Below are 72,089 nucleotides of genomic sequence, written 5' to 3'. Positions count from 1 at the left end.
CCGACCACCAGCCTCCGGGCTGGTGTCAGGGGAAGTAGCCAATCCGTTTCCGTACTAGTCCGATATGCTGGCGTACTGACTTGTACTCGCACGAGGGTGTAGCAGAACTCCTATTATGGTATTAGTATAATTCTCAGTTCTTGGTCCAAACAATGGTGTGAGCAATTTTTGGATGATTTTATTTGAATTAGGAATATTTCAAACGTACAATATCTCAGGGCCTTCGTATTAATCATCACACTTTTCCAGAGTACCAAATCTTTCTTGTTCTCCTGTGATCTGGTCTTTCTTTTTTCTCCTTCTTTCTCAATAAATGTCATCGTTGTAAAATGCTGTCCATTCCCTGAGGCATCTTTTATAAGTGGAAATTACATGCAATATCAGGGATTCGTCCTCAAAATGCCTACCACTCTAGTCTACGGGACTATTCACTTAATTCCCCATGAACGCTCAAAATGGGTATTGATTCAAATCTCATACACATCTCCGAATATTGAACAATATGTGTTGCTATTAAATTGGACACGTGGTCACACATATAATGGAACAACCTGATTTTCGTTAAACAAGTAAATTAGGTGTTGGGTTTGCCAGAGTTGTGTTCAACTCGAATCAAATTGGACGCTTGTGACCATTTGTACCGAATTAGCCAAATTAGAATTAAATCTGTAAAAATTGTCCTGACTAATCAATTATGTGATCTGGTGATTTATGAAGGGGAGGGTTGGTCCTTCTAAATGAGTCTTTTTTAACTTAAAGACAGACTTTTCTTTCAAAGGTGATAGCTTAGATGATGTTTCTTTATATATATAAAAAAAAGATAAACAAATAATAAATAAATTTTGATCATCAATTACATTAATCAGAATATTAATGCAGAATAATCAGTAAAAAGAACAGTAAATACGTAGCAAAGATTACCAATGATGATTTTTGTTGGCAAACGGCCATAGTCTTGACGATACTTCAAACCTAGATGGTGGTGGAAAACACCAAACGATTGTGGTGCAAGGTTATATATATATATATATAAAATAATAATAATAATAATAATAAGGTTAGTAAGACATGACTAGAGAATTACTAAGTAAGAACTCAATAATTTAGAGATCCAATGATGGAGTCATATATATTTATACTAACCTATTAACATACCATAATGGTGCACTGGATAATAACGAGAACTAAACTAAGAAATTATCATAGCGTCTCAAAGCCTGTTGCAGATTGGCACTGGACAGAGGTGGAGAAAACTAAAATTAAACTAATAGATGTCCAAGAGGGATAAAAGAAATAAACAATATATAATTGAAAGGTTTGTGTGTGATTGTCTTGGCGTGAGGCCCTGAGTTCATCTTTGAATACTGCTTGGATAGTTTTGGAGAGGTGGTGGCCATCCAAAAGATCATGTTACTTGCTCGATAGTCTTCCAATTAGGTAGTGGTCGTATCCTACTTGGTTTTGAAGTTCTTGTTCTAGGATGGCTTCTTGCTATTTTCTTTGATTTTTCCATGGCTTCTAAAAAGATTTAGAATGTTCTCTAAAGGTATCTCCCTTTAAATTATAGTCCTTGAATGGCCATGCTATGTGATTATTGGCAATGGAGAGTCCGACAACTGTAGATTGGTGAAACTTCCTCTATACGTTAGGGGTCGAGCATACCTTTTGTTGGTTGGTCACGTGTCATGTGAAAGATGACTGCCTTTTAAGTTTTGGTCGTATATATGCCTCTTAAGTGCCTACCCTTTTGGCAGGATACGTGTCCTTAGTAGATAAGCATACGTGGTCTTTTCCTGTTGCGAATATGTTTTTCTTTCGTTTTCATATGAGTGTGCTGACGCATGGCTGCTTGTCGATTGTTAATATGGGTTATGTTAGGCCAGATGTAAAAAACATATATCATGGGTGCCCTTGCTATGTGCATGGTGCACTGCATGTACACTAAATAGTCAATCTATGTGCTTAGGGCTGTGAATGGTACCTATGACCCATGAGCCCAATGGACCTAACCTGTTTTTAACAGGCCCAAGACTTGTTAATAACTTGGTTCCAGTTTGGGTCTTCGGTTCTCTAGACCCAGTTGAAAATTGAGTCTATAGGTCTTAGTCAAGTCCATTGATCTTAGCTACCCCAAGTACTGTAGGGTTGCGAAGTAGTATATATATACTCAATAAGACCGAGGTTGATCCACAAGTACTGATTTGGACCAAAATGAAATTAACATATGAAACCCATACATCGATCCATGCCAATCATCCTAGCAAACCAAAATGCATCTCAGAATGGTACCTAGTAAAAAAACAAACCCATAACCCAATCCATCTCTTACCTTGGCCGCCATATTCTTTAGGGGGACTTGTTACCCAAGAGTGAAAAAATAACTTCAAAGAGTGGAAAAAGTACACCATAGAGTGCAAAAGTATGTCAAAAAGTGTTGTGGTCCCACAAGAGAGATAACACTTGGCCGGAGAGTTGTCAGAGAGTGTGGTGGTCCCATAGAGGTAGCTTCATCATCCAAGAGTGTGGTAGTCTCCTCTTTAAAAAGAAAGTAAAAAATAGAAATGGGGTCCTTTGATATGGCCTGGCTCCACAAAAGGGAATTCAGATAGGTTTTATGTGGCCAATTGTGAATTATTTGTGAAATCTACTCCGTACATTCGATTAGGGTTTTCATTTTAGGGCATGAGCTCAAGAATGAGGGAAAACGACATCAAGAGTTGACCACATCAGAGGAAATAGTTGGGAATGAATGACCACTGTTATTAACATTTGTGAGCCATAGAGTGCTTGGACCAGAATGAAATTAATGTTTTCTATGGGTTTATGACTGGCCGAATCAAATGAAAGGATTGAATTTCCCGTTAATTAAGTGGGTCCAATCATGGTTTCATGGGACCCACTCCACACATATGGAAGGGGCTCTCTTAAGTACTTCTCTACCATTCAACCCTCGTACAAGTTCCATGCTTAATGTATGACATTTTGATCCTCAAACTTTTTCATAACTTGTCAAAAAACTAAAAAATATAAAATATAAAAGTGATACCAAACACTAACATAACCAAACCTTGAAGTTATTTTGGTATAAATATTTTCTTTCAACCCGCCACATAATTAAGTTACCATGATAAGAGGCTATGGGGGCCTCACAAAATGGATGTGAGAAATTTGCTCCATCCATTAGTTTCTCAATCTCATAGTAGGATAATATTCTAAAATTTAGGCAGATTGGAAACCATGGACCACATGAAAACAAATACTGAGAATGAAAATTTCAAGCGTTGAAAACTTCCTGGAACCCACCATGATGGTCATATGCCGTCCAAGCCATTCATAATGTTTCTAACATTGAGATAAGTTGTAAGCTCAAATGTCATCCTGATTCAAAACTGTTGACCCCACAAGGTTTCCAACAGTAGGAGTTCAATCCATGTTGTTTTCTGTCCTAATTAAGGCTTACTTGAGTTTTGGAGTCATGTTGTTAGGCTTAAAAATTAATGGATGGAAGGGATTCTTCACGGTCATCTCTTTGAGCACCACTGAGCATTTGTTGGGGATTGGGCCAAGGAATTACATAGAGATGGATCTAGGATAGCAATCCAAGAGCACCGAGCAAACACAAGAGAACACATAGATTTAACGTGGAAAAACCCTTTCCGGAAAAAACTACATCACAAAGCGACAAAAATCCACTATGAAAACATAAATTACGAAGATAAAGGACTTACCCGATTCGAACAACCTCGAATCTCACCCTTACTACACCTTTTGCAAACCCCAGAACCCTTTTAGAAACCATTGGAATACCTTTAGAAAGCCTTAACATGTTTTAGAAAGGCCTTAGGAACTTCTATTTATAGTTTAGGAAACCCCCACTTTCGCACCGACTTGGAATAGTCCGGAAACCGCCTTAAATTTACGTAGTCCATGTGCTGTCTGCGTAGCCTTCGACAAGTCGAAGCAGATCTTTGAAGAGTCGAGGATCACGAAAATTCCAATATACTTTATTACTGGACTTCAAGTTGAACTTTCTTGGGCTAGTCGAACTTTTTCAGATTTAAGACATCTTTTAACAACAAGAAAGGTGGGAGCTGCTAAGTCGGTTAGCACTCCATTAGCCAACCACTTCAAGCTATTTAAGGAGAAAGGTGCAAAAACGTAGGAGGAACGAGACTACATGGCTAAAGTCCCATATGCGTCAGCTATTGGGAGTCTCATGTATGCTATGGTGAGCACGAGACCAGACATTGCTCAAGCAGTGAGAGTTGTTAGCAGGTTCATGAACAACCCTAGGAAGGAACATTAGGAAACTGTGAAGTGGATCCTTAGATACTTGATAGGTACTAAGGATGTAGGGCAGTGCTATGGTGGATCGAAAATCAAGCTACAAGGCTACGTGGATTCAGATTTGGTAGGAGATATCGACAACAGAAGAAGCACTATAGGTTATGTCTTTACTCTAGGTAGTGCTGCAGTCAGTTGGGTCTCTCAGTTACAGAAGATAGTATCTATTAGTACGACAGAAGAAGTATATGTTGGGGCTACAGAAGCATGTAAGGAGATGGTGTGGATGCAAGGTTTCATAGAAAGGTTGCATAAGAAGCAAGCAGATTACAAGCTATACAATGACAGTCATAGTGCAATACACTTGGCTAAGAATTCAGCCTTTCATTCAAGGACCAAGCATAATTCCATCAGATATCACTTCATACGTTCGTTACTAGAAGATGGATCGATTGCTCTGGAGAAGATTCATACAAGTGAGAATCCTATGGATATGCTGACCAAGGCGGTCACACGGGAGAAGCTGAAACTCTGTTCAGCTTTGATTGGTCTTCAGGCTTGAAGACAGGGAGGTGGTGCACTCCGGATGTAAAAGATGAAGATTTATGGCGATGTATCTCCAAGTGGGAGATTGTTGAGATGTGGAGCCAAATCTGGGGGCCACACGATCTGTCGTGGCCCCTGCTCGACCGATCATGGACCCTGCTCGACCAGTCGTGGACTGGCTCGACTCAAAGTCCAGCGAGCATCAGATTTTTGGGTCCAAGGTGCTCGACCGGTCGTGGGGCATGCTCGACCGGCCGTGGGATCCGCTTGACTGGTCGTGTAGTCCGCTTGACCAGTCGAGGTTATGGAGATTTGTTTCCAGATTTGATGCGAACTGCGGAAATTTGAGTCGCCTTTCGTAAGGGTGCGAAAGGGAAGTTGCCAAAACTATAAATTAGGGTTCCTAGGGCTATTCTAGGGTTAATGTGAATATTGAGAAATATTTCTAAGGTGTGGGCAAGGGATTTTCTTTGTACTTCCAAGGGAGAGGTTAGTATATTGCCTTGTAATCTTCATTTTTCTTCATAGTAGAAGTTTGCATCCGTGGTTTTTTACCCTAGTTTGGGATTTTTCCATGTATATCTTATCTTGTGGTTTGTTTGGATTGCTTTGATCTATTTCTAGTTTATATTTCTTCTTGTTTATCGTTTGTGGGTGAGACTAAAGATTGGATCTTGGTTCACTGCGTTGTTGGCGTGCTGCGCAATAGGCCCAACAGAGTTTACTGAGTACCATAAGAGCGTACTCAGTACACATCCATGTGGGAAGCCTTTTGCAGGAATTTCCTGCACTGGGATGCTTAGGTGGGGCCCATCATGATATTTCCAAAAAATCCACCCCATCCATCCGTTTTTCCATATCATTTTAGGACTTGATACCAAGCATCAGGTGAATTCAAAACTAAAGTGGGCCATAGAAGAAGGAAAACTATAAAAAGAGTTTGCTACCCTTCAAACCTTCTCGAGCTCCACCTTGATGTTTATATGCCATCCAAACCGTTTATAAGTTCATTCCCATTGAGATGAAGTGAAAACACAAAAATTTTAGCCTGATACAAAACTTTTGTTGTTACATGAATGTTTAAACGATGGTCACCAATCTTCACTGTTTCCTCTCCTGTGACCCACTTAAGTTTTGGATACACTTGGTTTTTGGGCTCATGTCTTAAAATGATTTGAAAAAATGGATGGACAGGGTGGATTTTTCAAAAAATATTATGGTGGACCCCACCTAAGCATCCAAGTATGCTAAGGGTGTGCATACGCAACCCACTTATTTGAAATGGATGCGGATTAGCCACTGACGCGTAGCGACTAAGTTATGTCACTGAGTTATGTGGGTCCCACCATGATGTATGTTGTGTATCCAGACTGTCCATAGATATGGAGATACCATTTCAGGGCATTAGCCAAAGAATGAGTCAAATCCAGATCTCGAGTGGACCCCACCACAGAAAATAGTGGACAGAGTGATGCCTGCCATAAAAAACTTATAAGGGCTACAGAAGTTTTCGATCAAGATGATATTTGTTAATAGCCTTATTTAATGTCACTGTTAACTTATGAACAGGTTGGATCTCAAATAAACAGTCCACTGGACCTTCGGAAGGTTTCAACGGTACAGTCAATCTCTCCATAGTTTTCTATGGTGGGGTTCACTAAAGCTTTTGATCTACCTCATTCCTTAGATCATGCCATAAAATGATCTCTCCAAATGGATGGACCATGTGGATACAACACATATATCACAGTGGGACCCACAAAACTTGGAAACATTTCAAAGTTATTAGTCGCATGATTAACTTGCACGTACCTAATCCGTGTCCCCATAAAATATGTTAAAAATCGAAAATCCTTCCCCAAATTCCTTCGAAACCGAAAATCCCTCCTTGTTTCCAAAATTTCAAAAATTTCTATGGGTCTTCGGATTTTCGTAGCCCTGTCAGCGGGTTTTGGGGTTGGCAAACCGGAGAAGTCGCCATTCAAGGATCTTGACGGAAAATGCAAATTTTTTTTTTGGTATTTTCTTCTTCTTCTTTTTTCTTGGATTTTGATGATTTTATTGCCGAAAACGTAGTAAAATGGGGTAGTTGGCCGTCGATATCTAGAAAATATCAGAAAACCAACATTATCAACGATATTTCAACCATATCTGGAAGAGAAACGAAAAATTGGGTTTATGGTTTCGCTGAGCCAACGATACCGATATTATCGGCGACAATTCGATATTGTCGCCGATAATTTTAAAACTGGTCTCAAGTGCACTGAGAGAAATTAGACTCTTCTTCATGTTAGGAACATGCCTCACCTTAGTCAGGGTACACTTTGTCTCATCAAATATCTTGATGCATACCGTACCAATAACCACAACATTACAGGCATTGTCATTTCCCATTAGAACTTGTCCACCATCGCGCTCTTTGTAGCTGGCGAACCAACTCCAATGAGAAGTCATGTGAAAAGATGCCCCTGTATCTAGAATCCACTCATCTCTACAATCGTCGTATAAGTGTCTGATTGTAGACATAGAGAAGACATCACCTTCACATCTACTTGTTCTTTCATCAGATGTGGCAGCGTTGGCCTCCCTGTACGAAGCTTCAAATTCTTCTCTCTTAGAATTATGATTTGTACAATCCTTCTTCATGTGTCATTCTATTCCACAAATTTAGTATTTTAACTTGCCTTTGCCCTTGCTCATGGACTTAGATCTTGACCCTGAAGATCCTGTACCTCGATCAGTATTCCTGCCTCTCGTAATCAGTGCATCGGAAGATGTCCCCATGTCACTGTTTAACTTTCTCATGGCTTTCCCTTGAAGGGCTAAGATAGTGGTGTCGACACTCAGGATTTTATTTACAGTGCACATTATATCCTTTGAATGACTCATATGATGTCTGAAGAGAATTCAACAACATACGTACTTATTCCTTATCTTTGATCACTTCCTCCATATCCAACAATTTACAAACCAATTTATTAAAGTTGCTGATGTGGGCCTTCAAATCTCCACCCTCTGCCATCTTAAAGTTATACCACTGTAGCTTCAAATGTAGACGATTTTTAGAGGATTTTTTTCGTATAGATATCTTCTAACTTTTTCCATAAACTAGCCGCAGTTTTCTCACTCAAAACATTATAGAGAACTTCATCCGTGAGACATAAACGGATGAAGGTTAATGCATTACAAGCAAGAGTATCCCATTCTTCATCTGTCATAATCGATTTCCGCTCCTCAAGAGCCTCCTTGCTTAGTTAATAGACTAATCATCTTAATCTTTCATAACTCAAAATTATTTTTTCTTGAGTACTTCTCGATATCAAACTTGGCATTTCCCATTGATGCTATTCCTGCATATCCAGATCTGTGGCCTAACGATAGCTCTGATACCACTTGTTGGGGATTGGGCCGCGGAATCACATAGAGATGGATCTAGGATAGCAATCCAAGAGCACTGAGCAAACATAAGAGAACACATAGATTTAACGTGGAAAAACCCTTTCAATAAAAACCTACGACATAAAGCAACAGAAATCCACTATGAAAACATAAATTACAAAGATAAAAGAACTTACCCAATTCGAACAACCTCGAATCTCACCCTTGCTACACCCTTTACAAACCGTAGAACTCTTTTAGAAACACGTGGAATACCTTTAGAAAGCCTTCGCATGTTTTAGAAAGGCCATACGAACTCATATTTATAGTTTAGGAAATCCTACTTTTGCATTGACTTGGAGTAGTCTGGAAACCGCCTCAAATTTACGTAGTCCGTGTGCTATTTGTGTAACCTTCGATGAGTCGAAACAGATTTTCGATGAGTCGAGGATCACAAAAAATTCCAATATACTTTTTTGCTGGACTTCAAGTTAAACTTTCTTGGGCTAGTTGAACGTTTCCAGATTTAAGACATCTTTTAACAACAACTTCCAATCACACGAACTTCACCTAGCCAGGGGAGATGCAATCCACGTCCTTTTGTTTTTTTAAAATTTTTACAATTCCACAGTAGAGTTCATTTCAGAAAATTTTCCTGCAACTACCTCTTAAATCAATATTATTTCCATTCCACTGCCTTTGAATAATTTTATTATTATTTTTTTTTTTAATGGATGGTTGGACTTGCGTGTGAGCTAATGGGTTGATTATAAGGTGGTGAATCGCGTGGTGTCAAGCCAAGGGCCCAAAAATCATCTCCATCCATGATTTATGTGGAACACGGGATGAGAGACAGTGTACTATACAGCTCAACAATCATTCTCCATACTGTTTCCTTCAGTATAGCCTACCTGAAGTACGAATGGGCCTAATTTTTTGTGTGGCATCTAATGGTGAGAGTGGATTTCATATAATCACCATGTTGGGCTGGCTGAAAATCAAGGGACATCTATCTCCCACTGTCTTATTTGGTGTGTCCCACTTGAATCATTAAGTCATCTTTAATTTTCGGCTTACGGCTAAACTGGATTACTGCATCTTGTGGGCAGAGTAAATCAAATCCTGGTGGTACCCACTAAAATTCAAATCCGGTCATCCCTGTGGAAACTGTACTGAAAGTATTAAAGATGCAAAAAGGAGCCGCATGGGATGCTGCTCTTAATTTTGACAGGCCCACTGATATTTATATAATATCTGCTCTAACTATTAGATATTTAGTACAGTATACAGTTAAAAGATAAAAAGAAAAAAAAGAAGATAAAAAGTAGCTGACCTGTGATTTTAGTGAGCCAGTCCAACGGAAATAATTGAGGAGACACGCACCCTTGATTTTTACAAGGACCACTGAGATAAGTATATGAAATCCACTCCAATGATTAGATTCAACGCAAATATTTAAGCTTGTATATCGAAATCATACTCATGATTGATTCACGTGGGCTTCACTAATGGAAACGGTTTGGATGGTGAGCGTGATCTTGTACATTGTTTTTCAATCACGTGGTCCACTTGAATCACAAATGGAGTTGATTTTTAAGCTTTTGACCTAACATGGGATGATACACTTGGTGGTTGAGATAGATTTTATACAAACATCACGGTGGGGCCAACCAAGTCGCCCAACCAATTGCTATCACGTGGCTGTGAAGGATGACAGTATAATGATAATCACATATGAGGCAACTTTTAAAAAAAGAAGGTAGTGGAGTTAGGTTGATTTTAAAAAATAATTAAATAATAATAAAAAATAATCTCCCACATGGGGTTCCTAAGTTGTGTGAGGCCACAAAAATGCTCGTGACAAATTCACTCTGTCCATCAGTTGACAGAAGTCTAAAAATCTGTCAGATCCAAAACTCATGTGGACCACACACACCAAAAAGTGAGAACAAAAGCATCCACCGTTGAAACCTTCCTCGAACCAACCATGATGTTTATATGCTACCCAAACCGTTCATAGGGTTATTCCCCATTCAAACAAAGATCATTCGGATACAAGCGAGAGTTCAATCCCTAATACTTCATGTGGTGTGGCCCACATGAGTTTTGGATCTTTCTGATTTTTAAGATCATGTCCTATTGCTGTCCTGTAAAACTGATGGACGGAGTGGATTTGTGACCTACATCTCTACGGGCCCTACACAACTTCCGACCACATGAATTTTCAGCATCCAATTTGGTGAGAACATGATACTTAGAACGTGGAGGAGGAATCAAACCCACATCAGACCCAAATCATTTTTAGGTGTATATAAAGTCGAAAATCGAAAGTTATGGCCCCATGTACGTGTCTCACATCAAACCCGTCCAACAGACTTACACCAACATTATTACTAGGCAAATAAAAATACGACGGATCCAATTATAACGTGCGCCCATCCATAAGAAATGATGGGTACTACTCAAAATACCCCAATTCAAGTTTAGCAAATCTAATGGTATGATTGACCTCAATTTTTTTCATGTGTGGTGCATATGTTTTAAAAGGTTGGATGTTATACACATATCACATGGATGTTGGAATATTTGGTTGAATTAAATAGACTATTAAAATCAAGAACCAAAAAAAGAAAATAAAATTTTAAGAAAGAAGAACTTATTGAATTGAGTTGAGGCGTGACTGAGTCAGTCGGCTTGAAATTGAATTTACTCCCCTTAGACAGCGTCCCAAGTGTAACAGGTTTCGAGAACAATCGACCTCCAGGATACAACGACTATGACCCAGTCCCAGTGGTGCACTCACTGTACACGGGCTTGAACCACTTGCAGTTTAATCCGAAAGTGCTGAGTTGACTCAGCGATGAACTCAGTAGAAAAATGCTTAAAACCGAATATTAGAGAACGTTTTATAAGAGAAGAATTTTTCGTATTTTTGAAACTGGAATCGGTAGTCTTTATATAGACTCCGAAGTGGTGCATAAACACCCTTTACAAAAGGTTAGGTCCATTGGGTTTAAACCCAACAGGGGCGACCAACCGGAAGGGATGCATCTCTCTGGTTTAAAATAAAAAAGCGCAAGTGCGAGTACACTCTCGCACATACAGTCCTACGAGTACCCATACACACACCCACGTGAGTACACTCACACCACACCCACACCCGCGCCCAGCCCAGCCCGTCCCGTCCCGTCCCGTCCCCTCGCGTCGCGCACGCGCACGGCACACGCACACGCACACGCACATGCACACGGACTCGGACTCGGCTCGGCACGGCTCGGCTCGGCTCGCCCGCGTGCGTGTGTGGTCAATGACATAGATTAGAGCTATTGGCATAGCCCCCCACAGGACCAAATTCACATGCCCCCTGAAAGGGGCTCAAGCCCTAGGCAAAAAGACTATCTTATATACAAGATAGTTTACTTTGTCAAATCCGATGTGGGACAAAACCCATAACTCAAAAGTACCATAACTTTTCAAAAATGGGGGGAAATCACCGAAAATTTGAAAATTCAAATTTTAATATTATTTTAAAACAAAATATAACAATCCCCCACATGTTTTAAAATAAAACCCTTTCGGATTAAAGCGTAATAGTTGTGCAATGGTGCCGGTGTCACCATAAATTTGAACCGATATTAGAGTAAGCAAGACAAGTCTACAGGAATCAGGTGACACCATAGTCTTGAACCTGAATCCTTTTAATATAGATCGCAAGTATATGCCACTCACATAACTCTTCCTCTGCAAGTGATTCTGTGGTTCGGTGCATTTCGGCCATACACCATTACCTGAATTTTATGAGTGCTCTAGAGAATTCGCTTAGATTCTCATAGGAAGCGGCCTCCACCTCCACACCCATATAGGTGAATTCCATCAAGTGTATGTAGCAACTGTATACACCACCAAATATATGGCTATGGATTCATTAAGAGTTTTAACAACTCATCCTTCTACATTGCTGCTCGCATTGTACACCATAGAAGGGGCTCATACAACTCAATGCAATCGTCTACCTTGTGTCTTGTTGTTTACCCATTGAACCAATCTCATGGGATCTCCACTTGCATAGGTTGGGTTGCTGACACTGGCAGCTCATATATTAGGCTCAGGACCATTCCCTTCGATATATCATTGACTAACCTTTTAGATAGTCATTTGGTAAGATGATCTGCTAGATTCTTTTCTGACCTCACAAAGTCAATAGATATGACTCCATCACGCAACATATGTTTCACTATGTTGTGTCTGAGTCTAATATGTCTGCTCTTTCCATTATATATTTTACTCTTTGCTTTCACTATAGCTGCTTGACAGTCACAATGAATAGATACGACCGATACAGGCTTTGGCCACAATGGTATATTAGCTAAGAGATTTCTATGCCACTTGGCTTCTGATCCAGCCTTTTCTAAGGCAATAAACTCAGATTCCATAGTAGACCGAACGATATATGTCTGCTTAGTAGACTTCTAAGAGACTGTTCCTCCACATAAAGTGAAGATATATCCACTCGTGGATTTTGTCTCATTTGAATCACTAATCCAGTTAGCATCACTGTATCCTTCTAATACAGCAGGAAAATCATTATAATGTAAACCATAGGCTATATTGCCTTTTAGGTATCTCAAAATCCTAGACAAAGCATTCCAATGCTCTTTTTCAAGGTTATGTGTATATCTACTCAGTCTTCCTACTGCAAAAGCTATGTCTGGTTTAGTGCAGTTTGTTAGATACATGAGGTTACAAATTATTCTGAAATACTCCAATTGAGACACTATTTTCTGTATCCTTCATGAGAGTCACACTATAATCATAAGGAGTACTAACTAGTAAACAGTAAAAATGGTTAAACTTTCTCAATATCTTCTCAATGTAATGAGATTAAAATAATATAATAATGCCATTTTCCTGGTTACTTCAATACCCAAGATTACACTAGCCTCTCCTAAGTCTTTCATGTCAAACTTAAATGACAAGAATTTCTTAGTTGTATTAACTAATTTAATATTATTTTAAAAAATAAGCATGTCATCAACATAAAGGCATATAATAATATATTCATTTTCAGAAATTTTACTATATACACTTCTATCTACATCATTTATATGATAGCTATTTAATTTCAAAACATCATCAAATTTTTCATGCCATTGTTTAGGAGCCTGTTTTAAACCATATAGTGATTTAATTAGTCTACATACTTTATTTTCTTTACCTGATATCTTATAACCCTAAGGTTGTTCCATATATATTTCTTCTTCTAAGTCTCTATTTAGGAAAGCTTTCTTAACGTCCATCTGGTGTACCACCAGTTTATATATGGAGGCTATCGCTATTAAGATCCTGATAGTTGTAATTCTAGTTACAGGGGAGTATATATCAAAGTAATCTATTCCTTCTTTTTGTTTAAAGCCTTTCGCTATCAACCTAGCCTTAAACTTATCAATAGTCCCATTTGGTTTTAGTTTCTTTCTAAATATCCATTTATAACCTATTGGTTTGTTTCCAAGTGGTAGGTCTACAAGTTCCCAAGTGTTATTAGATATAATAAATTCTAACTCATCATTTATTGCTTCCTTCCAAAAGGTTACATCTAGAGAGTTAATTGCTTTTATATAGGTTGTAGGATCATCTTCTACTAAGAAAGTGAAAAAACCATCTCCTAGGTTAGTTTCTCTTCTAACCCTAGTACTTTTTCTTGGTTGTATTTCTTCTACTACTTTCTCGTAAGTATTTTACTAGTAGACGCAATATCTGATTCATTGACTTTCTCTATTTCTATAGATTTAGATTTCATAGGGAATACATTCTCAAAGAACTCTACATCTCTAGCTTCTATAATTGTACTAGGAACTAGAATATTATCCTTAGTTTTTAAAACTAGAAACCTATAGGCCGCACTGTTTTGTGCATACCCTATAAATACACAGTCGGTCATTTTAGGACCTAATTTTCTTTTCTTAGTTTCAGGTAATCCTACTTTAACAAGACACCCCCACACTTTAATATATTTATAACTAGGAACATGATTCTTCCAAAGTTCATATGGTTTAGTTAAGAAGATTTAGAAAGAATCCTATTTAGGATATAACAAGCAAATAGAATTGCTTCTCCCCACATATTTAAGGGTAAGCCTGAACTGTTTAACATGGCATTTATCATCTCTTTTAGAGTTCGATTCTTACGTTCTGCTATTACATTTTGTTCTGGTGTATAAGGAGCTGTAGTTTCGTGAACAATTTCATTCTTTTCACATAATTCTCTAAATTGAGAAGATTCATATTCACCTCCTCTATCTGTTTTAAGTCTTTTATTTTTTATATTTAACTGATTTTTAACTTCAAGTTTGTATTTAGAAAAAGCATCTAAAGCTTCATCTTTGTTTCTTAATAGATAGACTCTAGTGAACCTAGAGTAATCATCTACAAAAGTTATGTAATATCTTTTTCCACCTCTAGACATGTGATTTCTAAAATTACCTAAGTTACTGTGTATTAATTCTAATAGAACAGATGATCTTTATATTTGTTTAAAGGGTTTTCTAATGAATTTTGATTCGACATATGTTTCACATTTGTCGAATTTTTCATTAGATATATTAGGTAATAAACCTAATCTTTTCATTTTTTTCAAAGATGCTATATTCACATGACCCAATCTACTATGCCATAGATAAAAAGGTTCAATGATATAAACAGAACTAAATGTCTTCTTATTATTATCATTGGATACATTTATAATAAATAAACCATCGTTATAATACTCCTTACCAACAAAGGTTTCATTCTTAGTCATTACAAGCTTATCTGAATCAAATACTAACTTAACACCAGCCTTATTGAGGAGTGAACCAGAGACAAAGTTTCTTCTAATGTCAGGCACATGTAAGACATCATTCAACATTAGAGTCTTTCCAAAAGTGAGTTTCAGAAGTACTTTCCCTTTCCCTACAACTGGAGACGTTCTAGCATTACCCATGAACACCTGTTCATCATCTCCTGATACTTGGTAGGAGGTAAACATGCTAGGATCCTTGCACACGTGCCTAGTTGCACCAGTGTCTAGCACCCACTCCAAGTTATTTAAAAGGAAGACTTCTGACACCACAACTACTACCATGTCAAACTCATTGTCTGTTTCTGTAAGATTAGCCTGCGGCTTATCTTTATTTTTTTTAAGCGTGCAGGTTTTGACATGATGCCCAGGCTTTCCACAGTTGTAGCAGTTTTTCTTTTTCTTGAATTGATTATTTACGCCTGTATTCATTTGCATAATGTCCAGGTTTGCCACAGTTATGACAATTACCATTTTTCTTATTATTTGCCTGACTTGATTCCACAAGATTCGCCTTTGAATCTATCTCATTTTTATTTTCTTTTTGGTCCCTGATTCTATTGGCCTCCTCTATTCGTATGTGTACGATAGTTGTTTTCAAAGAAACACCGTTCTTTTTATGTTTCATTCTATTCTTATATTCTTTCTAGGAGGGCGGTAACTTTTCTATTAGCACTCTTGACAGAAACACTTCATCCAACTTAATTCCTTCTGTCGATAGTTCGTGAACTAGACTTTGAAAATCGTGAATCTAATTTATGACAGGTATATCGTCTGTCATTTCATAATGAAGGAAATTAGTAATTACATGTTTCTTAGCGCCTGCATATTCTAATATGTATTTCTTTTCCAAAGCAGTCCATATGTCTTTAGCAGACACGTACAAAGCATACACATCATATAGTTCGTTGGATAAAGAGTTTATAATATAGTTTTTACAATTATTTTCATCTGTTACTTCAGTTTGATTTGTTGGATCTATAGTAAATGATTCAGATAAAATATATGAAACTTTCATGGTGGTCAGAGTGAACATCAGTTTCTGTTTCCACCGTTTAAATGATTGTCCAGCGAACGGTTCGATTTTGGCTAACTCGGCAGAAGCATTTACTGTTACTGTAACCATAGTCTATGTAATTCAACAAATTCAATTTCAAGATTGTTGGAATATTTGGTTGAATTAAATAGACTATTAAAATCGAGAACAAAAAAAAAAAAAGAGAAAGAAGAACTTATTGAATTGAGTCAAGGCGTGACTGAGTCACTCGGCTTGAAATCGAATTTGCTCCCCTTGGACAGCATCCCAAGTGCAACAGGTTTCCAGAACAATTGACCTCCAAGATACAACGACTATGACCCGGTCCCAGCGGTGCACTCACTGTACACGGGCTCGAACCACTTGCAGTTTAATCCGAAAGTGCTGAGTTGACTCAGCGATGAACTCAGTAAAAAAATACTTAAAACCGAATATCAGAGAGCGTTTTATAAGAGAAGAATTTTTCGTATTTTTGAAATTGGAATCGGTAGTCTTTATATAGACTCCGAAGTGGTGCATAAGCACCCTTTACAAAAGGTTAGGTCCGTTGGGTTTAAACCCAACAGGGGCGACCAACCGGAAGGGATGCATCTCTCTGGTTTAAAATGAAAAAGCATAAGTGCGAGTACACTCTCGCACATACAGTCCTGCGAGTACCCATACACACACCCACGCGAGTACACTCACACCGCACCCGCACCCGCACCCGCGCCCAGCCCGTCGCGTCGCGCACGCTCACGCGCACACGGACTCGGCTCGACACAGCTCGGACTCGGACTTGGACTCGGCTCGGCTCGACTCGGCACGCGCGCGCGTGTGTGGTCAATGGCATAAATTAGAGCTATTGGCATACCCCCCCCAAGGACCAAATTCACATGCCCCCTGAAAGGGGCTTAAGCCCAGGCAAAAAGACTATCTTATATATAAGATAGTTTACTTTGTCAAATCCAATGTGGGACAAAACCCACAACTCAAAAGTACCACAACTTTTCAAAAATAGAGAAAAATCACCGAAAATTTGAAAATTCAAATTTTAATATTATTTTAAAACAAAATATAACAATGGACCCCGCAAGTCTTGAGTTTCATCACTTTTTAAACAAAAAAAATAATAATAATTAATGAGGGCGTTTTTATAATTTTATCCATAGAAGGCACCTCCCTGTATGATTTCTAATCACGGAGGCATTATTTTGTAAAATATGGATTCTTCAAGAACTTTGCGTTACAAGTCACGTTTTTTCTTCTTTCATAGAAAGGACTGGTGGAATTCGGTCATGAGAACAGGATACTTAGAACGTGGAGGAATCACACCCAAAATCATCTTGAGGTGTATATAAGCAGTTGGTATGCTGCTTGTGTTGTATTCATGCATGCTGAGGCCATACACACATACAATGAGTTGTAGGGGTGGAATAGGAGCCATTTTCAAGAGATTCAAGCCACACCTTCTCATGGTTTTCACTCAATTTGCCTACATATTCCTTTACTTCTTCACAGAAGCTTCTTTCAAACATGGAATGAATCCTCATGTCTATGTGACCTACAGACACTTTGTAGCTGGTGTGTTCATGTTTCCTTTTGCTTATTTCCTTGAGAAGTGAGTGCAACTCTCTCTCTCTCTCTCTCTCTCTCTCTCTCTCTCTCTCTCTCTCTCTCTCTCTCTCTCTCTCTCTCTGATCACCGAAAAAAAGATTGAGTGTCAACAAGATCCACCCATCAAGTGGGTCACATGGGTACAACAAATATATATCATTGGTCATCTTTTTTTCTAACCATCCATTCTTCTCGCACCCATGTTGTCGATAATTGGACTTGGCATGTTCAGAGTGGCCCACATCTGATGAATGGCCCAGATAATGCACATGTGCGGATAAGTAGAGCGTGCTGGGTAGGTCTGATTATGTGTGGGGACCATATTTCGGTGATCAGACACTCAATCTGATGGGCCTCATCTTAGATGTAGGACCCCAATGCTAACCTTTGGAAAAGCTAGCATTCATCTAATGATGCCCAAGCTGTCGAAAGCACCCTTACTAAACAAACATAAGCATCCATTGGTTGGATTCCAAATGGACGGTTAGAAATAAAGTATACCTGACCAAAGAGGGAAAAGCTTTTTGCCAGCTACAACATGTTAACTACCGGTTTTACATGTTTTCGTTGCAGAAAAATGAGGCCAAAGCTCACAATGGCTTTGTTTCTGGAGATATCTGTACTCTCTTTTCTTGGGTGAGTATCCATATTCCATTATACATGAATGCAAAGCCGTCACATACTTATCGGACGGTTGTCATTAATATCCAAAAGAAGCATGTGTGATAAATCTGAGCCGATCATCCGATGTATTTACGATCCAAAAATCAGGTTGGTGTCACACGAAAATGGACAACAGATGTGGGGCATTGTCCTATTGATTTTAACATATATATTTTCAAGTCCTATTCCCGGTAAATATATGGCAGGGCCCACTAGACAAATGACATTGAAAACAAACAAAACAAGCGATTGCACCCTATATATATATATATATATATATATATATATATATATATATATATATATATATATATATATATATATATATATATATATATATATATATATTTGTTAGCTTGTTAGTACACGCACTCCATGTTAGCCACACCCTACTGCCCTCATGTCCAGTGTTGAAACTAGGTATCTTTCACCCAGTCTACCACTTGAGCTATGGATCAAGGTGTAGCGATTGCACCCTATGATATGCATTGGAAGGAAACAGGAATTTAACACATTATTAATTGGGAAATTTTGATTGCAGGGTCAGCTTATCACTAAACATGTATTTTGTGAGCTTAAGATACACCTCTCCAATGTTCGTGACGTCTATGATCAACACCATTGCTTCATTGACATTTTTATTTTCAGTCCTTCTCAGGTGGGACTACCTTCATCTTGACCACTCCCTTTGTGTTTTACTTTCATCATCATCATCTAAGTTTTATTCCAATTAATTGGAGTCTGCTATATGAATTCTATTCCACTCTAGTCTTATTACATAGGTCGATTATAATCAACCAGTATCCCTTCATCTTTTACTTTCTTTTCAATAGTTTTACTTTCTTTTTAGTAGTGTTGGATTAGGTATATATATATATATAAACAAACTCAAGTTTCTATCAAAATAAAAAAAATAAAAACATCGTAATATCTCGCAATCAGACATAAGATAAAAGATTCTTAAAAGTCGAAACCACTGAAATGATAATATGGAAATCTCCCAAAATTAATAGCGGAGTTCTAATGTCATATCCAAAATCAAGAGAGCTGAAGAAGAACACGACAAGAGAAGAGGAGGAAGAAACCTCCATCTATCCCTTCATTCTCCTTTTCTACTTCTAACGGTTAGACTTCTGGAATCGAGCCCTAACGCCGTGACCACCGAACTTCGTGGGTTCACAGCGCTTGGGATCAGCAACGAGGAGCGTCCTATCGTATCTGACCAGGATGTCCTTGATTTCTTTCTTTGATTGTTCGTCCACGTACTTCCGGTAGTAGGCCACCAGGGCCTTCGCAATGCTCTGACGGATGGCGTAGATCTGAGAGGTGTGGCCCCCACCCTTGACCTGGATCCTCATGTCAACGCCGAGAAGCGCTGCCTGCCGAGGAGGAGGATCGGCTCCTAAGCCTCGTAGCGGAGTATCTCCGGCTGCACCGGCTGGATCGGGCAGCCGTTGATCTTGATCAGGCCCCTCCCACATGAGGGTCTACTCTAGCACATGAGGGTAATATGATGTGACATAGCTGACTGACAGGTTGGATGGCCTTCATATGTGGGGCCTATACATGCCCTACACCACTGTAAGCGTATGGAGGTAGTCGTACCACTGGAATGCACATATATGTGTTTGGGCTTGTGCGGCATCTCTACCCTAATTCAGTAAAAGCTTTTGAATTAAAGATACTATAGGTTTTTTTTTTTTTTCTAGTTCTTGTATCAAATAAGCTTGTTTAGTAAAATCACTTCTTTAAATTTGAATTTTGAAAAAATGCTTTGGTTTTTAAAAAAATTTATAAAATTTTTTTATTATAAGAACAATCTAAACTATTGTTTTGTTAGATTTTACTGTAAACAGACCCTACCCGAAATGGTAAAAGAATGCATGGCTATAATTTTCATGTTTTATAATATTTTAGCCTCCATCATGTTAGACATTGGATGTGGATCGCCCATCATATGGATCCCTGCTACAATCTTTTGATTGCACACCCAAGTGCAGGTAGCTAGCGAAGTATTATAGTACTTGATAAGACTGAGGTCGAAATGCAGGGACAAGGTAAAAGCACTACGATTAAAGTAAATAGAAATTTTGGCTTTTCCATTAAGGCAAATTGGAAGTTGGGTAAAAAAATAATCAATAAATACAAACTAAGACTCTAGGGATCCACTTTTAATCAATCGTCAATGCTAATTCATCAATCTAACTTGATAACTCAATTGAAATCAAATAAGAATTCCTTCTAATCAGAAGATAAAATAGTAAAACCAATTTATAATTTCAAAATAAGATATGAATCTCAATTGAACGATTTCACGTGAAGAACTAACTAATTGATTGTAGGAAATTCCAAGCATATATCGTACCCGGAGTTAACAATGCATAAAGAGATTTTACATATCAATACTTTCACTAATATAGAATTTCAATCACATCAATTATAATTCATAAATCAAACTAGAATTCTTGAATTAAAAATGAATTAACAATAAGAATTCATCAAAAAGATTCATCCCTTAGCCTTAGCTAAGAGATTAGCCAACCATAACTAATTAAACTAATCTTCAAAGAAAGACAAACAAAAAATATACTAAAACCGAAAGATGGAGAAGAAGGACGACATAGAAGGTCGATGATGATGCTCCTCTCTCTCTCTCTCTCTCTCTCTCTCTCTCTCTCTCTCTCTCTCTCTCTCTCTCTCTCCTTTAAAGCCCTAGGTTATCCTCTAATCGTGTTTAGAAGGCTTCTTAAATAGGCTTTATTTGCATCAACTTAACAAATTCCGCACTTTCACACACATCGTTGATTGACACCGTTGATTGATTGACTACAATCGAAGTTCTTTAATCGATCGAAACCTTTCCTTCTATTGAATCGAAAGTTTACAAAAATCATCTAACAATCAAATTCGAAATTCGAGTGTTTTCTCGATCGATCGAAGTATCTCATTGACCGAATCGAGAGTGACAAAAAATGTTCAGCGAATAAATCAGATTTTTTGGAAATTCTCGATCGATTGACTTTCAATCAACTGCAATCAATGATTGTCAATTGATCAAATCATCCTGTCGATTGATCAAAATTCTCTGTCTTCACTTTACTGTAAGGCACTTTATCAGCGGTCTCTTCCATTCGAAGTAGTTGATTTTCTTGATCTTCTCTAATTTTTTTTTTTTTTTAAACACACTGATAAGTTTATTCCAGCTTTGAGGAAACTGTAAAGAGAAATACAATTTGGGTTGGACCATCACCACAAACGGGGCCAGCCTATCGTAATGATAACCTCAAGGCTGAAACATTCTTGTAAACTTTCCCTAACCGTTCCTAGCCCCGTCCGGTCTAGGACAAGCTCCCCTCAAGAAAGGAGCAAAAGGTCAGAAACTACTGTGAAGTCCTTATCTAATTGATTGGCGCTGCCCACACGAGCTAGACCGTCCGCCACTCTATTTGCCTCTCAGAATGTGCTCAATCGAGGCACAAATGATACCCCGAATATAATCAAACTGTTTCTTCTAGTAATAGATGTTCCATAGGACTCGCCATTCATTTGAAAATAAGGCCACCATTGCAAGCGAGTTGCATTCCACTTCCACCTATTAAAACCTTTTTCCAAGCATAGGTTGAGCTCGTCCACCACTGCTTTGGCTTCGACTTCAGCTTGAAAGTTGGATTCGACACCATAGCCTCTAGAGAAAGAAAAAAGGGGCTCGCTTTGTCATCTCTACAAACTCCCCCACTTCCCGATGGACCCGATCGAGTTTCCCCAAGAAGACCCATCTACATTCCGTGTCAGCCAACCTTCCTTTGGCCTTCTCCATTTAACTATAGAGAGGGACGATCTATTTCCTCAAATTGGAGATAGGGCTAAGTCCTGGACCACCTCAGGTTGCTCTGATCCCTGTTTGGTGGGAGTAGAAAAAAGCTCGCAATAAGAGATAACCATTTAGGAATCTTGAGAATTGTCTAGTCCGTCTTACCCTGGGACTCTTCGTAGCAATTCCCGTTCTTTGTCCTCCAAATTTTCTAGAAAATGAAGGCTAGGGCTAGCCCTCAAAGGATATTGATACATGACTTTTTGCTGGCCGTGGACCACCACTGAGTCGCCTGCCCCGCCACTGTTTGGCTTCTAAGAAGGAAACAGAGAGGAGAGATGAGAAGTGGATCCACACATTTCTAACCAGCGTGCCTCCCACAAAGAGGTGGTCTAGGGACTCCTCCTGATGACTATTATCTGATCCACAACAGACACAACATGAGGCAAGGATCACTTCTGTCCTCTTTATGCTGATTTCCATTTAGACAACTTTATTGAGGACTTTCCATGCAAACAAAGCTATCTTGGGCGGCATCATGACTTGCCATACTCACTTGGCCATAGAGCGTCTGGGGCCAGTCGATTGAACTAACCTCCATGTTGATTTTATCAAGAATCTCCCTGAATGTTCCCTAGTCCAGATGACGTGGTCTTCTCCTTACTGAGTAGTAATCCCCTCCAAGAGGACATGTTGAAGGACAAAGGAGGAAAGTGAGGCAGGGGCGGCTCTAAGGGGTAGGCAGTGAGGCAATCGCCTACGGCCCCTAATTATGAAGGCCTATATTATAGCAAAATTAAAATTTCTTAATTATGAAGGTCCTATATTATAGCAAAATTAAAATTAAGAAGAAGAAAAAAAGCCTAAATTTTTTAAAATAAAACTTATTGAAAGGCCTACAAAATAGGAACATCTAAAAATTAGTTTACAAATTTGAAATTGAAAATAAAAAACAAATCCTAGAAACTAGAACTATCAATAATAACAATCTAACTCTTTCATCTCTTTTCAAAATAATAGCATAATTCCCAATAAATTCTTCTCCTAAAACCTAGGACCACAACTACCTACTTTATTGCTAATTAAGTTATCAAAAAATTTAAATTCTAGCGTCATTTTTCTAAATTAAATTCTAACTTCATTTTTCAAAAGTTTAATTAGTAATTTTGCATCTAAAAAAACAAGAAGCAAATTTATGGTTTAATTTTGAATTTATTAATTTTTAAAAAATTTTAAGCTAAAAAGCCTCATTTTTATGACTTGCCTAAGGCTCCTAAAAATGTTCAACCGCTCCTGAAGGGAGGGGGGCATTGGGGCATTCAATAGGATGCCGTTGGGGCTAAGGACGTCCTTCACCTTCAGTTGGGGCAGGTCTGGTGGAATATGCCCTGAGTTCTAGTCGAGAAAGGGGCCAAGATCTGTCTAGTTGGAGGTCTAAAAATTGGTGCAACCTTCCTCTAACAGCAGGCAAGAATTGTCCTCTACAAATTGAAACAGTTTCCTCACTTTTTTTAAGCATGGATAATCCGACGAGTGATGGGGAAGATTCCTTAGGGTATGGTTTTCAATTCCGTACTTAGATTGCATGAAGTTGCTCTACAGGCTACTCTTGTACCCGAATAGGATCGTCCAGGCCTTCTTTAACGTCATTTCTTTCATAACGTCCCTCAGTGCCTTGATTCCCACTCTGCCCTCTACCTTAGGAACTGATATCCTTTTCCAGCTGACCCAATAGAGGTTCTTCTTCCTCTCTGTCCACCCCTAGAGGAAATTTGCAAATCCCTTCTCCAAAGTGGCGAGCATCCCTTTCGGCACCTCTGCAGCTGCTAGTGTATGGATTGGGATGCTACACAAAACGTGTTTAATGAGAGTAGCTCTACCTGCCTAGTTAAGGTAGTGGCCTTTCCATCCTAAGATACGATGCATAATTTTGTCTATCATAGGCTGAAAGGAGGTTGACCTGAATCTACCTCTTATCTAGGGGATCCCGAGGTAAAGGAAGGGGGTTGATGCTCTCGTAATCCCTGACAACCTCTCCACTACTCTAATTTGACCTTCTGCCATCTTAGAGTGAAGCAATAAGCTACTTTTATCTTTGTTGATCTTCAAGCCTGAAACAGACAGAAATTTGTTGAGGAAGTTCAACAAAACCAAAAGGGAGCTTTTACTACCATTGGTGAAGATGATGGTGTCATCGGTGAACAGGAGATGGAAGATGATCTAGCTCCCTTTGGTAGTCTTGAAAGGCATGTAGAGACTTCTCTTCGCAAGAGATTGAATACCTTGGTTGACTAAAACCGAACCAAAGGATCACCACTTTGAGGAACTTCCAGTACGTCCATCCTGTCATGCGCTTTTTCCATATCTATTTTCATGATGATATTGCTTCCTCGCACCTTCTTGTTGATATCCCGGGGAAGCTCTTGAGCTAGCACGATGCTTTTTGCAATTGACCTTCCTTGGACAAAGCCATTTGCTCCTTAGAGATCAAATTTGACAGGAGTGAGTTGAGCCTAGCTGCAATCACCTTAAAGAACACTTTGTACATGCAATAACATAAGCTAATGGGGCAAAAATATGATTTTTTTTTTTTTAGAGAAGAGTTTTTCAGAATTAGACAAAGAAGGGAGGAAAAGAAAGCATGGGGGATCTTTCCTCCTTGGAAGAGATACCTAACCGTATGTAGAAGGTCTGTCCCCACCGTATCTCAGCAAGAAGCAAAAAAAGCTCCCAAGAAGCCATCTGGACTTAGCGCCCCGTCAATTGGCAGATCTGAACTACCTGTTTGATTTCCTCTAATGAAGGATTTGACAGGAGAAATGTATTATCCTTCAAGGATATAATCGTAGGGATCGGCAGGAGGAAGTCTCCAATGGGGTCCGTGGCTTCCGCTTTGTATAGATTCGTAAAGGAAAGCACTGCCTCTTCTTTCATCTTTGCTTGGTCATTCGAGTGCATTCCATTTTGCAGTACAAATTTTCTAATGAAGGCCTTCATGATTCGCTCGTATGCTACTGAGTGGAAGAATTTTGGATTTCTATCTCCCTCCTTAAGCCACCTGTTGTGGGATTTTTGCTTCCAGAAAACTTCCTCCAGTCTCTCGAGTCGCACCAACTCGCCTTTTGCCACCTTAAGTCTTTCCAAATTCTGACTGTTTGGGTTGTGCCTTGATTGTTCTTCTTTTTGATTCATAAAAGCTTCTGAGCTCTTGATCAAGTTGAAGATGTTGCCGAAAACCTCTTTATTCCAGCTTTTCAGGGAAGATTTTGTATTCTTCAATTTGCAGAGAAGTGATATCATAGGGTTGGTATTCTGATCTAACTTCTAGGGGGTTGATACTAACTCTCAAAATCCCTCGTGCAGAGTCCACATCCTTTGGAAGTGAAAGGGGGGGGGGGGGGGGGGGGGGGTTGAGGGAATGATAAGAGGAGAGGTGAGTGGTCTGAGTTCACTCGGGGTAAATGTTGCACCTGAAATCGAGGGAACATCTGGAGCCAATCTACAGAACAGAGGGCCATGTCTAGTCTAGCCCATTTACAGTTCCTCACTGCCTGGTTATTGCACCAGGTAAAGGTAAATGTGTTCCTCCTGAATCCTGCATCTATCACACCAGCTCGATTTATAAATTCCACAAAGTCATTGGAGCTTTGAATTGCTAGGTTATTTCCACCAATTCTCTCGGACTGATCTGTGATCGCATTAAAATCCTTGCAACAACCCATGGCCTTGGCACCAAGCTGGCCAAATATGCCATGTTTCAACTCTCTTCTTCGCACATTGATCTTCTCTACGTGGGTTCTTCAATTCTTCAAATCTTCATCTTCTTCTCTTTTAGGGTTCTAAATCTCTATAAATAGACCGAATTCTCTTGAATTTCTAACATTCATCTGCATATTGAAAAATCATTTAATGAGACCAATTTACTATTCATATGCAAGGGAAAAGGATGCAAATTTGAGGATAAATATGCAATATTTAATAGTTATCAAGCCCACCTTTGAAGTGGACCATCCACCATGTGGGCCAAACCTTTAAAGTGGGCCATCCATCATGTGGGGCCCACCATCAATGCTCATTGAGCATTTATGTGAGGTCCTTCAATGTTCACTTATCATGTGGAGTTCACATTTGATGTGTCCATCATGAGGGCACCACATTCAAAGTGGGTTGTCCATCATGTAGGGCCCACTTTTGATGTCCACCATCAATCATGTATGGTAGACCTTCTACCTGAATCATCCATCATGTTGGGCCACTTTGGATGTGGGTCATCCATCCTACAAGACCTTGGATATGGACCATTTATTATGGTGGGGCCCACTTGGGGTGTTGAGGGAATGATAAGGGGAGAGGTGAGTGGTCTGAGTTCACTTGGGGTAAATGTTGCACCTGAAATCGAGGGAACATCTGGAGCCAATCTAAAGAATAGAGGGCCATGTCTAGTCTAGCCCATTTACAATTCCTCATTGCTTACTTATTGCACCAGGTAAATGTGTTCCTACTGAATCCTGCATCTATCACACCAGCTCAATTTATAAATTCCACAAAGTCATTGGAGCTTTGAATTGCTAGGTTATTTCCACCAATTCTCTCGGACTGATCTGTGATCGCATTAAAATCCCTACAACAACCCATGGCCTTGGCACCAAGCTAGCCAGATCCGCCATGTTTCAACTCTCTTCTTCGCACATTGATCTTCTCTATGTGGGTTCTTCAAATCTTCAAATCTTCATCTTCTTCCCTTTTAGGGTTCTAAATCTCTATGAATAGACCGAATTCTCTTGAATTTCCAACATTCATCTGCATATTGAAAAATCATTTAATGAGACCAATTTACTATTCATATGCAGGGCCCACTTTTGATGTCCACCATCCATCATGTATGGTAGACCTTCTACCTGAATCATCCATCATGTTGGGCCACTTTGGATGTGGGTCATCCATCCTACAAGACCTTGGATATGGACCATTCATTATGGTGGGGACCACTTGATGTGGAGTGTCCATCATAAGGAGCTACAGTTTTATATGAGGCATCCGTCATGTGAGGCCCTATATTTCCATTACGTGGGCCCACCTTGATGTAGACCATTCATTATGTGGGGCCCCAACTTCAATATGGATCATTCCATCATGTGGGCCCCAACTTATGTTCACTACACATGCAGTTTAAGGACACTAGTTGTTGGGGGAGCGTGGAAGCACACAGAGATGAGTCAAGCAAAGTATTCCAATCACACAACCAAGTCCAATTACAAACACTCTGAATTTAATGTGGAAAAACCTTCGTGGGAAAAAACCACGGCACAAAACAACAATAACGCACGATAAAAGTAAAAAATTATAAGAAATAGAGATGACCTGATTTGAACAAGCCTCGAATCTTCCTTACAAGCCATTGAAATCCTTATAGAATGAATTAGAAAGCCTTGAGATATCCCATATTCCCTATTACACCCATATATATAACCTCTAAGAGAATCACAATCGAAATAGGAAACAAATCCCGCACTTATGCAACTATGCGTAACTCTATGTGATCGTTTGATGTCACTTTAATGACATTGAACCTTTTTGATGTCATCGAACTAAATACCAAAATGTTCTAATGACTAAACATGTATTTTCAGAATTTTCTCAATGGCACTTCGATGGGACTTTGATGTCATCGATGGCATCAAACCCCTTTCAATGACATCGAGCAGGACATCTAAAGTGTCCATCAACCAATTGTAAAATTTTCAGATTTTTCAAACGACATCAAATAACCTTCGATGACATTAAAGTCTAGTCGATAGCATCAAACTATCATTGACAGACCTGTTGATTTACAAATTTAAGACATCAATTAATAATCTTCACTATGTCTTCAATCGCCAATCTCTAATTCTACCTTACATCATAGTTCTACCATCACTTCTCGTGCACACTCCGTCTTCCATTTATGCCTTCACCAAAACCAGAGAAGTAGTTTAGAAGTTAAACTTCTATGAGGGAACCACCGTAGTGAGCACGTCCGTCGGAATCACGCTCAAGTGAATCTTCTTCAGAGTCGTGCATACCTCCTTCCTCGAGCACCCGTTGGATAAAATGATGACAAATATCAATGTATTTAAAACGTAAGTTATAAATAATTTTTTTAGCCAAATCGATTGTACTTTCACTGTTATAATTAACCGGTATGGCCTCTTGCTGAAGCTCTAACTGATTTATCATCCCTCTTAACCAAATACCTTCATTGAATGCCTCTGTTACTGCCACATACTCAGTTTTGGTCGTGAAAAGTGCCACCACATTTTGAAGCTTCGACATCTAACTAATTACTCTAACTGCTAGCACAAAATAAGTAGCTGGAAGTTGACCTCCTACTGTCCACATTGCTCGCGTAACCAGAATCCACATACCCTACTAACTTAGCCCCTGCTTTCTTAAAAGATAAGACGTAGTCCTACGTACCTCGAATGTATCAAATTAATCATTTCACTACCTCCCAGTGTTGTTTTCTGGGGTTAGACATATATTTATTAACAACACCAATCGCATGTGAAATATTTGGTCTAGTACATCCCATGACATACATCAAGCTGCCAAAGCACTCGAATAAGGCACATGAGACATATTCTTCTTTTCTTCATTGGTTTTAGGACACTGTTCAGAAGAAAGCTTAAAATGAGCCGCGTGAGGAACGCTAACCAGCTTTGCCCTGCCATCCAATACTTCAGCAATACCTTTCTTAAGGCATTCCTTCTAAGATAACCAAATCCTGCTCATTTTCTTATCTCTGTGTATATCAGTGACAAGAACCCTCTTTGCAGCCCTCAGATCTTTTATCTTAAATGTCCCTAATAGCTGAGTTTTCAGTAAGTCGATCTCAAACATGCCGTGATTGGCAATAAGCCTGTCATCAACGTACAATACCAAGATAATGAATTCACAATCACGCAGTGTCTTGTAATAGACATAATGATCATATTCACTCCTAGTATACTTCTGACTCATCGTGAAAGAATCAAGCTTTTTATACCATGCTTAGGTGACTATTTCAGGTCGTACAATGACATTTTCAACCTACAAACCTTATTCTCTGCCATTTTTATTTCAAATTCTTCTTATTACTTTAAGTAAATTTGTTCTTTCAATTCCCCATGCAGGAAAGCAGTCTTCGCATCCATTTTCTCCAGCTTGAGATTGTATTAGGCAACCAGTGCTAATACGAATCGGATAGATACTTGCTTCATCATAAGTGCGAATATCTCAGTGAAGTCGAGTCCTCCCTGAGTATATCCCTTCGCTACCAACCATGCCTTATACCTATTATATTTTTTCTTTAAGATCCACTTGCACTTGATCACTTTACAACCAACAAGAAGCTCCACCAGCTCTCACTTCTCGTTCTTATATAAGGAGTCCATCTCATCGTCTATCGCTGCTTGCTATTTTTCAACGTCAGACTCATCAGGAGCATCTTGAAGAGTAGACGAACTCCCAATATTTGTAATGAGGGCATATACGATATTTGAGTCATCCCTGTATCTTGTTAGTAACTTGTGATCCCGCGGCGAATTCCTTCTCACAAGTGGCTACTCCACCTGTTCTGGTACCTCTTTTGTATCTCTGTCTAACTGAACGTCCACCACCAACTTTTCTGGCTCCTCGTGCTCATCCTTACGAAACAATGATCGTTCATCGAATTTGACGTCACGACTAATGATGATTTTCTATGTGACCCGGTTATACAACTTGTACCCCTTCACACCACCACTATATACAATAAAGATGTACTTTTGGCTCTTTGGTCTACCTTATCTCTCTCAACTGATGGTACATGAAAGTAAGCTTCATAACCAAATATCGGATTTATTTTTCATAAAATAAATCCATACCTTCCTAGAATAGTCATCAATGATCATGACGAATCACGATGACTCTCTACCAGAAACCACAGGCGATGACCCCTATACATCAGAATGCATATAATCAAGAACACCCTTACATACATGTTTTTTAGATTTAAAAAATAAACTTGAATGTTTACCATATATACAATGCTCGTATATACTTAAATCAAAACTTTTAAAATATGAAATTAAACAATGGTTAGAAAGTACGTTCATGCCTTATTCGCTCATATGGCACAAATGTACACGCCACATACATGTAGATGTTAAATCCGATATAGTCATCGAACTAAACACCAAAATGTTCCAGCAACTAAATATGTATTTTCCGTATTTTCTAAATGGCACTTCGACGTCGTCGATGGCATCGAACCCCTTTTGATGGCATAGAGTGGGACACCCAAAGTGTGCAGCAACCAATTGTGAAATTTTTGAATTTTTTCAATGGTATCGAGCAACCTTCGATGGCATCGAAGTCTGCTCGATGGCATCAAGCTGTCATCGACAGACCTGTTGATTTACAAATTTAAGACATCAATCAACACTAGATGTAGTTCATGTCTTGGTGATATGAATTGTTTATTTAATGGAGCTCTCCACAGATGGAGGATGCTAATAGAGTGAAAAAGAAATGTTAGATTAGACTACTACGAATCTTTGATATTTTGAATCTTTTCCTTACAAGGTATCCTGTCCTTACAGGTCTTTCCAGCCTGAAGATCTGAAGGAATTGAATTTATTTTCATACAATAAAATATATACACACACACACACATTAGTGTCAACAAGGTCAAATTAGTTTTGACGAATTTTAGTATGCAAATTGATTTAGATTGGAGCGTCTGGATAGGAGCACTCGTGGGATGGCAAAGATTGTTGGGACCCTGGTTTCACTGGCGGGTGTGACGGTCATGACACTCTATAAAGGACCTGTTTTGAGGAATTTAGGGGATGCTCTTATTCACGTCCAAGGAAGTACTACCATCCATGAAAGTTGGATCAAGGGACCCATTCTTACAGTTGCATTCTGCGTCTCATGTGCTCTATGGTATATCATGCAGGTATCCTCTCTCTCTCTCTCTCTCTCTCTCTCTCTCTCTCTCTCTCTCTCTCTCTCTCTCAATTTAAGGATTCCACACCATCTCTCTCTCAACTTAAGGGCCCATTTGGATGCACCCTCACAACGGCATTTGATGCCAAAACAACATTTTGAGACGAACCTCAGTTTGTTTTGTGCATTTAGATGCACTTGTGCAAACACCATCTCATCTTCCGCTTAACAAAATAAGAGCTAAGGAGCTGACAAGACAAAAACCAATCAAATTGGTTTGTTGGAGTCAACAGAAAATAGCAGGTGTAAAAACCCTTTTTGGGAATTGGATCAGGCTGGCATGGGTGCCCTAACTGGCCCAGTTATGTCTAACCATAATCAACCCACACCCTCTTAACTGTGGCTCAATCATCTATGAAATGGGTCAATCAGCTGGCCTGTAGGCCGACCAGACCTGTCCGTGTGGATACAATCCGGGCCTGGCACGCCCAATCCTGCTCCAGGTAGTGAACTGCGCCTTAATAGCATTTTGGCAAAAGAGATTGATCGTCCGATCCAGTCGTCAATCAGGTTAACAAATTCGGGCCTATCATGACATAATGGGGCCAATCCGACAGTGCTGGGCCTGCCCTATTTCCGTCTACGGCTAACCGGGCCTGTTTCCAACCTTAATCAACAATGGTCCCACCATTTGGACGGTCCAGATGTATGATTATTGGTTGCATTTTATTTCTCCTGATTAAGAGATTTCTGAACTTTAACCAGCATTAACAGTGGTCGAAAATGTGACGCACGTCGTCCATGGGTAGTGCAGGCAATCACATTGAAGAAATACCCGGCTCAGCTTTCACTAACAACGTGGATGAGCTTAGTTGGTGGGGCCCAATCAGCTGTTTTCACGGCATGCATGGTACACAAACCCAAGGCGTGGACCGTTGGATTCAACATCGACCTCTGGAATATCCTATATTGTGTAAGTAAATGTTATAATTTTTTTATTTTATTTTTATTTTTATTATTTTTAAAAAAAAAAAAGAAGTGAAAGCTGCACCAACATGCGTACACGTGAATCCACTTTACAAGAGACTCCTGCTTGCAGGTGTGAAATCCAAGCCTTTCATATTGTGGAACCGCAGAGTAGATGTCATGTGCAAAAACTACAGTCCCCAATCCACTAATCTGTGGATCACACAACTGCATTGATTTGTGCCAATTCGTTGGGTTTCAGGAGGACCGCTAGAACGATGCATGTCGCATAAATGTATCACTCGTTGAGAGTCTTTACTAAAAAGAAATCTTGAATTTAAATCTCCTTCTCTCACCTCCTTTTTATTATTTTTTTAAAAAAAGTATGATATTGCGACTAACTGTGAGTCGCTTCGAGTTAACCGAGTCAGTGAATCACTAGCAACCTTGGTTCAAAAACCTGAAAACTTAACTCGATGTTCTACCAGGTTAAGTTAGCTTGAAGAGTTGACCCAACCCAACTCAATATTTAATTATTGTAAATTGAAAATATATTAGAAATGTTAATAAATATTTAAAATAGTTAAATTTATAACAGCGGGCATATTGATTGGATGAGTCTCTTTGAGTCTAGCCGAGACAACGTGATGAGGTCGATCCTCATCTTCCTCGGGGGATATCTACTCCAAATCCATGGAGCTCTCTAGACTTCTCACAGGGCTTCTTTGAATTCACGATGAATAAAAGTAGAGATAATATCTAATAAATTTGAAATAACTTGATTGATCATAAAATAAAATAAAATTACAACTCTTAGATATAGGGAACTCAAGCTTAGGATGGAGTTTTCGACTTAGATTGTAACTCAATCACCTTAAAAATGTCACTTATTATAAATAGTAAACTTGCTATTCATAGATGACCTCTATTCCTATTAGATTTCATGGTATTTCACCGAAAATAGAAAGTGTCTAATTTGCCCCAACTACATATTATTCTCGTAACTTTTCTAAGCCTTTTTTTAAAAAAAAAAAAATTAATTAATTTTTTATTTTTATGTTGGGCATGACTTATACAAATCAAAGTATCAAAAGTTATACATGAACTAAAACTTATTATTTATAGTAAAAATGAAAATAAATGAGACTTTTGACCGTAGATCCGATGGAATCTTGCAAATCTGGCTTGGGCAACCCAGCACAGCCATGTTGGTTGGCTTAATTGGGTTCTCCTACCAAAAAATCATATATAATATGTTGAAAAACTAATCCCAATTTGCGAGATACGACTATTTTAATGTCCTGACAGTCTGGATCATGCCCGCCTTCGATTAGGCTTTCTCTAGTCCATCTTTGCCATGAAAGTCCCTGCGACTTGCTCTACATCAGCAGGCCCTTACTGAGTTTCTCAGCGACTCGGCTTGAAATCTAACTGAGTCGACTTAATGTGGCAAAGTTTCAAGTCATGTTTTAGAACTATGACAAAAACCAAGTTTACAGGACATCCAACCAAGAGCATAGCAATTTGAATTGACTCTGTGTTCATGAGTCAAGCCATTTAGTTTTAGAAGTAACTGATGTAGAGCGAGTCGCGGACACTTTTATGTCCAAGATGGATCAGAGAAGGCCCGATCAGAGGCAGAAGTCATTAAGACTGTCAGAACCTTAAAACAAGCATATCCCGCAAATCGGAATGAGTTACTCGACTACCATAAATGATGAGCTACTTTAGCCTACCAACCTGGCCATGCTAGGTTGCCCATGCCGAATTTGAGAGATTCCATCATATGGACGGTCGAATTCCATGTTTATTTCCGTTTTTACTATTTTTAGTTAGTTTCAATTTGATTATAACTCTTCATCCGTTGAGCTTTAGGAGTCGTGTCCAACATGAAAAGTATTTATAAAAATTAGGAGAATAACGTAGTTAAGCCACATAGGACACTTACTATAAAAAAGTAAATTTACTATTTATGGTAAGTTACGAATTTTAGGGAGTTTTAGTTATAGTTTTTTTTTTTTTTTTCCAAAAATTATGAGATATATTCATTCTGGACAAAAATTACAAAGCTTCGGGTCGTCCTCCGAAAAAAGACCAAAGGAAAACCTATCGTAAAGCGGAACAGAAAAAAACAAGAGGAAACCGGGGAGAGGGCACAACTTAAAGCTTCCTCTCTCTAATTGCTCCGAGCCCCACCTTGTCAAGGAAAAGGACGCCCCGCACATGTCGAGGAAGATCAGCAGTGCATGAGAAAATTAAACGTGATTGGGACATACTTCCCACGCGAGCAAGGCCATCTGCCATGTCGTTGCCCTCCCTAAAAGTGTACTTAAAATTCACCGAAGCAAGCCGACTGAGCCTGTCAGTAATGGTTTTCCAACCTTTCCAAGCCCAGCCAATCTTGCCCCCCTCATTGAAAACCTTAATCACCATATCCGAATCCGATTCGACAATGATTTGGGAGAAACCTTTCTCCAAGCACAAAAAGAGTCCATCATGAACTGCCCTGAACTCAGCACTAATGTTTGTCATAAGACCATAACTTGTAGCAAATCCAAAGATAAAATCCCCCTTGTCATTTCTACAAACACCACCTCCTCCTGCCAGGCTCGGGTTACCTCTAGAAGAGCCGTCAACATTGATTTTAACCCAACCAGTGGGTGGTTTCTGCCATCGGATGACTATTGGCGACAATTGATGACGACAGGAATTTCTAACCGAATGAAGCCCATCCGCAGATTGGAGGCACTGGGAGAACCTGAATCTTGCCACCTCCTCCTTGTCACAAGATAACCACCAGAGAACTTTAGCTATGATCGACTGGTGGTTCATCAGCCTGTCATCGAAAAAAGCCCCATTCCTAGACTTCCAAAGCTCTCACAAAATGAATGCAGGGGTGTAAAGATGACGTTTCCCTTGGATTCTCCTACCAGCATAGGCCCTTCTCCATTGTATGATTCTGGATTGAACTGTTAACGCTTGCATGATGGAGATCCCCGCCTGAACACCAAAGAAGTTCCAAACTAATTTTGAAATCTGGCCGTTCAAAAAAAGATGAGAATAAGACTCTGCGTCTGGGCCCTGCTCAAATCCGTCTCGGCATCACAAATATTTAGAGGCCAGAGAAACGCCTTTAGCTTAGACAGATAACTGAAGGGGAATCACATTATGGAGAAGCCTCCATAGGAAAAGAGAGATTTTTGGCAGAAGCTGATCATGCCATACCCACTTCGCCCATTCCTTTGAGGGGCCAGATAGCCTACTGACGTTCCAAGTGGTCTTGACAGAAAAGGAACCTGAAGAGGTGAAAGGCCACAGGGGATAATCGGGTTCAGTGGAGATGCAGAAACCATGGTGGAAGATGAAATCAGTCACCTCATTAGGGAGCATGGAGAGGGCAATTGATGGCGGAAGCGGACCCGAGGGACCCAACACCTGATTAACCTTCAGGGGCTGGACTGTGGCTGCAACATCTGACAAGAGAAAGTTCTGAAGGGGGCCAAGGCCTGTCCAATTCGCTTGCCAAAAATTGCAATCACCCGCGCCAACATTCCATTGGACCTTGTCATCAATGAGCGCAAATTTAGAAAGGATCCGCTTAAGGAAGGGGGAAGCTCTTCTCTGAATGAGATCAGCCCTCATCGGTTCGTGGGAGAAGTTATATTTAGCAGCCAAGAAAGAGGCCCAGAGACTTGAATCTTTGTGAAATTTTAGCACCCAAGCCATTTTAATGTTAAAGGCTTGCATCATGTCAGCAAGTTTCCTGATGCTGAGACCACCTTCTTCCTTGGGCAAAGAGATAGTTTTCCAACTCTTCCAATGTAACTTTCTTTTGCCTTCACTCCACCCCTAAAAGAATGAGGCAAAACGTCTGTCAAGATCAGCCAGGACCTGATTTGGAATGCAAGAGGCAGCCATAGAATGAATAAGGATACTACTCAGAACATGCTTAATAAGGACCATTCTCCCTGCTTGAGACAAAATTTTGGCTGTCCAACCCTTGATACGACCCCCGACTTTGTCCACTAAAGGCCGAAAGGCAGAGGATTTCAGCCTACCAACAGATAGAGGAACTCCCAGGTAGGAAAACGTACCGGTGGATCCGGCAATTCCAAGTAAGGAGCTAATGGCATGAATCCTGGACACTGGGATCTTGTCCGAGCAGAGGAAGGAGCTTTTTCCTTTGTTAATAAGTTGCCCCGAAGCAGATTAGTACTTGTCCAATAGAGCCACGATTTTCCTCATAGAAGCTCATCCACCATTCAGAAAGAGGAGGGTATCATCTGCGTAGAGGAGGTGAGAAATCCGTTGCAGCCCCTCCCTAACGAGAAAGGAAGGCAGCCACCATTAGACATCAAGTTATGGAGGCCACGACTCAATACATCCGCCCCCAAAATGAAGAGACTTGGGGAAAGAGGGTCGCCTTGTCTCAACCCGCGAGAGGATTCATCTAAATTCTTAAACTTCTTCATAGTCTTGGTATCCCTATTTAAATTGTTGTAGACTTGTTTATTTCATCTATCAATCATTCAACAATTTTCTTTTATATATCTTAAAATTATTTCTATTTCTTTTCCTCGTGGATTCGAGAAGTCTTTGTGAGGAGTCCAGAGAAGCTCCATGGATTTGGAGTAGTTATCCTTGAGGAAGATAGTGATTGACCTCTTCACATTCATCTCTACGTTAATTAATATCAGAGTGAGGACTTTCCTCGGGCCGATGGCAAACAACGAAAGTATGAACAAAAATCGTATGAATGGTAATTTAGGGATTTGTTATCATTCGAAAAGAATGAAAGCTTTCCACCGGGAGAGTCAATTGACCATATAAGGGCCGCAAGCAACCCTCAACCGTAATGTAGATGCGCTAATTCCACCCCAAGCTCAAAATGATGCTCAACTGCCCGTGGTTGCTGTACGACACAACCCCGATTTTTGCAAAGCACCATCAGAGGATAGTAAATCACAGGCCACCACTTTGATCAGGAGGAAGTCGTTATATATGCCAAAGATAAAAATAGAAATAGAAATACAATAAGACAACATCTTTCAAATGAGGTGCACTATAAGGTAAAAAGTCTATAATGTGATCATTGATGTCAAGAGCAATGAGAATCTTGTGTCGAAAATAATGGTGGAAAAGTTGTAACTGAAAATAGAAAAGCATTCATCTCCATACATGATTGGATGGATCAAAAAGGTCAACAAAACAGAGGTAACTGAATAATGCACTGTCTCATTTTCAATTGGTAAAAATGATAAGGATCAAGTACTTTGTGACTTAGTCGACATGGCAGTTTGTCATATGTTTCTTGGTCAACCATAGTAAAATAATATTGATGTTATTTCTACGCATAAAGGTCAAGATAGGGCATTTTTATTTATTAAAGATAGTAGAAAGATTGGCCTCGTCTTTATGGGCATGGAGACCTAACCCAAGACTTCTGAAGTTGAGTAATAGTCTCTCACAACTTAACATGCTTTTGTTAAACAATCTAAGGACAAGAGATATATATACATTAGCTGAAAAAAAAAGAATATATGGAGCCTGTGAACATCCGAGAGGATTTGAAACCAGTGTTGCAGGAGTTTAAGGCGATTGTGCTTGATGAACTCCCTAATAAATTATCTCTCATACGAGATATATAAAACTACATTGATCTTATCATAGGGATAACTCTGCCTAATTGCCCACGTTATTAGAAGGAATGTGAGATCTTGAAGGAAAAAGTGGATCCATACTAGCCAAGTCAAGGAGAGCATAAGTACATGCATTGTATCAACTCAAGAGCCTAATGCCAAGTACAAGAAAATGGCTAATAAACATCAGTATCAAAAGTTATCTCAGAATCATGAACCAAGTCCCTTAAGTAACTCGAGGACAATTTATTTTCCAATCGTAGAGGTCTGATGTAGAACATGCCATAGATACATTCCTAACATGGTTGGACCAAAAGAAGGTCAACTGTAAATTGATCATAACTTTTGATCCAAGTATCGTTACGGCACACCAGAGCAAGTATCATGTGCCGAAGCAGCACAAGAACTCGAGGACGAGTTCTTTTGAAGTGGAGGAGACTGATGTAGAATGGGTCGCGGACACTTTCATATCCAAGATGGATAAAAAAATGCTTGATCAGAGGCAGAAGTCGTCAAGACCGTCAAAATCTTAAAATAGGCATTTCTTGCAAATCGGAATGAGTAACTCGACATACCATATATGATTTTGGGGTAGGATGAGCTACATTAGCCAACCAACTCGATATGCTGGGATGCCGATGCCGAATTTGCGAGATTCCATCATATTGACGGTCAAATTCCATGTTTATTTTCGTTTTTACTATTTTTATTAAGTTTTAATTTGATTATAACTCTTCATCCATTGGGTTTTAGGAGTTGTGTCCAACATGAAAAGTGTCTATAAAAATTAGGAGAATAGTGTGGTTAAGCCACATAGGACACTTACTATAAAAAGTAAATTTACTATTTATGGTAAGTTACGAATTTTAGGGAGTTTTAGTTATAGTGTAATTCTTAAACTTTTTTCTAGTCTTAGTATCCCTATTTAAATGGTTGTAGACTCCTTTATTTCATCTATCAATCATTCAATAAGTTTCTTTTATATATCTTAAAATTATTTCTATTTCTTTTTCTGGTGGATTTGAAAAATCTCCGTGAAGAGTCCAGAGAAGCTTCGTGGATTCGGAGTAGTTATCTTTGAGGAAGACGGTGCTCGACCTCATCATGTTCATCTGCGCGTCCGTATTTGTCTACCTAAATGTTTAACCACATAACATCTACTTGGCGGGCACACATCAGAAGTACTTAGAAAGTGCACTTAGCAGGGATTACAGAGGTTTAGAAAATCTACAATCTTCAAACATGGATGATTAATTCAAAGTGAATTTTAAATTCCAAGGTTAATGTGTTTGCAGGGAGTGGTAGTCTCTGGTTTAGTATTCTACATACAACTATGGTGCAATAAAGAAAAAGGACCTGTGTTTGTAACCTTGTTCAACCCTCTTGGAACCATGTTCGTCGCATTACTAGCATACTTTGTTCTTGGTGAAAAACTACACGCAGGAAGGTAAGCTCTTTATCAGTTTTACTATCAAATAATTCGGGCATCAAGATATTCCCATTCTGGATGTCCAATAGGGATGGTCATTAACCAAATAATCTCCTCCATCAGACTTTCCAACCATCTAATTGGTGTATCATTTCTCTTTGCATATGTGCCTTTCGCTGTGTTTTTTAAGCCACCCATTTATTTCTAGGCCAATCATTGGATGGATAAGATTATTCAATGAAGGGTGTTTTTCCAACATCACCCATTCATGGTGATGCCCAACAGATGAGAGGTGTGGATATCAGAGAGATGGGCTCCTCCTATTTGCAATTCTGATGAATACACCCTTATTATTATTTGGACACACTACCTACATAACCTCTTTTCTTTTTCTTTTTTTTCTTTTTTTTCTTTTTTTCTTTTTTTTTTCTTTAAAAAAAAAAAAAAAAAAAAAAATACCATCTTCTCTACATTTTGTGATGCAATAGCACATAAGTATTATTGTCCGGCAATAGCCCTTTTTTTACATGTACTTACAGCTCCTTTGGCAGTAGCAGAAATCTAGTCCTAGAAAACCAGTATAGGTTAAGCTCGTCGAGGTATTGTTTGGCCTGGTCATGCTATCTTGGAGTTGTTAAATCTTATTTTATTTATCAATAACTTAGAAGTTGTAGATAGGAATGACAGTGGATCATGTTTGGACTGAGTCAATGTCAGCCCAAGCCCAACCCATTTACTAAACGGGCCAATAATTCTTGCCCAAACCCAACCCATGACCCACTACCTCTTACCCAACCCAACTCACTTAAAAATTCATCGAACCCAACCCAATCTGACCAGACCCCAATCTGACCAGACCCGTTTAGATAATCTGCCATTACCCAACTCAAGTTTAATAATGGAATATGACACGAAGGTGATCAACGCAATCCAGGGGAAAACGGAGGGGGAGGTGTGTGCCTGGACAGCTCTGGAAAGCTCATCTTCACCTTTCATCGATATTATGGGACCGCCTCTAACGCGATAGCAGAAGCCCAAGCCATGCTTGACGGCTTGGTCATTTGCTCTAACATGGGCCTCTCCAACATTATAGTTGAATGAGATTCCAAAGTCATTGTTGACACAGCAGAAGATCGCTCAACTTCCATTCCATGGAAAATTTGGTATATTATAGGTGCTATCACACAAAAATCATGGAGCCTCAACTTGCACTTCTCCCACATCTTCCGCGAGGGGAACTCAGTGGAGGATGCTCCAGCTAGATTGGCTAGCGACGGGTGCCCGGATCATACTTACACCAGCAGTTCCTCTCTCCCAAGACATGTTAGAGGCCTGCTTTTGTTGGACAAAACGGGTTTGGGCGCCGTTAGACATCCATGAGCTGCGCCCGTCATCCAGCCTTTCCTTTTGCCTTCCTTTTGTTCAGTCTGTGTTTACACGATAAGTGTGGTCCCCTCCCTTTTTGTAGGGACCCTCTGACGCAGGGATGAACGTGATGAGGATAACTACTCCGAATCCACGGAGCTTCTCTGGACTCCTCACAGAGACTTCTCGAATCCACGAGGAAAGAAAGCAGAAAATAGAAATAAATTCTAAGAAATTCGAAATTGATTAATTGATGACTAAAAACGAGTTCACAACCCTTTAAATAGGGGTACCAAGCAATGGGAAAGAAATTAGAATCAAACTACAACTCAAACTCCTAGAATCCGCGACTTACTATAAATAGTAAACTTACTATTTATAGACAGTCGTGATGCCTACTAGTGCGCAAGGTTTTCGGCCAAAAATAGTAAGTGTCCTATTTGGCTTCACCAAACCGTTCTCCTAATTATTCTAAGCTCTTTTCACGTTGGGCGCAACTCCTAAAGCCCGACGGATGAAGAGTTATAATCAAACTAAAACTTACTATTTATAGTAAAAACGAAATTAAAACAGGGAAACGACCATTGATCCAGGGGTTTTTTGCAATTCTGGGCTGCGCAACCTGGCATAGCGGGGTTGGTTGGCTTCAGTAGCTCGTTCTACCCCAAAATCATATATTTTACGTCAGATAACTCATTCCGGATTGCAAGATATGCCCGATTTAAGGTTCGATGGTCTAGATCACTTCTGTCGTCAACCGGGCCTTTTCTGATCCATCTTGGCCATGTAACTGTCCGCGACCCACTCTACATCAGTCTCCTCCACTTCAAAAGAACTCGTCCTCGAGTTCTCGTCATGCTCTGGTTCATGATACTCGGTTAGGTCCGTGACATTGAAAGTCCGTGAGATTGCCATGTCATCTGGGAGATCAACAACATAAGCATTGTCATTCATCTTTCGGATGATTGGTACCGGTCCATTCTTCTTATTTTTCAACTTGTTGTACGTACCGGTCGGAAATCTCTCTTTGCGCAGATGGATCATAACGCGGTTGCCTACCTCAAACACTTTTTGTCGCCGATGCTTGTCCGCTTGTTCCTTATACTTCTCGTTCGAGACATGTAGCTTGGTCTGCACTTCTGCATGGATGCCCATGATCTTGTCTGCCATATGTTCTGCTGCAATGCTCGTGCCTGGGTGCTTGGGCAGAGGGACCAAGTCAAGTGTGTGGCGAGGCATTCGTCCGTAAATAATCTGGAACGGTGATCTCCCTGTCGAGTGGTTCACCATATTGTTGAATGCAAACTCTACTTGAGACAAGGCCAAATCCCACTGCTTCAGTATTTCTCTTAAAATACAGCGAAGGAGGTTTCCCAACGTGCGATTCACAACTTCGGTCTGTCCATCAGTCTGTGGGTGGTAATCACTACTAAATTGAAGTCGTGTATCGAATCGATTGCATAAAGTCCGCCAAAAGTGACTAATGAACTTCGTGTCACGATCGGAAGTAATGGTCTTGGGGACCCCGTGTAGTCGAACGACCTCCCTGAAAAATAAATTCGCCACGTGTTGCATCGAGGGTCCTCTTGTATGGGATAAAGTGTGTCATCTTTGAGAAACGATCTACCACCATGAACACCGAATCCATGCCGCGTTGTGTTTGTGGGAGACCAAGCACGAAGTCCATTGATAAATCCTCCCAAGGACCGTCAGGCACAAGTAACGGGGTGTATAGGCCCGTATTCTGAGATTTCCCTTTGGAGGTCTGACAAACATGACAACGTTGTACGGTTTTTCCCACATCACGTACTAACTGCGGCCAGTAATACCGCTCTTCCACAAGAGCTCGCGTTTTATCTCACCCCAGGTGTCCACCAAGACCACCTCCATGTAGCTCCTGAATAATTTGCTCCCTCAGAGAACTTTAGGGGATGCACAATCGATTCCCTTTGAAGAGAAAATCGTCCTGTATATGAAGGTCACTGGGGTGAACTTCTTGACACTTCATCCAAGAATCGTTGAAGTCCTCATCCTCGGCATACAGCTCCGTGAGACAGTCGAAGCCGACTACCTCGTTGCTCATTGTAACTAATAGTGATGCACGACGGCTAAGTGCATCAGCCACCTTGTTCTGCTGCCCTGACTTGTGCTTCAGAACGAACGTGAATTCCTGTAAAAACGTAACCCATCTAGCATGCAAACGATTCATGTTAGTTTGACTACTAAGAAACTTTAATGCTTGATGGTCAGTGTACAAAATAAACTCTCTTTGAATCAGATAATGCCGCCAATGTCGCAGCGCCTGAACAACGGCGTACAACTCAAGCTCATAAGTCGACCACTTCTTTCGGGCTTCGCTGAGCTTCTCATTGTAAAAGGCTACCGGCCTGCTTTCCTGTGATAATACTCCTCCAATTCCGACGTATGAAGCATCACATTCAATCTCAAACAATTTGTCGAAATTAGAAAGTACTAAAACCGGTGTTGTAGACAAACGATGCTTGATCTCATGAAAGCTCTTATCAGCTTTATCGGTCCACTGGAACGGTCCTTTTTTCATGCAATCTATTATAGGCGCGACTATGGTGTTGAAATCTCGCACAAATCGACGATAGAAAGTCGTCAACCGGTGAAAACTCCTCACCTCATGAATGTTTGTCGGGATCGGCCATTCCCTAATAGATCGCACCTTTTCATCATCTACACGAATGCCTATGGACGTTACAACAAATACTAGAAACAATAGGCTGTCAGTTAAAAAACTACACTTCTTCAAGTTGAGGTACAACTTGTTAAGTTGTAAGACCTGTAGCACCTGCCTGAGATGTTTCCTGTGCTCCGCCTCATCCTGCCTATATATTAATATGTCATCAAAATATACTACTATAAATCGGCCAGTGAACAGTTTTAGAACTTGATTCATCAAACGCATAAAAGTACTTGGTGCGTTCGATAGGCCGAAGGGCATGACCAGCCACTCATACAACCCTTCCTTGGTCTTGAATGCCGTTTCTCACTCATCACCGGGTCGAATACGAATCTGATAGTACCCGCTCCTTAGATCTAGTTTAGAGAACACCTTGGCCCCTTCTAACATATCGAGCATGTCGTCCAACCGTGGTATTGGGAACCGATATTTGATGGTAATTTTGTTGATTGCTCGGCTGTCGACACACATACGCCAGCTTCCATCTTTTTTTGACATTAATAATGCTGGTACGGCACATGGGCTCATGCTCTCTCTCAAGAGACCCTTACGGATCAATTCCTCCACTTGCCCCTGAAGTATCTCACACTCCTTCGGACTAAACTGATAATGAGGGCGATTGGGCAGGCTAGCCCCAGGGACGAGGTCTATGTGATGTTGGATGTCCCTCATGGGGGGCAATCCATCAGGTAAATCCTCAGGCCAAACTTCTTTGAATTCGTTTAGCAACAGTCTTAAACTTGGAGGGATGTTTGAGGGTTCCTCTTCCTCGCCCTTCACCACTACAGCGTATACCTCACCGGTTTCCTTGGATTCTTCCATAAAATTCCGAATGGTCAAGAGGAAACTCCCCTCCACTTTAGAGGCTTCAAGGTGGTTCTTTGGTGACATAGAGGCAAGGATTATTTTTCGACTATCCTTGACGAATATGTAAACATTATCTCGTCCCCAATGGGTCACATCACAGTCCGACTGCCAGGGTCGACCGAGTAACATATGACAAGCTTCCATATCGACCACGTCACAAAGTATTTGATCTTTATAATTTTTGCCAATTGAAAACGAGATAGTGTATTGTTCAGTTACCTTGGTCTCATTCATCTTTTTTATCCCGCCAATTGAGTATGGGGAAGGATGTTTCATCGTTGGTAGCTGCAACTTGTCCACCATCACTCTTGAGATGATATTCTTGCTACTACCACTGTCTATGATCACATCACAGACCTTTCCATTGACAGTGCACCGAGTACGAAATATATTATGTCGTTATGGATGTAATTCCTTTCGTGGGGCATACAACAGTCGCCTCACAACTAGAAATTCGCCACGATCCTCGCCCGTCATTTCATCGCCACCTGCTATTTCTTCAGTGATTTGTTCATGTTCATCAAAGCGATGATCTTCTTCTGCGGCCTCATCTTCAGTGTCTCCTTCGTTTATAGTCAAGTGTGCTGCGGGACGTTGAGGACAAGTGTTTGATAAGTGGCCTGGTTAGCCACAGCGGTAACAATTGTTTAACCTTGGCCGAGCATAAGGATTTGGAATCCTACTCGGACTCGCTGTTGTAGGTGCTGCACGTTGAGGCCTGGATGAGCCGCTCCCCGTATCACGGTTTGCGATTGTAGAAAGTTGAGGTACTGAGTCTTTTCCTCGTGGCAATGCTAGATCCTGCGTGGGACCCGTCATGGGGGGTCGAGTTGAAGGATATGGAGGAGCAGGAATTCTTGCAAGTTGTGTTTTGGCCCTACCCGCCAATTGAACTGCTTCATCCACAGTCTCGACTGGGTACATCTGAACTCGGTCCTGAATTGTCGGTCGCAACCCACCTGTAAATCGTGCCACCTTCTGTGACTCAGATTCTGACAGATCGTTTCGTGTAGCCAGCCGTTGGAATTCTTCAATGTAATCTGTGACTGATCGATTTCTTTGTCTGCAATTTTGATATTGTTGGAATAATATCTGCTCATAATCACTAGGGAGAAATCGAGATCGAAGAAGACGTCTCATCCGTGGCCATGATGAGATGGGCGCCTTGTTCTGGCGGGCTCGTGGGAGTTGTAATTGTTCCCACCATGCAGAAGCACCAGATTTTAATTTAAACGCTACCAAATTTACCCTTTTATGATCTGGCATGTCCATGTAATCAAAATATCTCTCTACTTCGGCTAGCCAATCGAGAAAATCTTCTATACGTAATAAACCGTTAAAACTAGGAAGTTCAGCCTTACCTCGATAGTCTCTTTCAGCACGATCTAGATGATCACCTCTATGGATTGGTCGTCGAGCAAAACACTCATTAAGGTCCTCGTCGCTAGAACTTGAATCATCTGGTGTAGCCCTACGGTTTGTCACTGGTAGTGCTCTATGAAAATCAGGGTTGTGTCGTACAGCAACCATGGGTGGTGGAGCCACTATGGGTGGTGGAGCACCGCCTAGAGCTCGGGGCGGAAGTAGCGCATTCGCAAGATGGTCGAGAGTTGCCTGCAGCCCTTGCATGGTCAACTGACTCTCTCAGTGGAATGCTTCCATTCTTTCCGAAAGATAACGAATCCCTGGATCACTGTCCACAGGATTTTGATTCATACCTTCGTTATTTGCCATCGGCCCGAGGGGAATCCTCGCTCTGATACCAATTGACGCAGGGATGAACGTGATGAGGATAACTACTCCGAATCCACGGACCTTCTCTGGACTCCTCACAGAGACTTCTCGAATCCACGAGGAAAGAAAGCAGAAAATAGAAATAAATTCTAAGAAATTCGAAATTGATTAATTGATGACTAAAAAGGAGTTCACAACCCTTTAAATAGGGGTACCAAGCAATGGGAAAGAAATTAGAATCAAACTACAACTCAAACTCCTAGAATCCGCGACTTACTATAAATAGTAAACTTACTATTTATAAACGGTCGTGATGTCTACTAGTGCGCAAGGTTTTCGGCCAAAAATTGTAAGTGTCCTATTTAACTTCACCAAACCATTCTCCTAATTATTCTAAGCTCTTTTCACATTGGGCGCAATTCCTAAAGCCCAACGGATGAAGAGTTATAATCAAACTAAAACTTACTATTTATAGTAAAAACGAAATTAAAACAGGGAAACGACCATTGATCCAGGGGTTTTTCGCAATTCTGGGCTGCGTAACCCGGCGTAGCAGGGTTGGTTGGCTTTAGTAGTTCGTTCTACCCTAAAATCATATATTTTACGTCAGATAACTCATTCTGGATTGCAAGATACGCCTGATTTAAGGTTCGATGGTCTGGATCACTTCTGTCGTCGACCGGGCCTTTTCTGATCCATCTTGGCCATGTAACTGTCTGCGACCCGCTCTACATCAGTCTCCTCCACTTCAAAAGAACTCATCCTCGAGTTCTTGTCATGCTCTGGTTCATGATACTCGGTTAGGTCCGTGACATTGAAAGTCCGTGAGATTGCCATGTCATCTGGGAGATCAACAACATAAGCGTTGTCATTGATCTTTCGGATGATTGGTACTGGTCCAATCTTCTTATTTTTCAACTTGTTGTACATACCGGTCGGAAATCTCTTTTTGCGCAGATGGACCATAACGCGGTCGCCTACCTCGAACACTTTTTGTCGCCGATGTTTGTCCGTTTGTTCCTTATACTTCTCGTTCGAGGCATGTAGCTTGGTCTGCACTTCTGCATGGATGCCCATGATCTTGTCTGCCATATGTTCTGCTGCAATGCCCGTGCCTAGGTGCTTGAGCAGAGGGACCAAGTCAAGTGTGTGGCGAGGCACTCGTCCGTAAATAATCTGGAACGGTGATCTCCTTGTCGAGCGGTTCACCATATTGTTGAATGCAAACTCTGCTTGAGATAAGGCCAAATCCCACTGCTTCGGTTTTTCTCCTGAAATACAGCGATGGAGGTTTCCCAACGTGCGATTCACAACTTCGGTCTGCCCATCAGTCTGTGGGTGGTAAGCACTACTAAATTGAAGTCGTGTTTCGAATCGATTGCATAAAGTCCACCAAAAGTGGCTAATGAACTTCGTGTCACGATCGTAAGTAATGGTCTTGGGGACCCCGTGTAGCCGAACGACCTCCCTGAAAAATAAATTCACCACGTGTTGTATCGAGGGTCCTCTTGCATGGGATAAAGTGCGTTATCTTTGAGAAACGATCTACCACCACGAACACCGAATCCATGCCACGTTGTGTTCGTCGGAGACCAAGCACAAAGTCCATTGATAAATCCTCCCAAGGACCGTCAGGCACAGGTAACGGGGTGTAGAGGCCCGTATTCTGAGATTGCCCTTTGGAGGTCTGACAAACATGACAACATTGTATGACTTTTCCCATATCACGTACTAACTGCGGCCAGTAATACCGCTCTTCCACAAGAGCTCGCGTCTTATCTCACCCCAGGTGTCCACCAAGACCACCTCCATGTAGCTCCTGAATAATCTGCTCCCTCAGAAAACTTTGGTGGATGCACAATTGATTCCCTTTGAAGAGAAAATCGTCCTGTATATGAAGGTCACTGGGGTGACCTTCTTGACACTTCATCCAAGAATCTTTGAAGTCCTCATCCTCGGCATACAACTTCTTGAGACAGTTGAAGCCGACTACCTCGTTGCTCATTGTAACTAATAGTGATGCACGACGGCTAAATGCATCAGCCACCTTGTTCTGCTGCCCTGACTTGTGCTTCAGAACGAACGTGAATTCCTGTAAAAACACAACCCATCTAGCATGCACACGATTCATGTTAGTTTGACTATTAATAAACTTTAATGTTTGATGGTCAGTGTACAAAACAAACTCTCTTTGAATCAGATAATGCCGCCAATGTCGCAGCGCCTGAACAACGACGTACAACTCAAGCTCATAAGTCGATCACTTCTTTCGGGCTTCGCTGAGCTTCTCGCTGTAGAAGGCTACCGGCCTGCCTTCCTGTGATAATACTCCTCCAATTCCGACGTATGAAGCATCACATTCAACCTCAAACAATTTGTCGAAATTAGGAAGTACTAAAACCGATGTTGTAGACAAATGATGCTTGATCTCATGAAAGCTCTTATCAGCTTTATCGGTCCACTACAACGGTCCTTTTTTCATGCAATCTGTTATAGGCGTGACTATGGTGCTGAAATCTCGCACAAATCGACGATAGAAAGTCGCCAACTCGTGAAAACTCCTCACCTCATGAATGTTTATCGGGATCGGCCATTCCCTAATAGATCGCACATTTTCATCATCCACACGAATGCCTGTGGACGTTACAACAAATCCTAGAAACAATAGGCTGTCAGTTAAAAAACTACACTTATTCAATGTTAAGGTACAACTTGTTAAGTTGTAGGACCTGTAGCACCTGCCTGAGATGTTTCCCGTGCTCCGCCTCATCCTGGCTATATATTAATATGTCATCAAAATATACTACCACAAATCGGCCAGTGAACTGTTTTAGAACTTGATTCATCAAACGCATAAAAGTACTTGGTGCGTTCGATAGGCCGAAGGGCATGACCAGCCACTCATACAACCCTTCCTTGGTCTTGAATGCCATTTTCCACTCATCACCGGGTCAAATACGAATCTGATGGTACCCGCTCCTTAGATCTAGTTTAGAGAATACCTTGGCCCCTTCTAACATATCGAGCATGTCGTCCAACCGTGGTATTGGGAACCGATATTTGATGGTAATTTTGTTGATTGCTCGGCTCTCGACACACATGCGCCAGCTTCCATCTTTTTTGGCATTAATAATGCTGGTACGGCACATGGGCTCATGCTCTCTCTCAAGAGACCCTTACGGATCAATTCCTCCACTTGTCCCTAAAGTATCTCACACTCCTTCGGACTCATCCGATAATGAGGGCGATTGGGCAGGCTAGCCCTAGGGACGAGGTCTATGTGATGTTGGATGTCCCTCATGGGGGGCAATCCATTAGGTAAATTCTCAGGCCAGACTTCTTTGAATTCATTTAGCAACAGTCTTAAACTTGGAGGGATGTTTGAGGGTTCCTTTTCCTCACCCTTCACCACCATAGCGTATACCTCGCCGGTTTCCTTGGATTCTTCCATAAAATCTCGAATGGTCAAGAGGGAACTCCCCTCCACTTTAGAGGCTTCAGGGTGGTTCTCTGGTGCCATAGGGGCAAGGATTATTTTTTGACTATCCTTAACGAATACGTAAACATTATCTCGTTCCCGATGGGTCGCATCACGGTTCGACTGCCAGAGTCGACCGAGTAACATATGACAAGCTTCCATATCGACCACGTCACAAAGTATTTGATCTTTATAATTTTTGCCAATTGAAAACGAGATAGTGCACTGTTCAGTTACCTTGGTCTCATTCACCTTTTTTATCCAGCCAATTGAGTATGGGGAAGGATGTTTCATCGTTGGTAGCCGTAACTTGTCCACCATCACTCTTGAGACGATGTTCTCGCTACTACCACTGTCTATGATCACATCACAGACATTTCCGTTGATGGTGCACCGAGTACGAAATATATTGTGTCGTTGTGGATGTAATTCCTTTCGTGGGGCATACAACAGTCGCCTCACAACTAGAAATTTGCCACGATCCTCGCCCGTCATTTCATCGCCATCTGCTATTTCTTCAGTGATTTGTTCATGTTCATCAAAGCGATGGTCTTCTTCTGTGGCCTCATCTTCAGTGCCCCCTTCGTTTATAATCAAGTGTGTTGCGGGATTTGGAATCCTACTCGGACTCGCTGTTGTAGGTGTTGCATGTTGAGGCCTGGATGAGCCGCTCCCCGTATCACGGTTTATGGTTATAGGAAGTTGAGGTACTGAGTCTTTTCCTCGTGGCAAAGCTGGATCCTGCGTGGGACCCGTCATGGGGGGTCGAGTTGAAGGATATGGACGAGCAGGAGCTCTTGCAAGTTGTGTTTCGGCCCTACCCGCCAATTGAACTGCTTCATCTAAAGTCCCGACTGGGTACATCTGAACTCGGTCCTGAATTGTCGGTCGCAACCCACCTATAAATCGTGCCACCTTCTGTGACTCAGATTCTGACAGATCGTTTTATGTAGCCAGCCGTTGGAATTCTTCAGTGTAATCTATGACTGTTTGATTTCCTTGTCTGTAATTTTAATATTGCTGGAATAATATCTGCTCATAATTACTGGGGAAAAATCGAGATCGAAGAAGACGTCTCATCCGTGGCCATGATGAGATGGGCGCCTTGTTCTGGAGGGCTTGTAAGAGTTGTAATTGTTCCCACCATGCAGAAGCACCAGATTTTAATTTAAACGCTACCAAATTTACCCTTTTATGATCTGGCAGGTCCATGTAATCAAAATATCTCTCTACTTTAGCTAGCCAATCGAGAAAATCTTCTATACGTAATAAACCGTTAAAACTAGGAAGTTCAGCCTTACCTCGATAGTCTCTTTCAGCACGATCTAGATGATCACCTCTATGGATTGGTCGTCGAGCAAAACACTCATTAAGGTCCTCGTCGCTAGAACTTGAATCATCTGGTGTAGCCCTACGGTTTGCCACTAGTAGTGCTCTACGAAAATCGGGGTTGTGTCGTACAGCAACCATGGGTGGTGGAGCCACTATGGGTGGTGGAGCACCGCCTAGGGCTCGGGGTGGAAGTAGCGCATTCGCAAGATGGTCGAGAGTTGCCTGCAGCCCTTGCATGGTCAACTGACTCTCTCAGTGGAAAGCTTCCATTCTTTCCGAAAGATAACGAATCCCTGAATCACCGTCCGCAGGATTTTGATTCATACCTTCGTTATTTGCCATCGGCCCGAGGGGAATCCTCGCTCTGATACCAATTGATGCAGGGATGAACGTGATGAGGATAACTACTCCGAATCCATGGAGCTTCTCTGGACTCCTCACAGAGACTTCTTGAATCCACAAGGAAAGAAAGCAGAAAATAGAATAAATTCTAAGAAATTCGAAATTGATTAATTAATGACTAAAAACGAGTTCACAACCCTTTAAATAGGGGTACCAAGCAATGGGAAAGAAATTAGAATCAAACTACAACTCAAACTCCTAGAATCCGTGACTTACTATAAATAGTAAATTTACTATTTATAGACGGTCGTGATGTCTACTAGTGCGCAAGGTTTTCGGCCAAAAATAGTAAGTGTCCTATTTGGTTTCACCAAACCATTCTCCTAATTATTCTAAGCTCTTTTCACATTGGGCGCAATTCCTAAAGCCCAACGGATGAAGAGTTATAATCAAACTAAAACTTACTATTTATAGTAAAAACGAAATTAAAACAGGGAAACGACCATTGATCCAGGGATTTTTCGCAATTCTGGGCTGCGTAACCCGGCATAGCGGGGTTGGTTGGCTTCAGTAGCTCTTTCTACCCCAAAATCATATATTTTACGTCAGATAACTCATTCCGGATTGCAAGATACGCCCGATTTAAGGTTCGATGGTCTGGATCACTTCTGTCATCGAACGGGCCTTTTCTGATCCATCTTGGCCATGTAACTGTCCGCGACCCGCTCTACATCACCCTCCCGAATGGCTGTATATGTTGTTTGATTAATGAAAATTTTCTTTAAAAAAAAAAAGAAAGAAAAAAAAAAGGTGATCAACGCAATTAGCTTAGAGAGTGGATATGTACATACATTAAAAAAAATAATAATAATAATTAATAATAATAATAATAATAATAATAATAATAATAATAATAATTAAATTCATCTACACTTTTCTTCTTATTTTATGTCAGGTTTTGGATTGAGTCGGGTCAACTCATCTAACCCAATAATAACTGGGTCAGGTCAGGTTGGATCGGGTAGGGTTCAACCTAAGAACCATTTACTTAAAAGGGGTCACGGTCTTGCCTGAGCCCAATCTGCTACCCATTTAGCTTTCCCCAAACCCACCTAAAAAATGGGTTAGGCCAGCTGATCTATTGCCATCAAGTTGCAAATAAGCGATAGGCAAGAGGCTTGTCCTTGACCAAACAGTTTAGGACAGCTTTTGCTGCAACTAAACGGCCCATTAGTTGTTGTCTCACATGTCCTAAGCGATTTTATTGAATCTGTTTAGCATAATAGGAGGTGTTATTGTCATCATTGGACTCTACTTGCTGTTGTGGGGCAAAGAAGGAGATCATGTGAACCAGATCAAGTCTCAAGAGCCATCCTCCTTGTCTTGTGAAGAACCAAAGGAAGGAACCCAAGACAAAAGCATTCACTTAGGTGGAGAGAGAGAACTTGAAGAGATCCCTGGAGGTCTAAATGCTTGTACTGTAAGAGAAAAGGATTGAAATGTACATGATAATTGATCATCTGTAGCAAGTGGCATCATAACTTGCAATGCAGGCATGTCTTTGCTGCCGACATGCCACTTGCATTGGACACCAGTGCTATCCTATTGATGGACCTCATCATAAAGATCTCTTATATCTAAAAATCAATTATAATCTATTATAATCCCTGGCAGGTTCATCAATTTGATTTTTTTCATCAATTTTATAGCAGGTCCATCAGTTCAATGATATGGATCGCCAATGGATGGGTTCCACTTTCACAGATTGGTGCATTGTTCAAGGCACTGTACATTCCTCCTGGTAACGATACTTTCATTACTCCTCTTATATCATTATGGAGCCGAGACCCTAATACAGTGTCAATCCCAACGTGGGACCCAAGTGGGCCCATCTATGAAAAATAAGGAGCGTTGCACTGGATGAGCTAACACTCTTTCGCATGAGCCAAAAGTACCTACGGTTGTATAATGATGCAGGGATGGACATGATGAGATTGATCACCGTCTTCATCAGGGGATAACTACTCCAAATCCACAGAGCTTCTCTTGACTCCTCACAGATATGCCTCAAATCCATGAGAGAAAATAACAAAATAGAAATAAATTCTAAAAATTCAAAATTTGATTGACAGAGGATAAAAACAAATTTATAACCCTTTGAATAGTGATACCAAACTTTGGAAGAAGTTTCAGAATCAATCTCAACTCAAATCCCTAAAATTTGTGACTTACTATGAATAGTAAACTTACAATTTAGTACTAGACAACATGGTTTTCAGCCAAAAATAGTGTCCTATTCGGCTTAACCATGTTATTCTCCTATTTTTTTTCTAAGCACTTTTCATGTAGGAAGCAATTCCTAAAACTCAAATGATGAAGAGTTGTAATCAAACTAAAACTTACTATAAACAGTAAAAATGAAATTAAAAAAGATTTTCCACCGTCGATCTAATGGAATCTCTTAAATTTGACATGGACAACCAGTCGTAGCCGGGTTGGGTGACTAAATTCTACAAGAAAATTGGCCTTTACCGGTGGTCAAAACCGCCGGCAAAGGCCCAGAAAACTGCTGGCAAATCCTTTGCCCACGGTCACCTCACATCTGGTAAAGGTGGCGTCGATAAAGGCTTTACTGGCTGTCAAGACCTTTACTGACGGTTGTGCTAGACGCCGCTAAATCATCAGCTTTTTATTGCACTACCAGAAATGCTATCAAAGGCTACAGATAAAATCCGTAGCTAAATATAGCGACGGTTATAGCCCGTAGTACAATCATAGCTATAGATTTAAAAATATATTGCTACGAATTAAATCCGTAGCTATAGAGTTCATTGCTACCAATAATCCGTAGCTATAGAGCAAATCTTTTTTGTCAACAAGAAAATTTTTTAAAAGGAGAGAAGAAAAGAAAATGTGATACTCATGTATCCTAGTTTTTATTTATTTATTTATTTACAGGAGTCTAAGCAGCTAACATGCCTTGGTTAATGTCAATGATCTCCTTATTGCCAATGATTGCCATTGTTTCCAAGGGACTAGTTTCTTTTGTCAATATTTGGTGAGCTGTGTAGCAGTAAAAGGCATCAGCACCAGTATTTCAGAGTCCTTCAGCAGGTTCAAGCCCTCAATGATATTGAGGTTCACCACCTGTGAGCGGAGGTTCTTTGTTTTGTCTACTAGAAGCTCAATGTTCTCACCACGGTCCAGAACCTGCACAAAGAGAGATTACAATGGGTTTATATTGTTCAGCACATCACAAGATTTAAATAATTGGGGGCTTAAAAAGACAGGGCTGCAGGGAGGACACTAATCTTGGCATTTGGGTGGCCCAAGGAAAAAGATTTTTCTAATTGCACATTGAAATATTAGAGGCAACCATCTACACATTGAATGTTATACATACACTAACTGCACATTAAAATATTACAGGCAACCATTTGTATCATAGCCATTGATGATGTGAAAAGAAGGAAAGCACACCAAAAGCATGACCACCACTCTTATTCATTCCGAGTTAGCTATGAAATTAGGTTGCTCACCTTGCCACATATACTCATCACAAACCAAAGCTGATCCCCAGTCCTTCCGGAGCCAAAATATGTCCTCAGTGAATGTCGAGCCCGATGACCCAATGAACACATTCGACATGGCACATATCGTCTTATGCAGCATGGCTTCAACCTCTGGGACAAAAAGGCACACATATAGCTTAAACCCAGGTAGGTGCAAGGATACTTCCCAACAAAAATCACCCATATAAAAATGTTGCATGCTCTCTACATGCACACCTCAGTAGGTGTTTTGTATTTACTACCCAAGGAAACATCCACAATAAAGCTCTGTAGGTTAAGCTTAACATACAATGCGATGTGTGGGACCCACCGTGATGTGTGCACAATATCCCATTCGTCCATCATGTGCAAACCTCTAAAATCACATGGTGTGGCCCATCCAAGCTTCAGCACATCCACTGGATGGATTGGATGGCTTTAAAAAAAAAAAAAAAAAACCAGTGAATCCCACAACAATCGGTGGTCATCCCCATACCGCCATACCGACTGTTCCTTGTTGCCTTGCTCAGTTGAGTTTTGGATTGGCCTGGTTTTGAGTTTTCTAGAAGAAAATGAGGAAGCACACACAATATTAGTTTTTGGAACATCCTCCTTTTGGGGGGTGTCCATTAATTCATCCAAACCATGCAATTTTCAGCAGATTGGATATCATGCACACATCTCGTTGGGCCCCACACATCGTGTTGCAGGTTAAGCTTAACCTACAAAGCTTTGCGGTGGATCCAGCGTCTTTCCCACAAAAACCAAAGTGGAGGAGAGAAAAATCAAAGCACCTGGTCAATGGCAGAAGGGTTCTTCCCATTATGGAATGTTGAGACCAGAATCGCCAGCACCTGGAGATGATTCATACTCACATTGAACTGGTCCTGCAGCATCCTGGCCTGCTCGTCGCACATGCTTGCGAGAGTCTCCTTCCGCTTCTTGTTCGTGTGGGAATTCGTATACCAGAAAACTGACATCGATCCTTAGTCTATGCATAGAGAACTCCATCTAATTACTGGTCTGCATCACCAAACCATAGGACCCACTTTTACAGACTCCAAGCTTGAGTATGAGTTCAAGGAACCAAAGAAAATGATATAAATCAGATGAAATAACTCAAACCATCCGTCCTATAATGATGTTCCAAGAAACTAAGTTCCTTTCAGGCATTTCATCGAACAACTGGTGGGCATCGATCATCATCCCACATTTTACATGCATCAATTGACGTGTACTTTGGAGTGACGATGGTGGCGACCTTGACGGTGAGTCATCGGAAACTTCTCTAGTTGACAGCCACGTTACAAGGTTGAATTGAAGAAATCCTAACCGTCAATGGCTGAAGCCCATCAAACAATTGCAAGGTGCTTGTTACAGAGCCAGAGAAAGATATGGTCGCCATGGATTTGACACCTTATCGAGCTTGTCATTGCAAGAGCTTTTGTAAGCTCATGCTTCTTGACAAGAAACCCTAAATCTTCATTTGATAATTGACAACAAAAAATGGAAATATGAATCGAAATACACCAATACGTATGAGTACCTAATTAGAGAAGGGAGGTGGGGAAGAGGTGAAGGGCTGAGACTGCTGGCCGGGCCAGATCTAAGTTGCAGCAGGGGCAGATGATCACCGAAGAGTTTGATTGGGAGGAGGGCTGGGATTTGCGAGAGAGAGGGAGTGGAGAGGGAGAGGGAGTGTCGGTGTAGGGAAGGGAAATGAGATTAGGGATTTTGGTTTTTTTTAAAATGTTATAGGGACCATTTGCCTGCGGCCGTTGAAACTAGCCGCAGGCAAAGGGTAACCCATCCGTCGGGTAATCCCTGTTTTGTTGTAGTGCTTGTTTCTTGTCTTCTACTGTGGAATGCCGAAGCATCTGTCCCTCTTTTCTTAGCATACATAGCTTTAAGACCTGTCCTAATTGAGTCAGAGTACTCTCACACTCATAGACATCTAATAGGTTTGAAACAACAAGTTACTAAATAGGAGGTTACTTGGGTGAACTTGGCCTCATCACTCATCCTAGTCAGTGAGGCTCAGATAAAATGGCTGACTCACCAAGCTGAGCCAGTTTGTTTTGTTAATCTCTTTGCTACATACTGTAGATATAAAAGTCCATATCATCTCTTTTCTCAGAGGAGACAGGAAATTCTTCCCCATCCACTCACATCTCAGGCCCTCAAGTGTCTATTAATCCGAGCAATTCATTTACTATTTTTATTTACATTTTTTTTTTTTGTTTACTATATGTTACTGCGTTTCCTTTCTCATGCACTTTCTATGAAATTTTGATTTATTTGGGATTCTAACTATAGATTATCATTTGAAAATAATTAAATAAATAAAACTATATATATATATATATATAGTTTTATTTATTTAATTATTTTCAAATAATAATCTATAGTTAGAATCCCAAATAAATCAAAATTTGGTAGAGTCCGACATATATAGGGATGGGGTAGGGTGCCTTTTATATACCTTCCTTCCTTTAACTGGGCCCCTTAATTAGACCTGTTAAAAATTAAGTCTAGAAGGTTTGAATCGTGTCCATTAACTCAGACCCAATTAAAATTTGGTCCAGTTCAATTAGTTTTAATAATAGCATGATGTGTATTAACTTTATATTGATTATTCTGGCAACTTTGTCAGGTTTCTTAAGCCATATGCACGTAAATGAGACCATTTACATGGCCTGCATATGTCAAAGTGTGTTTACCACCCCAAGTATAGGGTTGCGATGTAGTAATAATCTCAATGAGATCGAGGTCGAATCCACAGGAACTGAACCTTATACGTATTCTGAAAGTAACCAAAACTAGAACTAGAAGAAGATGTAATCTAAATCAGGAAGATTAAAAGTGCCTGGAATCAAGTCCTCAACAGCAGATATTGAAATGATCAGATCCCCACTTCCATCTTTTTTGATCTGGGTGGATGGTCGGTGAATCCCGTCCCAAGGTATGAATCAATGGGTTGGAAGGAAACCCAATGCTTTTATGCCGACAGCTTCTTGTCTCGAGGAATTGATCAACAGGGCTTCACTGAGAAGCAAGGAAGTCCGGTCGGATTGGTGAGAACCTTTTCCCGTTCGCTTGCCTCAGGAAATGGTGTCTGTCTCAGCCCCTCACTCTCACCCACTGGCTTCTTACTCCCATTTATAAGCGAGGATTGAGACTCTTATGGAATGATGGATTGATCGTATCTCACGTCGAATCGAAATATGAAAGCTAATCCGATGTATTGTCCGCCTATACCCTACTCCTCTTTGCCGAATGATTAAACTAAAAGCTTGTAAATTCAAAGGTGGGAAACTAAGGTGCCAAGGATCCACTTATAAAGATCAGGGAGATCTGTGCTTGATTCACGAACACAACTAGAATCAGAGTCCTATCTTCATTCAATTAGAAGATATTTCATTAAAAACCAATCTGAACTTCCTTTAATCTAGCTTTCAATAGAAGAGAGGTATGAGAAGTAGAATTGATTCTATCACACGGCCATGCCCATAAGACAAAGCAAACAATAGAATTTAGCAATCCACAACCAGTCTGAGAGAATTATGAGAGTTAGGGAGGATTTCATCATCCAACCATGTCAAGGAAACGATGGCGAATAACAGGATTTCGTAACTTCACAATCTCATAATGAAAAGAACATACTTAAAGCTATCGTAGATCCATTGTAATTTAAGTCACAATGAACTATTAAAAACTAAAAATATTCTTTATAATCAAACCTAAATCAAAGAGAGTTCAATAATATGAATCAAAGGCATAGACAACTTCTCATCACACTACAAGCTTTGCCTCTTAGCCCTAGCTAAGAGGCTTAGCCAATCATAGACATGATTAGGCTAGAATCTCTTTTAAAAAAAAAAACAGAAATTAAGAAAACACGGAAAGTAGAACTCATGCAAACAGCCGGCCTACTCTCTCTCTCTCTCTCTCTCTCTCTCCCTCGTGCTCACATCCACGCCTCCACGGCTGCCCACGTCCAGATGTGCCTCTCTCTCTCTCTTTCCTTCTTTCTTTTATGGGCAGCAGGAGGGTCGGTTTGGCTTGCGGAACCACCCGTTCTTGCGCTTCTTGCGTAGCAAAATGCAGAAAACAGCTTGCGTTTGGCTCTGTTTTGGCACAAAGGTGGCCCTGTTGTCGGATCTGTTCCGATCAGCCTTCTTGGGCTTGGTAGGACGTCCCTTGGGAGAGGTTTGAACGGCCAGGATCATTGGTCCGATCCTGGCCACGATTACATAACAACCCGGATTGTCCGGGTTTCCTCCGGACGCACGTCTGCGTATTATATGCGAAGAACAGATTTTGCCTTAACAGTGGGGCCCATGATCGAAGTCGATGGAGGAATCCACTCCGTCCATTGGATGCACGTTGAAACATCAGTCGAGAAGGGATTTTTTTGGCCGTCTTTTGATGCTACCCGCTGTTTCTTTGTTCCCGCCGTTCGTCCTGCTTTTGAATCCCCATATACATACATTGTCCGACAAAATCAGACCGCCAATCAATGTACAGTCAGTTTGGCCCTCTCAAGGAAATGAATGGTGTGGATCATCTATTATGATGATGATGGTGGCCCACCGAGTTCCGTCCGTGGGCTCTGCTTGTCTGTTACGCGGGCGGAAGTCCGGGTCTTCGAATCCGGTCGGGTCAACGCCCGCTGACCCGATGACTTGAATTGGTGCACAGCGAGTGCACTGCGTTCTGTGCACTCCCACTCAAGTACAGTGGGTCCCACCTTAATTTTTTAGAAAATCCATTCCGTCCATCCACTTCCCCATCTAATTTAAGTAGTTGAGTCCAAAGTTGAAGGACATCCAGATATCATGTGGGCCCTAGATCAGTGAATTATGGACTGATCTGTTAATTGGGCCACTTTCACAAAGATTCAAGAGCTGAATTTTAACGTATATGGTTAATTTATGGTCCTAAAGCCATACATAAAGTTTCGAGTGAAAAGGATAGTGGAAACCCTGTGATCTTGCATTCAGGACGATTTTCAAGTCTCTTTATCGTTAATCACTTGGTTTTCTCGGATCTTTGGCATGTGAATTCTTTGATTTCACTCTCCTAAAATTCATCCCTTGCTTTGATGATTCTTGAGTATCAAATCCATGCTTTTAGTACACTCCAAGCTCTTAAATTTACCTTGCAATACAAACACGATTAAAATAAAGCGTTAAACATTATCATGTTCGTAAAATCAGGCAATAATTGGAGTCTAATATGCAATATTTGACCCTCAACAAAAATGGCACATGTGTGTGCAATCTAATCCATCCATCAGGTGAGCCTGACCATGTAAATAATCTATCTCGAACCCAACTTAAAAGCATAAATCCAATGATCCGATAAGTGCCCGAAACCAATTGGATCTTGGCTTACCAGGATAGAGAGGTTGAAGCTCAGATGCAGGTGAAGTTTGCCCACATCTTCACGAACGGAAAGCGCTAGCCAATCTTCTTCTTTGCTCGTTTGTTTTGCAGATTTCCCAACCCAGGTCAGAGTCTCCTCTTCTTAGACAAGGTGGGGCTGGGAGTGATCAAGGAAGTCTTAAGTGGGGTCGAGTGACTATTGGTGGCCCAGCTGGGGGGTGTTTTGGTTGTCTTAGGGTTGTTCATGTTCCTTCTTCAGTTTTAGTTATGATAGGTGATCCCCAAGGCCTTTTTCTCCTAGGAAAGTATGAATGTATATTTCTGGTGATACATATGAATTGCATAAGTGAGTTTTTTAAATATATATATATATATATATATATATATATATATATATATATAAGATCCAAACGTGTAAGGACTTGGACCTGACAAGAGTCGAACCTTGTTACTACAAATAAGGAACCATATATGGGATGCCAACTAAACCCAACCTGTTGATAGCCATAAATTTATTGTGTTCACGGCTGTTTGGATCATAGGCCAAGGCTAATTAGGAAAAGGTTAAAAACCATTCATTTGATCGTGAATGGGCCATGATAAAAAATAAAAAATAAAATCTCACTATTTTAACAAATTTCTTTTCAATCCATGTCACACATATGATGCTAAAAGACAAGTTGGAAATGATTCACATTCTTTCATAAAGTTCCAATAAATTGAATTTGACTACTCCATCATAAAAAGCTTTAATCGGTGGCCAATCAATGCCAATGTCCACAGGATGGTTGGTTTGGATCATCATACACATGCATATGTATGGTTTACCAATCTATAAGTTTCAGTATCTCTAGGTATGCTTAATGTGGAAGATGTCCAGGGCCTACTTGTGTTGGTGAGGGCTAATTGCTCCTCAGATGACACGACGGTTGGGCATTTCTTCCGTGCTATTTAGTGGTTGATGCCCAATTTTTTTCATTGGTCATTGGTTTGGTTATGCCGGCCGTGTTTGAAATGCCTTTGATGTTAGCATATGTATTGCTATTGTACAGGGGTGATTTCCTTTTTCTTTTTGTGTTTTGTTTTGTTAGCATTGTGCTGAATAGTGAGGGTATATGATAATTGGTGTGGCTTGTCTTTTTTGTGGCCCTCAGTCAAGGTGCCCATGATAAAGTGCTTTTCAAACAAAGTTATAAGTAATATACTCCACCTTTAATATATAAAAAAAAGAGCTTGGGATTGATTTGATCGGTGGACCTAGTCAAATCTTAACCATGGGCCCACCTTGATATATGAGATATTATCCATGCCTTTCAATTGATTTTCCAACTTATTTTAGGGCATGGACCAAAAAAGGAAGCAGATCCGAATCTTAGGTAGACCACTATGCAGGAAACAGTGGTGACTGAATTCCCACCATTAAAAACTCTTGTGAAATTCTTCTTGTGGCGTACAAAAGTCTTGGATCAATCTGAAAATTTGTGTTTTCCCGTAGTCGGGGTCTGTATGGCCTTTCCAACAGGTTGGATGGCAAATAAACATTACGGTGGGCCAAGGACGTTTCTAACTGTTCGTGTTCAATCACCACTGTTTCATGTGGTATGGTCCACCCGAGACTTGGATCACCTTCATTTTTTGGCCCATGCCTTAAATGGATGGACAATGTAGGATGAGTAAATCAGCCTGGCTTTTAGTCCCTGACATGCATACAGGATGCCACAGCTGATTACCGGTTCGAATCTTGTTGACACGTGACATGTTATCACACGTGTGCTGTGAAACTTCGTTCCGTATGGCACGAAAAATAAACTTGAGTAACTTTATGATGCTCCAGCACACTTGCACAAAACCAGTGTGGACGAGACAGACCAATCCTAGCCACCCGATGAATGGTCATAACGGACACTCAAAAGCGGAAATGGTCGACCGTTAATATTTTCAGGTTTTAGATCGGATGGCAACGACCATCTAACCAGCAAGATTTCTATGTTGTGGTCCATTGAGAGTGGGACCCACAATTAGGACAGTATGGATTAAGATTCATGTATTCTATGTGGCACGGTGGAGATTGTTGCGCCACTAACACTCCATATTCTACCAGATTATTATTAAATTCTTGCTTTTGGAGGAAATTTGACTGCTAAAATCGTCGAGGACTTGGATTTTACTGTAAAGTGCCTCGAGGAACCGACAATCTCTTGTAGCTACTGTTAAGAGGAGAAATTACATTTCTGCCCTACTATTTTTCTTCTTTACAACGAAAGTTGTGGGGCCCACGTGGCACATGACCCACATCCAACCCGTCCAACAGATGAACACCAACATTATTATCAGATAAATAAAAATACAGCGTATCTAATCATTAATAGGCCAATGTAATTAAAAAAAATAAAAATATAAAAAAATATTTAAAAAAAACAATGCACACCATTCAAAATATCCTAATTCAAGTCTAGCCCATGAGATGATCTGATTGACGTGATAGCTATTTTTCTCTTTCATGTTATCACCACGGTGACAGGTTGGATGTAATAAACATACCACGATGGCCCCACAAGTGTTGAGTTTTACTTCCTTTTAAAGAAAAAAAATAGGGACATTTTTGTAATTTTAACCCTCGAAAAGCACCTCCAGATAATTTCTAATCGTGAAGGCAGTGTTTTGTAAAATATAGATACTTCGGATTAATTGGCGGTAAAAGCCTATACTTCTTTCTTTTTATTTGTTTATGTTTTCTTTATAGCCATATACTTGCCAAATTATTGAAAATAGGTGAGGAGAGCACTATACTTACAATATGGAGGAAAGATGAATCAGACCCAGATCATTGTAAGGTGTATATAAGCAGTTGGTACGCGGCTTGTGTTGTATTCATGAATGCTGAGGCCATACAACAGATACAATGAGTTGTAGGGGTGGAATAGTGGCCATTTACAAGAGATTCAAGCCACATCTTCTCATGGTTTTTGCTCAATTTTGCTACACATTCCTTTACTTCTTCACAGAAGCTTCTTTCAAACATGGAATGAATCCTCACGTCTATGTCACCTACAGACACCTTGTAGCTGGTGTTCTCATGTTTCCCTTTGCCTATTTCCTTGAGAAGTCAGTGCAACTCTCTCTCTCTCTCTCTCTCTCTCTCTCTCTCTCTCTCTCTCTGAGTATGTGTGTGGGACAATCTGCCGCACATGCGCCAACATAGCACGTGTGTGCGATCCAAGCTACTCATCAGATGGGTGTCCACCATGAATATGAGCTGCCCAAAAGTCAATAAGATCCACTCATTAAGTGGGTCACATGGATACAACGAATAGGGATCATTGGTCATCTCTTGTCCAACTATCCATCCTTCTCATCTTCAAGTGGTCCACATCTGATGAATGGCCCAGATATTCCACGTGTGGATAAGTGCTGGGAAGGACCGAGTATGTGTGGGGAACATATTTCGCTGGTCAGACCCTCAATCTGATGGGCCTCATCTTGGATGGAGAACCCCCAAAATCTCAATATTAATACTTGGAAAAGCATTCATCTAATGATGCCCAGTGTATAGAAGTTTCGTACGTACCTCGTTTTGCAGCAACAGCAATCTGAGTTTCTTGATGGGAAGGATTGAAAGAAGGTAAGGTAGTAGTACAAAACAGCAATGCTAATGCCACGAGTGGCTGTAGCTGTTTTCCCAAAAGTAACGAAGGTTTCCATTGGATACGCTGCATCCCGACAAATTACCATACAGTTGGTTGGTTTCCACCCGAGGTGGCATCCTTAGGATGATCTGAACCGTTCATTTTTTGATTAACACATAGAAGTTATAATCTTATAATAAATAAATAAATAAATAAATAATACCCAGTTCTGTGAAAGGCACCCTTGCAACAATCACAGGTTGGATTCCAAATGGACGGTTGTAAATAAAGTATACCTGACCGAAGAGGGAGAAGTTGTGTCCAGCTATACAACATGTTAACTACTGGTTTATATGGTTGCAGAAAAACAAGGCCAAAGCTCACACTCGCATTGTTCTTGGAGATATCTGTACTCTCTCTTCTTGGGTGAGTGTCCATATTCCAATCTACGTGAGTACTATGCTTAGTTGACAACTAATAGCTGTCAGATAATGATCAGATGATTATCATCAATATCCTAAACAAGCATGTGTGCAAAATCTGAGCCGATCATCTGATGTATTAATGGCCCAAAAATCATGTTTGTGTCACAGACAACAGATGTGGGCCATTTGCCTATTGATTTTAACATGTATATATATTTTCAAGACCTATCAAAACCATTCTTGGGCCACAGTACATATATGTCAGGGCCCACTATATATATATATATATGACATTGGAAACTGTTAAGAATTTCCCTACAAACTTTACAAGCAATTGCATCATATATGATTTGCATTGGAAGGAAACAGGAATAACACATTAGTTGGGAAATTTTGATTACAGGGTCGGATTAACACTAAACATGTACTTTGCAAGCTTAAGATACACATCTCCAACGTTCGTGGCATCCATTTCCAACACCATCTCTTCATTGACTTTTTTATTGGCAGTCCTTCTCAGGTGGGGACCACCTTCATTTTAACCACTCCCTTCATATTTACTTTCATCACCATCATTATCATCTTAGCCTTATTTCAATTAAATAGAATCTATTACATGCTACGTGCTACATGCATTCTATTCCACTTTAGTGTATTACATGGGTTGAAAACATTTAGAGCAGATTTACCTATTTATATCAGAGGCCTCATCACCCTTGATAATGAGGGTTTGGGAGCAATCAGAAAGGACTAATCAGTGCTTTGTCACTATTGGTCTCCTTTCTTCTTTTATTTTGTCTTTTTTATTTTTATTTTTATTTTGCTTTTTCATATGGCCCTGGGCATATAATAGGCGGCATGCCGTTCTTTTGTGGGGCCTTCCCAAAATTGTATTGGCTGTCCAAATTTCGATAAATAAATTTTTTCCTTGAAAGAAAAAAAAAGTATATGACATGGGTTGATTATAAATATCAGCCAGTATCTTTTCATCTTTTACTTTTTGTTCAATAAATTTTATTTTGAACAGTCATAAGTTTTATAGGTGTACATATGTGCACACGTGTGAAGCGTGCTCCAGTGGAACCGGAACTATATACAATGATACCAGGCAGTTGTGGGGCCCACATGATCTATGCATAAAATCTAAGACGTTGATCACATAGGCTGTTCCGTGAATCAGGTGTTCCATGCTACAAGGAACGAGTTGAAAAAAGGGAAAAAAAGAAGGAACGAGTTGAAACGAAATGTCCACCCTTAATTTGTGCAGAGAACTCACCATGCGGTATATGTGAAACTCAGGCCATTTAGAACATTCATCTGGTCTGGATGAAGGGTCAGGACAAGAATCAGGCAGTTTTGTGGCCCACTTTAGTGTCGTATTAGGCCTATTCTGGCACATCCGTAATATGATGTGAGATTGCCTTCATACATCACATGCCCCCACAAATGCCCTCCACGGCCGCAAGGCTATGATGGTGGCCATACCACTTGAGAGCACACACGTGTTAGTTTACATACACACATGAAAGCTTGGACCCCTAAAATTGGACCAAAGGCTAAGCTTGGGCTGATGAATGTAGGGGTGTACATCGGGCTGAACGAAGTCGAATTGGGCTCAACTCGGCCCGGCCTGGCCCGGTCACTAGCCAAACTCAATCCGAACCCCGGCCACCGGGCCAACATATCCAACCCAAACTCGGTCTGGTCAGCAATTGAGTAAGTTTGGGCCAATTTCGGACCTTATAACAAATTCATGAGAAGAACTTTGGTAAGTTCAAATGGCTAGGGTAAGGATTTATGATATATATATATATATATATATATATATAAAACGACCGAGTCGGCTAGGTCGAGTCAGAGTCTGATATATATATAAACGGCCGAGTTGGGCCGAATTAAGACCTGTTCGAACTCGGCCAGAATTCAGTTTCGAGCTGAAGAAAATGGCCCACCACGGACCGAACTCAGTTTCGGGTCGGGCCGAGTCGAGCGAGTTAACCGGGCTAGCCCAGTTCATGTACACCTCTAGATGATTGTAAGTCATGTGTAGTTTAAGGACATTAATGGAATGTAGTTCATGTCTCAATGATTCTGACTGTTTATTTAATGGGGGCTTAATTACCTTAGATGGAGGATACCAAAAGAAAGAAAGAAAGAAAATGTTATATTAGACTACTTCAAATCTTTAATCATTTAAATCTTTTCCTTATAAGGTGGCCTATCCGCATGGGGCTTTCTAGGCCAACGAATGTAAGGAACGGTCCTTCCTGAATTTATTTTGATACATTGGTATTAACAAGCTGAAATTAGTTTCTATGAATTTTATTATGCATATTGCTTTAGATTGGAGGGTTTGGATAAGAGCACACGTGGGATGGCAAAGATTGTTGGGACCCTGGTTTCACTGGCGGGTGCGATGATCATGACACTTTATAGAGGACCTGTTTTGAGGAATTCAGGGGATGGTCTCATTCACATCCAAGGAAGTACTAATGTCCACGAAAATTGGATGAAGGGATCCCTTCTTACAGTTGTTTGCTGCATCACATGGGCTTTATGGTACATCATGCAGGTATTCTCTCTCTCTCTCTAACGGGCCATTTGGACTCACCCTCAAAAGAGCCTTAGGCAACTTTTTCAGACAAAGCTCAGTTTCTATTGTGCATTTGGATGCACTTAATTACACAAATTCCATCTCATCTCTCTTCACAAAATAAGAGCCAAAGAGCTGACTTGATGAAAATTAATTAAATTGATTTTTGTGTGGAGTTAGCAGAAAAAGCATGCATGAAAACTCTCCCATTTGTAGAAGTACGTCCAAACAGGCCCTTATTTATAGGCTTATTATAAGCGGGTTGGATCAGCCCGGGTGTGCCTAACAGGCCCAGCTTTGTCTATTCATAATCAACTCACGCTGTGTGAAGTTTGGCCCAATCATCTAAGACCTGTAGGCTGACCAGACCCGTTGATGTTGCTACAACCCGAGCCTGGCCATTTGTTAATCAGGTATCACACCTAATCCTCCTCCAGGGAGTGAACTGTGCCTTAATAGATTTTTGCAAAACAGATTGATGGGCCGGCCCAATCCTCAATCAGGTTAACATATTTGGGTCTGGCTCGATATAAAGGGGCCACTGCCACAATGCTGGGCCTGACCTATTTCTTTCCAGGGAAAACAGGCCCGTTTTCAACCCTATCAACAATGGTTCCACCATTGGGACGGTCCAGATGTACAACTAGTTCATTTTATCTCCTGATTAAATGAGTACTGGGCTTTAATAAGCATTTGCAATGGTATAAAATGTGATGTATGCCGTCCATGGGTAGTGCAGGCAATCACATTGAAGAAATACCCGGCCCAGCTTTCACTAACAACGTGGATGAACTTTATTGGTGGGGCCCAATCAGCTGTTTTCACAGCATGCATGGTACACAAACCCAAGGCGTGGACTGTTGGATTCAACATCGACCTCTGGAATATCCTATATTCTGTAAGTAAATGTTACGAAGAGCGAGAGAGAGAGAGAGAGAGAGAGAGAGAGAGAGAGAGAGAGAGAGAGAGAGAGAGAGGGAGGGAGAGAGGTGCACCAACATGGGTATACGTGTGTCCACTTTACAAGGGTCTCCTGCTTGCAGCTGTGAAATCCAAGCCTTTCATATTGTGGACCCGCAGAGTAGATGTCATGTGAAAAAAGTAAAGGCCCCAATCCACTAATCTGTGGGCCACGCAACTGCATTGATCTGTGCCAATTCGTTAGGTTTCTAGAGGACTGCTAAAATGATGCATGTCAAGAAGGTATCATGAGCTCCGAATCAGAATATCTGTATTTTACAAGAGGTGCTTGTTTACCATGATAAAGACCATTGAGTCGAGACCGAGTCAGGCCCATTACTGAGTTTCCCAGCAATTTGGCTTGAAATCCAACTGAGTCGACTTGATGCACCCAAGTTTCGGGTCAAATCAACAAGTTTTGGAACTATGACAAAAACCAAGTTTACATGACGTCCGACCTATAGAACATAGCAAGTCGAATTAATTCAGCTGAGTTTCCAAGTCTAGTCATTGAGTTTTAGAAGTATTCATCTACCTAAATCTTTGGCCACAGGATATCTACTCGGCGGGCACAGATCAGGAGTACTTTGGAAAGTGCACTTAGCACAGATTAGCAGTAGACAGACTCTGTTTCAACATTAAGATCATGGGATCTATGTGATGTGGGTGTGTAAATTTATTTATTTTTTAAAAAGACCTAAAACATGGTAAGTTGAATTGACTGATCAGCTGAGTTCCTGAGTCGATCAGAGGGGTTTTAGAAAATCTACAATCTTCAAACATGGATGATTAATTCAAAGTGAATTTCTTTGCAGGGAGTGGTAGTCTCAGGTTTCGTGATCTTCATACAACTATGGTGCACGGAAGAAAAAGGACCGGTTTTTGTAACCATGTTCAACCCTCTTGGAACCATAGTCGTTGCATTACTAGCATACTTTGTTCTTGGTGAAAAACTCCACACAGGAAGGTAAGCTCTTCTAGCGGTTTTACTGTCATATAATTCGGGCCCACCTTTCTATGATCCAAATATTCCCATCCTGGGTGCACCACCATGGATGGTCATTAACCAAAAACTCCTCCGTCGGATGTTCTGAACCATCTGTTTGGTGGACCGTTTCTCTTTTCATATGGATTGTTCGCTATATTTTATTTTTAATCCATTTATTTCTAGGCCGGTCATGGGATGTATAAGATTGTTTAATGGGGAGTGTTTGTACAACATCACACATTCCTGGTGATGCTCACCAGTTGAGAGGTGTGGATAACAGAAAGATGGGCCCTTCCTATTTACAAATCTGGTGAATACACCTTTGTCATTATTATTATTATTATTATTATTATTATTTTGCAAATTCACCAACTTTTATACATTTTGTGATGCAATAGTACAAAAGTATTACTCGTGTATTATTGTAAAAAGTTGAAAGGAGTAATTAAATACATTTACTTTTTTTTTTTATTGAAAGGAGCAGCGCAAACTTAGGGCCCACCTAATATATTCAAAAGAAATAGGCGTGAGTACAGCCTAGGCTATTCGGGCAGGCCTGCCACAAAAAATGCAGACTCGCCTATCATTTCCCATACACATTGGGCCTCTAAACCACCCTAATACATGTACTTATGGCTTGTTCGGTAGCAACAAAAGTTTAACTTTAGAAAAATTTATAAGCGAAGCTCGTTTGGCCATGTTTGGTTTGGTCATGCTATCTTGAAGTTCTTATTCTTATTCTATTTACCAACCACTTAGAACAATGGATGCATTATTTGGTGCATATAGTGCATGTGCAAATTAAAGACTTAACACATATATAGCCATATGTAGTACTTGAATATATAGTGGCATATGAGGCACATATGGGGCTGTTGACAATATATAGTACACATTTGACACATGCATTGCATACATAATTTGACATGTGGCACATAGAGCTGTACATGAGTCGAGTTAGCTCATTCAGCTCGCTTGATTCAAATTGGAAAAGCTCAACTTTCCTTGGCTTAAAATTGGATTCGATCGAGTCGAGCTGCTTCTTGGAGCTCGAAAAAATTTCAAGCCGAGTTCGACTCGACTCGGATCAAATCAACTCGGTGACTCAGTTATTTTGATATGATTGCTGCTTGCCGAGTGTTCGATGAAATGACTCAACGAAGTGTTGGCGAGGAAGGAATGGATATGTCGGCTTTTTTATTTTGATGTTGCTCTCTTAGGTGTTTGATTTTGATGCCGATGTCTAGGTGTTTGATGAAATATTGTTATTGTTTTACATTTAGTGAGAAATTGAAGATGCATTCTAGTTGTTAGAGAAAATGCCGAACATGCTTGAACTTGGCTCGAACTAGCCCGAATTGTTGACCGAATTGAGCTGAGCTAGCAAAACAGGCTCGAGGACCAGGCTGATTCAAGACCAATCTAGGGTTAGCTACTAGCCGTGCCAAGCTCGACTTGGTTCGACTCATGTACAGCACTAGTGGCACATGCGGCATGTAAAACATACAAAAGCTTGAATGTAACATATTTGCATCACTTGCAAAATAGAGGGGGGGTTGTAGCACATTAGCACGTATAGCATGTGGTACAAGGGAAAAATGTGTACCATAAAATTATGACCCCCATATACCATAACATTGATTAGCTTGTCTCTACTTTTTCATAGGAACCAGGAAAACTCTGAAAGGATCATTATAAATAAATAAATAAAAGAGAATTTATTTGTGCTTTGATGGGGGTAACATGTGGGCAAGTTGTAAATAGGAGTGGCAATGGATCAGGTTTGGACTGAGTCAGGGTCAGCCCAAGCTCAACCCATTTACTAAATGGACCAATAATTCTTGCCCAAACCCAATCCACGACCCATTATTACCCTCGTACCTAACCTGACCCACTAAAAAATTCATCAGGCCAGATCCAATCGGACCAGCATCTGACCCGACTCGTTTAGATGTAAATGGGTTGGATCAACTAATCTGACACAATCCATCACGACCCAACGTAAGTTTAAGAATGAAATTTGACACTAAGGCTATCCACACAATTACCTTAGATAGTGGATATGTAAATACATAAAAGATTCATCTATACTTTTCTTCGTTATTTTGTGTTGGGTTTCAGATTAGGTCGGGTGAACTCATCTAACACAATGATAATCTATATGGGTGAGTTGGGTTGGATTCGGTAGGGTTCAACCCCAGACCATTTACTTAAAGAAGTAACAGTCTAGCTTGAGCCCGATCTGCTAACAATTTAGATTCACTCAAGCCCACCTCATAAATAGATTAGGTCAATTGACCTATTGCCAGCCTAGTTGCATATAGTTAGGGGAATAATTTTTGTTGCAGTTAAACGGCTCATTAATTGTTACCTCACCTATCCTAAGAGATTTTATGGAATCTGTTTAGCATAATCGGAGGTGTTATTGTCATCATTGGACTCTACTTGCTGTTGTGGGGCAAAGAAGGAGATCGTGTGGACCAGATCAAGTCTCAAGAGCCCTCCTTATCTTGCGAAGAACCAGCGGAAGAAAGCGAAGATAAAAGCATTCATTTAAGCGGAGAGGGAGATAAGTTGAAGATCTAAATGCTGTATTGCAAGGGAAAAGGATCAAAATCTATATAATAATTGATTGCCTCCAGCAGGCGGCACCATAACTTGTCATGCAGTCATGTCTTTGTGTCAACGTACGCGTCGCTAGCATCAGACATCAACACCATCCTAATAATGGGCCTTGTCATAAGGATATCTTATATCTAAAAGTCATTTATAATCCACACATCAAATGGGCCATACCTGAATTTTTGTCGTTGCTGATCTTCATGGTGGGGCTTACAGTTAGCATGATGTAATTGTCCAACACTAAGTACAAAGTTGGCGGGACAATATGTCTTCATGACAAGTTATGATCTATCTATAGACGATTAATATCCATTGGGGTGATGTAAGAAAGCAGTTGTATCACAAAACAGCTATGAATAATAAAAAGAATGGTTTGTATTGGTTTGCATCATGGGATGAACTTCAATGATATACACGGGCATAGTATCTGAATGTATTATTATTTTATCCTTTCCCAAATAATTTTAATGGAATTTAATTTATGAAAAGATTATGAGATTTATCATATCTATTTGCAATATATTACTTATGAATCATAGTTCAAATCTTGGTGAATGGACTCAATCTCTTTCAAATCTTCTTCCTTTAAAAAAAATAAATAAATAAAATTTAAAGGCAAATCCAAGGACCTCAAGTGCTCGATGATATTTCAAGTTGATCACTATGAAACCTATTGGCAAGCTCAACTCGACTCAGATAGATTCGTTTAATCATTTCACTAACTTTTTTTTTTAAAAAAAGTGGACACTAGCCCCCTTTATCTTTGTTAATTTGAAACAAGGATGTACAAATTGAGCTTTCCGGTGGGCTCCACAATTACTTTGGGCCTCACCTATCATTTCGCCTAATTGGCAAATGAAAAAAATAAAAAAGGAGAGAGAGAAAAGGAAAGAAGAAACTGGAGGATAGGGAACTGCTTCAGGAGAGGAAAATCTAGATTTCGCTGAAGTCAGGGACCCACAATTGTCCCAGATTAGCATC

At 40.5% G+C, this 72,089-nt stretch overlaps 4 protein-coding genes and 1 long non-coding RNA gene across 11 annotated transcripts; 3 read left to right on the top strand and 2 right to left on the bottom strand.

The window, feature by feature from the left end:
- The first annotated feature begins 17,434 nt into the window (after window positions 1–17,434).
- Window positions 17,435–54,549, top strand: LOC131226213 (WAT1-related protein At4g08300-like). Of its 6 annotated transcripts, none has more exons than XM_058221989.1 (7): window positions 17,436–17,678; window positions 18,248–18,310; window positions 18,879–18,995; window positions 30,879–31,107; window positions 31,912–32,070; window positions 38,998–39,149; window positions 54,386–54,549. In XM_058221989.1, exons 1-7 carry the CDS (start codon window positions 17,452–17,454, stop codon window positions 54,402–54,404), a joined length of 966 nt encoding a protein of 321 aa, XP_058077972.1. In that variant the 5' UTR covers window positions 17,436–17,451; the 3' UTR covers window positions 54,405–54,549. The 6 variants fall into 6 exon arrangements, with proteins under 6 accessions (XP_058077971.1, XP_058077972.1, XP_058077973.1 ...); XM_058221990.1 differs by lacking the exon at window positions 54,386–54,549 and adding an exon at window positions 52,235–52,620 and having other exon boundaries at window positions 17,436–17,641; XM_058221987.1 differs by lacking the exon at window positions 54,386–54,549 and adding an exon at window positions 52,243–52,620.
- LOC131226220 (small ribosomal subunit protein uS9-like) lies at window positions 19,242–20,007 on the bottom strand. Its single transcript, XM_058222001.1, has one exon. It carries the CDS (start codon window positions 19,816–19,818, stop codon window positions 19,456–19,458), a length of 363 nt encoding a protein of 120 aa, XP_058077984.1. The 5' UTR covers window positions 19,819–20,007; the 3' UTR covers window positions 19,242–19,455.
- LOC131226225 (uncharacterized) lies at window positions 39,966–51,821 on the top strand. Its single transcript, XR_009161692.1, has 2 exons — window positions 39,966–40,047; window positions 51,767–51,821. It is a non-coding gene; the product is annotated as an uncharacterized LOC131226225 (long non-coding RNA).
- Window positions 53,898–54,660, bottom strand: LOC131226221 (uncharacterized). Its single transcript, XM_058222002.1, has 2 exons — window positions 54,496–54,660; window positions 53,898–54,166 (listed from the first exon to the last, which is right to left on the bottom strand). The coding sequence occupies exons 1-2, from the start codon at window positions 54,658–54,660 to the stop codon at window positions 54,005–54,007; spliced, it is 327 nt and encodes a 108-aa protein (XP_058077985.1). The 3' UTR covers window positions 53,898–54,004.
- Window positions 54,661–62,664: 8,004 nt separating this feature from the next.
- LOC131226214 (WAT1-related protein At5g07050-like) lies at window positions 62,665–71,487 on the top strand. 2 transcript variants are annotated; one of them, XM_058221991.1, is made up of 7 exons: window positions 62,667–62,999; window positions 63,884–63,946; window positions 64,349–64,465; window positions 66,289–66,517; window positions 67,278–67,436; window positions 68,314–68,465; window positions 70,895–71,487. In XM_058221991.1, the coding sequence occupies exons 1-7, from the start codon at window positions 62,797–62,799 to the stop codon at window positions 71,070–71,072; spliced, it is 1,101 nt and encodes a 366-aa protein (XP_058077974.1). In that variant the 5' UTR covers window positions 62,667–62,796; the 3' UTR covers window positions 71,073–71,487. The 2 variants fall into 2 exon arrangements, with proteins under 2 accessions (XP_058077975.1, XP_058077974.1); XM_058221992.1 differs by lacking the exon at window positions 63,884–63,946 and having other exon boundaries at window positions 62,665–62,999.
- Window positions 71,488–72,089: the final 602 nt, after the last annotated feature.

Source organism: Magnolia sinica, chromosome 14 (genome assembly GCF_029962835.1).
Source record: "Magnolia sinica isolate HGM2019 chromosome 14, MsV1, whole genome shotgun sequence".
NCBI classification, from domain to species: Eukaryota; Viridiplantae; Streptophyta; class Magnoliopsida; order Magnoliales; family Magnoliaceae; genus Magnolia; species Magnolia sinica.
The sequence above is the reverse complement of the archived record's forward strand: the minus strand, read 5'-3'. Positions and strand labels throughout refer to the sequence as shown.

What these genes read in the sequence shown, in the direction of transcription:
- LOC131226213 (XM_058221985.1), top strand. Translation starts at nt 17,452, where the DNA reads ATGCTGAGGCCATACACACATACAATGAGTTGTAGGGGTGGAATAGGA. An exon ending in TTATTTTCAGTCCTTCTCAG is followed by an intron (nt 18,996 to 30,878) that starts GTGGGACTACCT and finishes AAATTGATTTAG; the next exon opens with ATTGGAGCGTCTGGATAGGA. An exon ending in CTCTATGGTATATCATGCAG is followed by an intron (nt 31,108 to 31,911) that starts GTATCCTCTCTC and finishes TGGGTAGTGCAG; the next exon opens with GCAATCACATTGAAGAAATA.
- LOC131226220 (XM_058222001.1), bottom strand. Translation starts at nt 19,818, where the DNA reads ATGTGGGAGGGGCCTGATCAAGATCAACGGCTGCCCGATCCAGCCGGT.
- LOC131226221 (XM_058222002.1), bottom strand. Translation starts at nt 54,660, where the DNA reads ATGTGTGCCTTTTTGTCCCAGAGGTTGAAGCCATGCTGCATAAGACGA. An exon ending in TGATGAGTATATGTGGCAAG is followed by an intron (nt 54,167 to 54,495) that starts GTGAGCAACCTA and finishes CTCTTTGTGCAG; the next exon opens with GTTCTGGACCGTGGTGAGAA.
- LOC131226214 (XM_058221991.1), top strand. Translation starts at nt 62,797, where the DNA reads ATGAGTTGTAGGGGTGGAATAGTGGCCATTTACAAGAGATTCAAGCCA. An exon ending in TTTGCCTATTTCCTTGAGAA is followed by an intron (nt 63,000 to 63,883) that starts GTCAGTGCAACT and finishes ATATGGTTGCAG; the next exon opens with AAAAACAAGGCCAAAGCTCA. An exon ending in TCTGTACTCTCTCTTCTTGG is followed by an intron (nt 63,947 to 64,348) that starts GTGAGTGTCCAT and finishes TTTTGATTACAG; the next exon opens with GGTCGGATTAACACTAAACA.